We start from the raw sequence: 72,089 nt of genomic DNA, 5'->3' as shown, positions 1-72,089 counted from the left end.
TCCAGCATTCTGTGAGTTTAGTCTGGGTCTGTCTGTAGTCTAGTCCTCTGGATTAGAATCACAGAATCGATCACAGAATCACAGAACCAGAGAATAAGCTGAGTTAGAAGAGACCCATCAGGGTAATTGAGTCCAACTCTCAGCCCTGCACAGGACACTCCCCAAGTCACACCACAAGCCCAAGAGCATTGTCCAAATGCTTCTTTAACTCAGCCAGCCTTGCTGCTGGGACCACTTCCTTGGGGAGCCTGTCCCAGTGCCCAACCACCCACTAGGTGAAGAAGCTTTTTCTGATATCCAGCCTAAACTTCCCTGACACAACTTCAGGTCATTCCCTCAGGTCCTGTCCCTCATCACCAGAAAGGAGAGATCAGTGCCTGCCCCTCTTCTGCCCCTTACGAGGAAGTTGCAGTCTAGGATGAGATCTCCCCTCAGACTCAGGAAGGCTGAACTGACCAAGTGACCTCAGCCACTCCTCATGCAGCTTCCTCTCAAAGCCCTTCAACATCTTCCTTGCCCTCTCTTGGACAAACTCTAATAGTTTAATATCTTCTTATATTGTGGTGCCCAAAACACAATATTCAACGTGAGGCCACAGCAGTTCAGAGCAGAGTAGGAGAGGGTGAATTCATGGAGATTATCTTCAGATTTGCTTTAAGAACCTGCTAAAAACTCCAGCAAACATGAGCCCTGCAAATTACCTGTTCCTGTTACAGGCAGCACACTGCTGAGGGACACAGCTTGAATTTGCACCATGATGACCCTAGCTTTCCTAAGCAACCATACTTGCCTGTGGGTAATCCATGGGCAGTCAGGCTCTGTCTCTCAAGCTGTACTTTAATCACTCTACCACTTTCCTCAAAGGACATGGATATCATAAGCAATTCCTTTTTTTTTTCATAGCAACTCTCCACCAAGATGAGTGATAGTATCTTCCACAAAGCACAGCTATTATGTCTTACATTTACATCGTTATATGTTCTGAATTATCCCATCACATGCCACTGAGGGTCTGATTTCTAATCCATATTTGTTATGATCTAGTTATTAAAATATTTAGAGAGATGCCTCTGCCCGAATTAAGGTACCAAAAAGACCATATGCTGAATATACATAGCAACCTTTTGTGCAATGCAAAGCAACCTCTGCTTCATACCCTACAGCAAATGGATTTGTTTATAGCATAGAGCTCCTTTGGATCAATAGAACTTTGAACAATAATATAACATGTACATAGACAAAAGATAACAGTTAGACAAAAAATAGAGTATTAACAGAAACTAATGGTAATGTTGGATTAACTTTAGAGATTTTACTTATATGAGAATTCTTTAGAAGAGTTCTATTAGCACTAATAGAATCACAATCACCTAGAGAAAATGTTTTCTTTCAAATAATAATAAGAAAAATGCAGTGGAATTGAATTTCATTTATTTAATCTTACTTTATTGAAAAGAGCAAGAAGTCTCACCTTTTAAACTCACAGAACAAAAGTAGATTCACATAATCTCCTTGATAAATGTCATGTAAATTGCAGTATTTTCAACTGGGACATTGTAATTTAATGACCTTTCAGTCATGAATAACCAGAACACTTAGTACCTTACAATAGCTGCAGAGAAATTGGAAACATTCAAACACACACACACACACAAAAAAAGACGTTCAATTGTAGACTCCCAGTAGGGAATTCAGAAGTTCTTGTGGCATCTTATTGGAACTTCTATAGAATGCTCTTATGTTGTACAACAAAAATGAGTGATGCATGCACAGTGGTTTAGTAACATATTTGGGGGTGTGTTTAGACAGCAATAAATAAGAGTTTCTGCTATTTATGTCTTTTGCTATGATATTCTTCCTTGTTCCATTTCTACTGTCTATTTACAGATTATTCATTTATGTAACAATAAGTACATTTTATATTTTCATTAACAACTACATGTATCACCATATATTACTATGTATCATTTCTTTTGATATGAAATACAGAATGCAATGTGATGTAGTACACCACAATAAACATTTAAAAGTTATAAGGAGTGTGATAATATTCTTTGGAATCTTTTGAAAGAAATGCAAACATGAAAGAATGAAGTTATAGCAAATGGGGCCAAGGAAATTACTTTCATATTCAGACATTTTTATTCAAGGCACCCTATATCTTTCTTTTTGGTTTCCATAAGAACTGAGTTACTGAACAATTATTTTCAGGTGCTACTTAAAAGATTTAATTGTATTATTCATTAACCCTGATGACATCAATATATAGGACCAAATGTAAGAGAAAATATTAGGTATTGTTTGAATAAGACAGTGTCTATCTGGTTATTTTCTCCAGAAATATATACTTGAATATGATATTTAAACAACAATCTTAAGCATTCAAACAAGGCATGCAGTGGAATCACATGAAATATTTTCCATGCCCAGCTGCCATTTGGAATAAATAACTATAGATTCTAAAAATCTGAAAAATTCATAAGGCACATAATTTCTACCCTTCAGCATTCTCTCTTTTTGTAACTGTGTCACAAATGAGATTCCCTTTTAAATGAAGTGTAGTTTTTTGTGTAGAGGTGCACAGGTGTAATGATTATTGTGGGTCCCTTACAAATGAATAATTCCAGTCTAGTCTAGTCTAGTCTACTTCTATCCTACTTATAATCTAATGGATAAGTTTTTAGAGTATTGTCAATAAAATGTCTTTCCTAAATAATCATACATATGTTGAGTCAAAGGTAGCAAATTTCATACAGTTAAAACTGACAAATTCTTAAAATACCAAGAACCTACGTTGTTATCATCAGCTGCAAAATTTCCTGCACACTAATAAAAGTGAGCCAATAAAAACCATATGTTTGGGAGGTGAATTTATACAAAATGATTAAACATTGCAATTATTTACAACTTGGTAACCCTGTCTGTGTTATGGTTCTGCCTCCTATTTACAATTTATAAAGTAAAACACATCTTCAATTTCTACAGCTGAATAGTGAAAACTGCTTTCTTGAGAAGTTCAGTGACTCACCTTGTTGCTTTTTCATTTACCTTTTTCATCAGTCTGTGACTGCTTATTTCTGTATCACAAAGGGGAAAACACTTTGACCTCACTAAACAAACGTGGTATCTTTACACACTCAATTCAGCTATACTTCTACTGTCATTATTGGAAGAACAAAGAGACAAAAAAACAAGCCAAACCACAAAGCTGTTTCTTACTTTTTAAAATATTCAGGTAAAGTACCTTAGGCAAAATCAATTCAGATATTAATATATTCATCAGTCTTCAAGAATTTCAACAGGACTCAATTTTTTTTTTCTGGTAAAAGCTGTAAAACAAAAGTTACATTTGGAATGTAAGCATAAAATTCAAGTCTATTCAGTAGTTCCAGCTGTGTCCTAGCTGGATATCAGTGCTTTGGCTGCATGCACACCCAGCAGTCTTCCAATGAATTCCTGAGAGGTGCAAGAGCTTCCCAAATGCTCTCAGCACTGAGGAGACAGCACGTGAGATAAAGTCAATGACTAAGCCTTTAATCAGCTTCACAACAAAAATTCTGTTACAGGAGCACTCCCATTGTGAATTATAGACAGCCCTGGAATTTTCCTAATCAGGCCCTGCTGTGCCTAGGCTCTTTGATAGCCACCATCTGTATGCTTCAATACATATGCTATTCATGCATATTTTATTAATATGCCTTTATTAAAAATGCAGCTACCTTGGATAAAGAATCTGGCAGGCTCATTGACTCCTTCAGGCAGCTCTTGATGCAAAACTGTCCAAAATACACATAGTTCTAAACAGCCAGCAGAAAGGGTTCTTTTGTGCATTTGACAGAAATGATCATATATGACAGTCTTTTATGCATAATTAATTTAGGAGATGTGTGTATCATTTAAAACACTCAATATAAACATATCCATGAGATGCTGGAGTGGTCATGGAGGACTGAAGGCCAACTGTACTATAGGAAACAAGTGAAATAGCATCACAAGTAGTCTTAACCTGATCCAGGTGAAGACACTGATGCAGGGATACTTGCTACGGAGGCTCCTGCAACTAAACAGAAAACAATCATCTCATTCAAGAGACTGGTTTCCTGTGAGAAGTGTATGCTCTGCCAAGGTGCCATTTCTTTTTTTAGATAAAAAAAGTGCCTCTTAAAATTTCTACAAGTTTCCAGTGCTTAAAAGAAGATACCAAAAAAAAAGTGAATATTAACAACAAATACATCATCCTCTTTCAAAAGAAATTGCTAATATGGAATAGTAAATTTCCTTTTCAAAGTGTGAGAGAGCATAGTTCCACTACTGTGCAGAATGATTGGTACTATTTTTGAAACCATGTTGAAACAAAAACTTAATGACAGAAAATTAGGTTAATAAATTTCAAACCTTGTGTATATGTACTAAAAAAAAAAAAAAATCTATATGCCTGGCTTCTCCAGAAATATTAGTCATGTACATGACTAATTTTTGACTAAGTTTCTTTGACAAAATTACAAAAAAAGAAAAGAAAACCCTGCTTGGCAAACACTGATTAGCACAATGCCTTCCACCTCATATGATGAATCAGAAATGCCATATCAAAGGAGGAGAATTGGAATTAGATCTGAGTAGCTGGGCTCTGCCTAAAGGCCAAACATTTCTGTAGAACTTGTTCAATCCTTTTGGTAAGAAGACTGAAAATACACTACAACAGTACAAAAAGACAAGCACCATTAATACACCTAAAACCAAAATCTATAAGGGCACTGATGTTTGAATGAGACAGTGCTACAAGGTGACTAGCTAATTTCCAATAACAAAGTTGAATCATCCTCTGCATTTTTACACAACTAAAAGTCTAAAAGTACTTAATACGTGGCCACATTAGTACTTTACATAACCTTTTTACTCCATAGACTCAAATACTCAAAAAAATCTCCATAATATTAATAACTTTAGCTATATAGAGTCTCATTAAATTCAAAAGGACGAGTCACACAAAATTACAGTGCTATGTATAAAAAAAAATATGTCCATATCTTATGTTTACTTTAAAAGATGTGAAAAACAAATCTGTTTAAAATAACTGGCTATGTTGTGGCTCAAAAATACTAAACAAAAAATGTTCTCAGAAACTGACTTACTGAAATTTCTACCATATTTCAAGTGACCCTGATTTTGCAAAGACTTTTAATTTATTTATCTTAATATGCATGAACAACTCCATCTGAGAAAAGTAGACTCCACAAGACTACTGAGCAAGCACATTGTGCATCATTTGCAGAATTACACTTTAAAGATAATGCATACTGAAAACATACAAAGCAGTTAAAACATTACAATCATTTGGTATTAATTCAGACATAGACACCCACCTGTGCTTTGGTACAAATCAGAAAACTATCCAGACTTCCATTTGACATTCTCCTTCCTTTTCCACTAGACAATTTTGTTGATATAAGAGCTCCTAGTGGAATCTAGGAAATAGTTACTCAGGAACAAGTCCCTGAATATTCACCAATCCAGCATTTGCAGTAACAATATGTTCCTGTGCTGAGGGAAAAATATACAAAATATTCAACTCGCTTTTACACATCTGTGTAAAAAATAACCCCTTTCTAAACTAAGCAATAAAAGGCTAAATAGTTATTGCAAAAACATTTGCATTGTTTTTCTTACTTGAACAGTACCACAGTAATGAGAAAAGACAATAATAATTGACTGTGGATAATACTTCTTGGAAAAAGCTTAACTAAATTGTGAATGGGGTCAATTTAATTGTGGCCTAGGGTAGTGATTGAGAGTACTGCTTTAGGAATGGAAGCTATAGATTATAGAATCATAGAATGGCTTAGGTTGAAAGGATCCTAGTAGGTAAAAGCTTCTAAGATTTGCTGATGTAGAAACTCTAGGGAGACAAATTATAGATTGTATTTTAGGACAGTTTGCTCACAGTGCTATGGAATATCTTTCAGAATGGGATATATGGGATATAATTTCAATGCCAAAGTTCTATTCTTATGTGTATATTAATTGGTATCTCAGGAACTCAAAATCTGGTGAAATGTTTTGGGTAAATACTGCACTAAGTTTAAGTTCTTCCAAGTGGGCAATATTCTCCTTCGGTAGTTATCAGCTAGATTGAAAATCAGCTCTTACATGAACAAAACTATTGCAACCCACCCCAAAAATAGATCTACCTCATTTTACCACAAGGATCAAAAATTTGTGTAAGTGAATTCAAGTAGAAAATTCTGAAGCTGCTAGATATTTTCCAATTTATTTAGCTGTTGTTCTGAGGTTGATGTTCTGATTCTGTTTTTCATATTATATCAAAAAGAATAAAATGTTAGTGTCTACCTGGATAAGAAGCAGAAGCATTAAGTAGGCTGAAAAAAACAAAGCCTTGAAACACTTAAACACTTTTTCTTGTAATATAAAAAGGATACACATATATGCATATTATTAATCTTGCTTTTCAGTAATACAGGGAGGAAAACAGCACTATGTGTTAAGATTAAGGCCTGTATTACTTATTTTGAAATGACTGACAGAAGTTTCCTGTTTCTTTTTAGCCTGATCTATTCTGTGCATTCTTGCAGAATACTTTTTCTCCTAAATGATTTATCCTAGCCATGTTTCACTACACCGACCCTGGTTGTCTTTTGGTATTTGTTTATGCCTTCCAGTTGACTAGTGTAAATAGCAGAAAGAGCTATAGCACTTACAGCTCCTTGTTCAGTTTTGCAGGTTCACAGAGGTTCCAGTATTTAAAATAACATTTGTTTAAGTTCTTATCCGTGCTCACATTTTTGTGCAGAAATAAACTGACAGAAATCAAAATAAAATCCTAAGAAAGCATCTATGATGGGATTGCCTATATCAGAGAAGACTTAATGTTCTCAAGTCTTCTGTTTACCATAAAGTGTTTTTTTTTCTTATTAGAAGATATTATTCATAGGCTGGATGAGTTCAGACAATTATCACTGCTTTAGATTATATACTTGATCAACTGTTAGAAATACAGCACTTTATTCATCAGGTAACATAGCAAAAAAATTTTTTTATATGGTCAAGCTAAACTAAATTGTGCAATCAAATCAAGTTATTCAAAATTCAGTTTCTGGAATTATTGAAAAAGTTTAGAGATAATAAGCTCTTAAAAATTCTGAACTCATTTAAACATCCTACCTGCAGTATATTATCTCTGAATTGTAACATACCTCTAGGAAAACACCCGATGGCATTGTTTCTTTAAGAGCCATTGTCATTAAAACCTTTCTGAGTTATTCTTGGCTATTCTTTATTGCTTTATTGAAACCAATAAATAATTTTTCCTCTTATATGTTACAACCAATGTTGTTGCTTTATTTCATTTAGTTCTGTAGATAAAAGAAATAACCAGTGCCAGGTCTGTCAAATAATGCAAGACTCGCTGTCTATATGTGTGTTTAAGAGAGAGGGACAAAGGGCAAGATGGACCAACACAAGTAAGATGATGAAAAAGTATTTCTGCAAACAGACAGCAAGAGAAGTTTGAAAATGTACTTTTTGGACTAGGAAAAGTACATCTTGTGCTGCATTAATTTTCTTATATGTCACTTCTTGGATCCGAATTCAATATAATGAACTCAAAAAATTTGTAAGAAAATATAGTTAAAATAAAAAAGTTGCTTATTGCATCAAATCATAAAATATTAGTTTCCTGGAATCCTATTTTTCTATGTACACAGGCTTACAGTCTGATCTAAAACTTCCATTCACAAAAGCTTGACCTTTAAGGGCATCCTTACTATATTCTTCATCAGTCATTGATTTTATGCCTCAGTCCTTGAAGTCTGCTCCTTTCTCTGTATGGAGGGCCTTATTCACCCAGTTGTCCAGGTGGGACAGTCTGTACCAGACCCCCACTGTAATGTCACCTGTCCCTGCCTTGCCTTTAACCCTGACCCATAAATTCTCAGTTGGCTTCTCACCCATCTCAAAGTGGAGCTGGCCATTGGCACAGAGGGAAACACCTCTCCTCATCTCCCCTGCCTGCCTTTCCTGAAGAGTCTGCATCATTCCATTCCAACACTCCAGTCATAGGAGCCATTTCATTGTCTCTCCCTTATGCCAATAACATTCTAGCCCTGTAGGCATCTGCACACCTCTAACTCGTCTTGTTTATTTCCTCCAGAATAGGTCTTGTCTAGACAAATTTAAGTTGGGTCCCCAGTGAAGTCAGATTACTGTCTGGAGTGGCTGAAATTCCTTTATGCCACACTTCAGGCACTCTCTTGCTGACCTGCAATCCCTCTCCAGGCTCTGGGCATCTATTGCAGGTAGGTTATTTATCATCCCTGGTTTTGCTTCTTCTCTGATGTTACTGGGGTGGAAAACAGAAAATGTAAAAAAAAAAACCCAAACAATCAAGCAATCAAGCAAACAAACAAACAAAAATAAAAATATTATTGCTAATAGATGATTATTTTGGTATTTTATGAAACCAGAATGTTATGTTTTCAGACATCCACAATATGTGTGTTTAAAAAGCTATGTTTTGCAGGTGCTGAGTAAAGTTAATTTAGAATTTGCATACAACATTGTTTTCTTGATTAAGTCTTCCTTTGCTGTGCAAGTTGGGAATATTTTTAATTGAGCTCACCTCTTACTCATTAGAAGCAGGCCATTAGAACCAATATTAAAGGCCAGAAAGAAGTCAAAAAATACTAGTAATAAAGGGAGATGTTTTCTGTGCACAGATAATTGAAAAAATAGTGTGATAGCCTTTGGCAATGAGGCTGGATGTATAACAGAAGGCAGGGGAGCCCTGTGGTTCCCATTTACTTGATATACAAGACAGAACACCAGCTTCTTTTCCTGAAAAATAGCTCTTCAGGGTAAACAGAAATAATCATTTAAAAAAACAGTGGTTGCTTCTTTTTCTGTTGGGGAAGGGAGACACTGGGTTTTGTTTGGGGTTTTTTTATGTGTGTGAGTGTAGAATCAGCACATAACACTTTGAATATCCAAAGGCTTTCATTCTTTTGAATAAGGTGGTAGTTTTAAATATAAGTATTACTCAGAACAGAAGCAAGCACCTTGCCCAAGATCATGCTGGAATGTTAGGACAGAACAGATGATAAATGAGATTTCCCAGTCCCGTGCTTTGATCAAAGACATTCTTTCCTCTCTTCAAATGTATCCCAAAAGTATACCTTGAAAATAGTGTAGGGACCAGTCAAAGAGATTCACAACTGCAGCCTGTGTTTGAAAGAATACCTTAAGGATGTTTGCTCAGCTACAGATTTAGCCTAGAAGCTCTTTTTTTGTCCAAATCAGCACACATACATTTGAAATTTAGTCCATGAAATTGTTGTAAATCACAGAACTGGTGAGTATTCTAGAAATTAATTGGTGAGGGGGAAGTTCAAGCCTTGTGGAAAACCCTGTGAAGCTCCAGGCATCACAAAGGGCAGTGCTTTCAGCTGCAGACCACTGCCTCTCCTGATGTGATTTATCTCACTAACACAGACCTCTAGAAGTCAAACATGCAAACCTGAGCTATGGCTCACAGCATACACAGTTATGGAAGGAAAGTCTATTTAATTTACCTTGTGCAAACCTACTGATGTGGCCAGCAAATAATTTAATATACAAGTAATCTGTACCAGACAGAAAGAGGATGGCTTCTTTTTTTTTTTCCTACACATGGGAGTATACATAAAGCCCAGGTATTAAGCACTTATTTCCTAGAGTCCATGTGCATAAAATAATGTGGCAGCTCCTCTTCATCACTTCCACATTATGTACCTCTAAAAAAACATTTCCTTCTACTCTGGGCACTTCCTGTACAGGCATACAAAGTTCAAGTCCATATAGTAGTTGTTACTCATTTTCAAACTTACTGTCAGTACAGCTAGTTTTACTTTTTAGTTTTTTTCACATGCTGAAGATCTTTCTACCTAGGGAGGAGGAGAAATGGTAGCTGTGTGGGTAGTTACCATTTATTTTATCTTGGTTTCCTTATCTCATGGGTTCGCAAAGCATTTACAAGCAGCAGGAACAATTATTCTGGTGGAAGGCAGGTGGATAGCACATCATTACAGTATTTCCCAAGTTCCATTAAACAAGCACAGACCAAACTGACTCTAGAAATGCTTGTAAGCAAAAGCAAGTAATACCCTGCAAGTAAGAGCAGGAAGGAAAGCTAGTATTTTAGACACTATTGTGATTTCATGCTTGTCTGCATTTAGTCAGGTAGAAGAAGATCCTTTAGCACAATAAATTCCTTCTTGTGTGCTGAAGCAAATATTAAAATGTGTTCAGAAGTCACAATGTATTGGGTACTGCTTAGGTTAATTTTTACTGAATAGAAATTAATAACATTGCTATTATATTAGGCTCTATTTTGTTTCGAGGCAAATTATATATCTACGACTATTTTAAGGAACAATGCTTCAAGAAGCCTGCCAACCCGCTATGGCTGTGCTGACATGGATTTCTAGCCTTTGTTCCCTCTTCTTTGGAAAAGTAAAAAGCATCTCCAGTGTTGGTTTTTCATTGATCAATCTCCTTTTGCTGTTCTTTAGATTCTCCATTCTGTACTCAAATCCAGCTGAAAATGTCTCTTTTCTGTGCCGTATTAAGCTTAAATATTTTAGATTTCAAAAAGCATGTTTTTTCATGTAATATTTTTTAAAAGCTATCCATTTATTAGGTTTGCTTCTGTGAACTTACAAGAGAATAGTAAAAAAATATAGACTGTTGAGCAAACCAAAATTGTTATTACACACTAAATAAAAGGAAAATTCAGTATCTAAAACTATCCCTTGAAGACTGCCCTATGCACCCAAGAATCAATCATCAAAGTTTGAATTACTCACCCCAGTCTTTTACATAATTTTCATGTTTTCAGTAATAATTTTCTCTTTTTTTCGTATAGACTCTTGACTAAGGATAAACCTGTCTTAAATGATTCATGTACTTACTAATCTCTATTGACTATGAGGAATACCTTGGACAGCTAGAGCAGTCTTACAGGTGTCACAGTTAGACCTCTGGCAGTGCAGTTCAAAATGTGGGAAGCTGCTTCAATAAAATTATAGATAACTCTGGAGAGAGGTGCAGAGCCTCTGGGCAGCTACAGAAGGTTCTCTGCACTCCAGTTACACATGAAAGTCTGGAGCTTCACATGGCCTCAGCAGCTTGGTTCCACCAACCCTGACGTGCCTATACTTGCAGTCTGTACCCATTCCCCATGCCCCCCTGAGTTCACTCTGAGTTCTCTTTCTACCAATGCCTTCTAGTTACAAAGAAAAGGCAAGTATTGGCTTCCCAAAGAAGTTTTATGAAATGATTGTTGCACTGGAAAAAAAAGCAGGACAAACCCATGTCAATTGGTGTACCTGCCAAGCTGTCAGTGGTATGGATAAAAACTTTATTACAGGCAGAAGGAATGCAAGAAGCTTATCAAGATACACAACTGTACATCCCACAGCAGCCTGATCGTCCATTCTACAGAGGTAGAACAAGCACTTACACTGTATTTTAGAAATAGACAACATTACAAAATCACATTCTTACTCATTACTTTTTTATGTGCAAATGATCACGTCTTCTGAGAAGAATGCTTGGGTAACCAGTAATTTTGCTCTTAATAAGGACAAGAAGTGAATTAGAAAACTTGAGGATTTAAATAATCAGATTTCAATACAGATTAATTTTCTGCATAAATTTTATTTTGCCTCAAAAACACAGCTTGTCCCTAGAGGAAAAAGAGCTACAGATAAATTGCTTTCAGCATGAGAAATTAAGCAGAATGATCAACTTGCAGTGGCTAAAGAAAGCTTGCAAACAGGCTGATAAAACATTCAGGGTTGAGAAGTTTATTGGCATAACTAACTTTGCATTCCTTATCATCCTTCATTAGCAAGATAGTAAAATCAATGGCAATTTAAATCAAGGATATACTTTACACAAAGTCTCCTTTTAGGATGAGTAGAAATAGAACAATGTGTAGGTAAAAATTCAGTGATCAGCTTTTTCCATATCTAAATCAAAATCCAGTGCATCTCATTCAAGGCTCTAATAGTTCATTCAAAGCTTAAAGGAAAAATGTTCTTGTCACAACTCACTCATTGTTAGTGGAGATGTCTAGAAGACTTCTGTTATAACAGGACTGAACATTATTTTCAGTCCCATTAGTTTTTTCATAAAAGTAAATATAAGAATACTTCCCTAGGAGTCACTCTGAAATGGTCCAAGTCCTAAGTGAAGTTAAATCCCAGCTCCAGGCATAATCAAGTAGGAAAATTGATATCCAGATCAGTGGAGGGTGGAGAGCTCATGGGAATGAGACTTTTCCTCAGCTGCAGCAGCAGATCAACAAGATCAGTCTGCTATTACACTGATGAGAGCAATCCTCCCGACTACACTATGAAAACGCCTGAATTCCACATTTATCTGCTGTGTGCTAGAGCACATTCCAGCACACCACAACTAATGGAGATGTCTCTTCCCAAAGCTGTCACCTCATAGATTTAAACAGTACTTAAATATACCCCAGTATTCATATTATACGCGTCTCCAGCAATTTTTCTTGAAGGTTTCTAAGCCAGTTTGGGAAGTTGAACATCGATTAATAATTCCAGGTGCACTAGCTGCAATTCTGGAGCACATCTGACAACCACCTGAAAATAAATCTAATTTGTGTGCTCTGAGACTGCCCAAGTCTCATGTAAAAGGTAAAATGGAAAAAAGTAAAAATGATTAAAAGATCCCTTGCATCTGTGCACACTTTGTCTCAGCTAATACTCTGATGTAGGGGCACCATAAGAAGTCACTCAAGCATAATTCTGAAGATAAAGTTCATTACTATATGCTAAAAAAATTAATTTATTATATTTGAAGGCATATAGAAACAATATTTTTTAATACCTGGTACGTTTTTCTTAGCTAAAGAATATTCTTTCTAATTCATTCAGCTGGCAGAGAAATAGAACCAAGGTAATTTTGTAGCCCTTTCAATCAGGGATTCTCTTCTCAAATTTCTGAAAGCCTGGAACATGTCGGGAATTGATTTCCTCTACATGTTCACATGGGAACTCTACCAAACACAAATTCTGCTTTGGCTACCTCTCTTCAGCAGTACTGACTTGTAGCTTTCTTGGTAATGAGAGGCTGTTTGCTGCAGCAATAATCCACCCTGGATAGGTGTATGTGCCCTTGAAATATGAAAATGTCTGACTGAGCAGACATAGACAAGACTAGTACTTTGTTACTCAATGAACACCCTCATTTATACAAGGTAATGGTGGCTCCTCATACCAAACTGGCAGTTCATACCTTGATACTGAGAGAGGTGGATGGATGGATAGATAGATAGATAGATAGATAGATAAAAAAAATTTTGAAAAACAAACATCAACATGCATTAGGCTGCAGACTAAATCCAGTTAATTTAAGGATGAGTTTTAGAGGACATCCATCACAAGAATAAATGACAGTAATAACAGAAAGCCTCTGGAGACACTATTTTAGCAGTCGCTTCAGATAACCTTACTGTCCTTACAACTCTCTGATCCTCTACAACACATTTTATCCTCAATCTCCATTCTTGATGCTCTCTCTGGTTTGTAGCTACCCTATTTCCAATACTTTTTCTTGTCAAATGCCAGTTAAGTCCTCTGACATTGAAGAGAAGCAAGATTATCAAGGCAACCAAAAGAAAGAGCCTAAATAGAAGGCTACCTAAAAGGCTACATTTACTACGCTTCTAATCAATGGGTTTAATTTAATCTCTCCTCTGTGTTCAGTTTATCAACAGAAAAGTAATTAAAAGGCCAACTCCTTTTTATAAGTAGTGAGAACACTATTCTGTAATTATTTGTCAATAGTTACTGTGGCCAACACAAAATTAAAAGGGAGGAAAATATCCTTTGTTTCAATGAGATACAAAACTGCATTTTGGTTTGGTTTTATTCCAGTGAAAATCGTTTTTTCCAAGCATAGGACATTTTGAATAGTCCTGTAATCCCCAATAAGCAAAGAGGTTTGATACACATATTTTTAGAAAACCACTCTTTAGACACTTTAAAAAACCTGTTCTATAGACAAAATATACAAATACCAATTACTTTCCACCTATTAATATTACATGTGGTCCTCAGAAACTGGTATATCCAGCCGGGTAAACTTTTAAACTATTTTTTAAAAGTTACTTAAAGATATGCAAACACATGACTGTTGCTTGCTTGAAAGTAAATAAGACAAAATCATTATATGAACATAGAAGTTACATCTATGTACTTTCTCTCTATAGAAATAGTTTTTCAACCACATAACACAATACACATGAAAACTGAGTTAATTGTCTTTCTATAGAAATTGACTCTGGCTCTACCACAAATCATGGGAATTTTGGACTTTCTTTTCATACCAAGAGACATTACTTTCAGAAATTGACAACACATATAACACACAGTATTTAATCTGAAAAAAAAATCCCTCAAAAGTGTAATCTCACGTTTCTTGTAAAGTAAAACTAAACACAGAAAAACAATTGAAAAACTTTTCAGATCTGCAAACAAGCTTCTTTTTCCCACCTCTCTTTTTTCTTTTTTTTTTAAATCTTTTAAGTCTTTTTTTTCCTTCTTCTTTTTGTGGCCCCATCAAGCAGTTCTTCAGCATTCAGTAATATTGTCACCTTCACCCACCTTTTCCACCCTTCCCCTAGCTCACATCTATAAGACTTCCAGCTGGGCCACTGTCACAGACATATAGGTCCAAGAATATACTTTTTAATTTCCTACCTCTTTTCCCATGACATATACATTGAAATAATTTATGGGGAACACTTAAGCTGTAAGATTATATCTTTACTATAGACCATGAAACCTAATACTTCAGTGTTTGATGACAAAAACATAATCAAAAAGTTTCTGTTGATGGTCCTGCAATTATACTTTTTCTTACTTTCATATTTCACTGTTTCTCTTTCACGTGTTACTCTCTTATAGCCCTTCTGCTTTTTTATACATTTTTATTCTTGCTGCATTCCATTGTATTTTTCATATGGTACCACTGTTTAGGCAGATTGCAGCCCAGGGAAACATAAGATCTGAAACTAGTTTTTCACTTCACGATTTACACGCCACACAAAATCCATCAGGTTCTCAAGCTTTATTTTACCTCAGTATTTCTCTACAGAATGATACCAGTGTTACTCATATACCACTGGAAAATGCTGAGAGAATCACTTATTTGACATTTCCATAGCCCACTTATTTTATATCCCTTCTGCTCCCTTAGTTTAATTGTTTTCCTATCTAATTTCTCTCCTTGGTTTTCATTTTCTCTTAATCCTTCCTATTTTTCCTTATCTCAAAGAGATCACCCATTCATGTTTTCATGCATTTTCCCTCAGGTATAATAAGATATAAAACATTTATTTTGTAATTTTCAATTTCTGTTCAGATTCCATAGTTGAAGGTCCATTCCAATTTACAAATAATAACTTAACCAAAATTCTGTATTATTTTTTTAATACTTTCTCCTAGGTGTCTAGTTCTTAGCTTACATACAATTTGACTAAAAGAAGCTCTTAATTCCTTCCCTCTGACCCCAATCCAGCCCTCATATTTATCAATGGAACAGATCCTATTAACTGTTATAGATCCTATTAACTGTTATATTGCCTGTCAGGCATGTAATTCCAGGCATCTTTTGTTGATCCTTATAAATCCTCAGCTGTAGGATATGACTAAAGCTTGCTGGGGTCTTTTTTGCATAAGACTATTAAGTACAATATTGTCTGTATTCCTATTCAGCCAGAACAGGTGCCTAAAGCTTAATTGCATATTATTCTTTTTCTTGAATCATCACTTCCTTTCAGCAGATAATCACGTCCCACCATAGATTGTTTAAATTCTTCTAAGGACTAACTTCTTCTTCATGTGTTGACTATGTTGCCCTAATCACATTTAAAGGTAGCTCACAATGTAGGAGTTCCATAGTGCTCAATGTCACTTTTACCTCTAATATTTGCTATCAAATTTTAATCCTTTGCTTCCAATAATTCCCGTGTGTTGAAATTCCTTGTTCACTTGTCAGATTACCCAATAAGTGTCTTTATTCTTACTACCTGGTTTCTCTTCAATTTACATGCATTCATGCAAACATGCATGTGTGTGCAGAAATATGTGTATGTAGATATGCAGGTAGGTATGCAAATACATGCATGAATACATAAATATGCATTTGGGCACATGCGTGCAAAATCCTACATACATGTGTAAACATAAATACGTGCAGGGGCTGTGTGTGGGTAAATACATGTAGTTTATTCCTTAGTGGTGGATTTTCCAGCTTTCATTGACTCATCTGTGCACATTTCCAAAAGCAATACTTCAGGCTTCACTTTAATAACTACAACTGTCTAAGCGTGGCTGCAAATGGCAGGCAAGTAAGTTCACTTGGAGTCAATACAGACACCCTTCACAGGCTACAAAAAATGGAAAATAAAACTCAGCATAAAATGTTGGATGACTTTTTTAGATGATCAACTTAAAGTCTGAAAAGAATTATTTCTTTTTATTATTTAAGACTGAATGACTTCCAGAATTCCATTTTGAACAATACACTAAATCCATAAAGTTGAATGGAGCTTTCCGAGTTACTGTACTGGATAATGCAGTTACTGAATTGTGTCCTGAATTTGAAAATGACTTATTAGACTTTATAGGGAAATAATACAGAAAAAAAATTTACTTTTCCAGGCATTTATAGTCTTTCTTACACCAAGATACCTAAGTTTTAACGTTTCATTCCACCTTCCAGAATTAACAAATGCCTGTTCCAAATCATAAACTGCTGTTCACAGGAAAATTGCAGTCCTCTGTTGTTTCTTTTCTTCCTCTGCATCATACTGGAAAATAGATTTGATTTGAACACTTTTTCAAAATTAAAGTATTGGGTTTTTTAAAGACAATACCAAATTTCTTTTTAAAATGGGCATCACTTTAAAAGGGCAAGACAATAAAAGCAGCTAGAAATAGGCAATCCCAAACCCAAAATTCTTTAAAGAGTTTTCATGTGTGAAACAGAACTTTTGTAGTTTGTAATATTTCTCCATTATCAGCAGGAATAGGTTTGAATATACTGACAGACAACTTCTGAAAACACTCCATGTATTCTTTTTCTTTTACAGAAACAAGCAGAGCAAATATGTTGTTTACAAGTGCTATATATTATTTGCGTATGTGAGAACAACAAAAAAGTTAAAATCACAAAGAGAAGTCCAAGTTAGTAGGTTTTGGGGTTCGTCATGTCAAATCAGTCTTCCTCCTGGAAAGACATTTGCAACTGAATTCATCAGTGTCTCTGTTAGGCTCCCAGAAATGCTTCCCAGCTCTCACTCACAGCACACAGGTTCTCAAATCAAATTCTTTCTTAAGGCTTATCCCAAGTTTCAGAGTTTGGATTTACGTCACCTGTGCACAAAGAGATAATTTTCCAGACTATTGAGACTTCACATAATGGTTTATAAGAAAATGCTACAGATTTCCAAAATTTTTTAATTCTATACCCAGAGTGTTTTTTCTCACTTGAACTCCCTAAACTTTTTATATCACAAGGCTAAAATCCTAAGTACAGACTTTCATAAAATTTGCAACATTTTCTGACTCAAAGTATCAAGAGGAGATATTTTTGTATGAGTTTTGCAACACTTCTTCAATGTTTTAAGATTTTACTTTTAATTTGAGAAGACTCACTACACTACTAAATTGTATCCACAGTATGCAAGGGTGTGATTCTTACCAGACACTTAAATAACCATTTTTAGTCATTACCCTTTTAAACAACCACATATATAAAGTGGAGAAATTAGCTCAATTTTACTTATTTTGCATTCTATTATATGGAATACTTAGTACAGATATTCAAATATAATTCATGCCACCTCACTAAATAGAAAACTGTAGTGCCTACTAGTAACTAGCAATAAATTCACAATAATTTTTTGTCCACCTTTCAAGAATCTTTGCAAATCTCTCAATTTTTAAGCAGAACAATATCTGCAGTCTAGTTTAAAACATTGTCAGAGCAGAAATTGGTAAAGAAATACATATATATGTTAGGATCACAGTCTCTGGCGATTTTTTCTCTACCTAAAGGGCACTTTGTTGTAATATATATTTCAGCGCAAGGCATACTTCAAAATTGCCCTTTCTTCTACATGAAAAACACCAGCACTGAGGAAAGGCATAGACTATCCAAGAGAGAGAAACAAGCCCTGGAGATTCAGCAAAAATTATGTCTTCAGAAGCGCTATTTTATCTTTTACTGTTTCTGCAGTCTTCAAAAAGTATAAAGACTTCATAAATGTCGGATTTGTGCCTTAAACCATTCTACAGGCTGTGAAGTTGAAGCTAAACAGCAATAGACCTTATTCTTGGCTCTGGGGCTTAAACTCATAGTAGTGAGAAGGCAGTTTTATCTGTACAGATCTACTTTTCATCAGCTTGGACAAAGTCCAGCACTATTTCCAAAGCCAGCTGGAGAGCAGCAAGAGGGCAGACACCTTAGAACAACACTTTAATCTCACACAGTCATGGTGGTCAATCAGATCAGTACATTTATGAAAAATGAGGGAGGTGAAGACTGGTTTGTGGTTTGGAGACAGCTTCTCCTGAAGATGGTGTATGTAACAAGAGCCACACTTTTGTCTCAGCTCTTAGACAGTAATTATATTAAATATAAAAATGATTCTGCCCATATGGTTCGAAATACCTTTTTTGCTTCAAGCTCTAAAATCAGCACCCTGCAGTTCCAATAAATGGAAGAAGGTAAAGTACAATGTCATCTTTATTGTGTGCATTTCATAGTGCTGTGCTAGTCTACTAATCATGGTGGAGGCACCTTCACAAATAAAAAAAGAGGCATTAAGTTTATAGCACTGGAATTGCTATAGAAATAAAGTAGTGTGCTTTTGATAAAAGCTTGAGAATTCCTAGACTATTTTGAAACTCAACAAGCCTGGCATATATCCAAAAGCTGTAGAAGATTCAATCTCAGTCTTAGTGTTTATGCAGTTACCAGCAGTGTTTCTCACCAACATGTCACCTAGGTACATGTTATGCATCATACCAGCTTTAATTAAATAACATTTAAATAAAACAGTTTTCTGCAAAATAACTTATTAAAAAAAAATAAAAGACACAATGCTATTATAATCACAAAATAAATTCACACACCTCAGCTATTAAGAAAGACTAATGAGAAATCAGTGAGGCAAACAGCAAGTTAAAAGTGTATCATATATTTACATCACAGCATTTACAAGAACTATTCATAGATCTTGTCATCAAAGAGCTGTTTCAAGCAGCTGTCTCCATCCAATGCTTTCTCTATGAAGAGCCATGTGCTATAGCATGTGGGATTCATCAGAAACACTTATACCTTCACATTGTATAAGACAAGACAATTGCACTCATAAGGAATTTTATGGCTTCCTGCATGGAGAAGGGATAAACACTTAGGGAAATTGTGGTCCTTTGTGAGTTGACAAGTACACTGACATTGTAGCAAAAGGTCAGGATTTACACAGAGAAGAGCATTAGCTTAGCTTAGCTGAATCCCCTGTCTGTAACTGAAGGCCAAAATCTTTCAGGTTGTCTTGTAAGAAACTTCTCCCTTGTGCTGTTACTCCCCTTCTAAAAGTGATAAATTTGCCTCAGGTCTACATTAGAAAATCTGAATAAATTGTGATTATGTTTATGTACACACTTACCTGTTTACCTTCTAGCCTGCAAAAAAGGAGTTATGCATATTATATTTAAACCAGGGATCACTACATTATTTGTAGTGAATCAAAAATTATTATCATACATACCTTCTAGTTTTAGGAAAAATGTGTTTAAGATGCTGAACCCCCCTCCGTTTTACTGTTCAAGTATAGAGAAAATGGTTGAGATCCTGGAATTTCATAAACCAGTTAAATGACTTTTGCCAATATTAAGACTGACAAAGACAATTTTTTAATGTTTAAATGCAAAATGTAGTTCATCCTTTATAAGGTTTATGTGAAACGGTTTGCACTGTTTGGAGGAACACATATTGGTTTTTTAGAAGGTAGTACATTTAAAACACTAAAGGAACTTGATGAAAATGGAAGGGTATAAGTGGATTAAAAGAAAATATAGGCCTAGGAAGAATTCACATCTGGATAAATTAATCTTGGATAGAGAAGGGAGAAGAGAAGAGAAGAGAAGAGAAGAGAAGAGAAGAGAAGAGAAGAGAAGAGAAGAGAAGAGAAGAGAAGAGAAGAGAAGAGAAGAGAAGAGAAGAGAAGAGAAGAGAAGAGAAGAGAAGAGAAGAGAAGCTACTACTTTTGGCCACCTCCAGTTAAGAACCTATCACCATCACTGAGAGGAAAAGCTGGTAAGTCAGGTATGACAGGCAGTGGCTTCTCTCTTGCTCGCTTGGAAAGAATTTATCAGAAGTACTTTCTGTTTGCAAATAAGAAGATTTCTGGCCTATTCAACCTGAATTTGTTATCAAGGTCTAATTAGCTCTGTACTTCTTATTAAGCCAAAGAAAAAAACCACAGATTTTTAGTAGAAGTCTTATTCAGATGACAGCTTAGCTGTTTCTAAAGTAGAAAAGGAAAGAGGAACAATAGAAGTAGAAGGTAATTAAAAATCCATTTTACAATGTACATCAATAAAAAGCAGCAAAATGGATTTCTTTGTAAAGTTGAATAAATTCAACTTCTCAGTACAGTCAACAGTAATGGGCAAAGAAATTATTTATAAAATATTTTGGCAATTGGACAAGACAAACACATACTTTCTAAATTATTAAAGACTTATTCATGTGTTCTTTGCCAAAGTTCCAGTTGTCCCCACAATAGCAGTCCAATGCAGGAGCACAATTAAGGTGAATACACCCACATGTTAATAAATTACACCTCTGGATTCTGAAGAGTCACTTTGAAGTATGACTCAAAGGAGGGCTTTAGTTTCACTTGATAAAACTATAATTATTGTAAATGGCTTCAAACTAAAAAAGGGTAGATTTATATTGGATATAATGGATACATTATTTACTGTGAGACCTTGTAACAGGTTGCCCAGAGGAGCTGTGAATGCCCTGTCCCTGGGAGTGTTCAAGGCCAGGTTGGATGGAGTTTAAGAAGCCTGGTCTAGTGGAAAGTGTCCTTGCCCATGGCAGGAAGTTGGAAGCTGATGATCTTTAAGGTCTGTCCCAACCCAAACCATTCTATTAGGCTATGATTTCTTCCTGAGAACAACCTGAATCAATCAATTCATAGAAATATCTCAAACAGTCTGCTTTTCTGATTCCCCTCACTGCTAGAAAGAATGTAAATTTTCAGGATTAACAACAGAGATTATTATATGTTTCCTATAATAGTAACAATAAAGCAAAACAGGATGTTTCAGCTGAGAAGAGACAGCAGTGGGGGAAATATTACAGAGTAACTTTCTGTAATATAGAGAAATTCAGTGATGAATAGTTGTTTTCCATCTTTCATAACACATACATTAAAAACAACAAAAAATAGTATTAACACAGTTTAATTTGAAACAAAGGAAGGACTTTTCCTTACTATACGCAGTTAATCTGCAGAGAGACTTTAATTTCATTAGCACTTGTCTGCAATACAATTGAGATAATCAAATTTATTCCCTATCAGATCTCAGACAATGCATGTGGTCACGTATGTTGTTAATGAAGAGCAGAATTTATCACCTTAACTGTGAAGTATTAAACTTCTGTGTCTACCAGAACAGTTGAAATGTTACAGAAATTAAGAAATATTTTAATTTGAGGAAATAAGTCTGACAATAAAAATTACTTTCTTGAAGTGCATATTTAGATAATCTTTTTCATTGCCAAATCACTTATTTGCTTTGTCAAGCTATTAACTCAAAACAAATTTAGGATTAATTTTTCCACTACTTTGTTATGCTTGAGAAATATAATTTGCCGAACTATAGTCATGCGTTTTGTTACATGAGCTTTCATTTGAAATATATTTTAAAAGATTAATTGCTTGCTATTTTGAGAAACAAAACCAAAGAAAATATTGAAAAACGTCACTGGATTTTTTTGCTGTTTTTTTCTTTCTTTGTTCAGAAGAAAACAACATGTCTTGATAAGCAAGAAACTCCCGAGTATTTTGTCCTTCTACCCAGGCAGTGGAAGATTTTTTTACCTGGTTTGAACTCAAACCTACATCCAAGGAAATGTACAATTCGTTCACAGACAAGCTTCAGCCTGAGTGTACAACTGAGGAGGACACAGGTGTTGGCATCGTTACCCACCATAGCTAGCATAAAGCTTGTCAGGAATGGCAGGCATGTGAAGCATCAGTTTCAGAATTATTAATAACTGTCTGGTGCAGACAGAAGCTGGTTTCATGATCTTTGCTGCTCTATGAGAGGAACAAAGAATAAGTAAACATTGAAAGTCATAAAAACTGTCTTTATCTTGTGAAGGGGTGTGTGGGCTGCAGCCTGCAGGCAGGGTTCAGCATCCTCCTAGACACCTCTAAGGGTCTGAGCTCCAGATGCTTTTGCTCAGACTTTAAAAGCAGCTTTTCCAGGAAGACCTGCCTTCTTTAATCAAAATTAGCATTTTTAACCACAACCTTCTGTTTTTCCCATGACTAACAGGCATAAATGCAACATATTTCTCCTGCAAAGTTATAAAGATTTGCTTATGCAAAGAAATTACATACATATGCCTCTTTCCAGAACACTGTCTCCTAATATAACATATCCATGAATGTTTCCCAAATCCAATTCCCAACATTCACTTGGAAAACAAGTAAGAAAAGCTAAGCTATGCCTCAGTTCTTTGAACATATCCTTTTGATCTGATAGAATTTATTCTGTCATATAAAAATGGTTCCTAGCTCCAGTACCTTCCCTGAACATCTCCCACAGGGATGCTGCAAGGATTGGTTTAGAAGAAACCATCACATTTCCACAGAGACACTGAAAATTGTGAGTCAGTGTCTACAGAACTAGCCCTAGTACTAATTAAAAAAAAAAAAAAAAAAAAATAAGCAAACCAGAAAATAAAATCAAGACAATCACAAAAAGGATTTCAGAGACCAGGCACAGGTATCATCAGTGAATACAGAAATATGTGAACTACTATTGCCATGTAAATATCTGCATTGCTATGACACTTGCATTAAGCTACTAATTTTAAAATAAAAATTAAATGTCAGTAAGATTAAACATATTGTGTAAGAATATTCTTGTAAGAATAAAATAGCAGAAATATGCTACAGTTATGCTACATTATTAGAGAAATATGTTCAGTAATGGTAGAAAGAGACAGCTCTTTAGTCTTTGGATCCCAGATTTATAATGTATAAATAAAGAAATTTAAAATATTGGAAATACTTTCTCATGAGGTAAAAAATATTCTCTCAAAATCTCATAATGGATCTATGAATAGGGCTGAGAAAGTTACATAAGTATTTAATAAAAGCCTAGCAATCAGCAAATATTTCTAGGCTGAGAATTAGCAACTTGCTAGATGAGGGAGTTTCATGTTCACATTAAGTTTGTTTTCTATTTGCAAAAAAAAATTTATGTTATACAACTGCAGCAAGAAAACTTTTTACATTCCAAGTATTTCCTTTCCTTTACTTTTTGTTATGACTAAGCAATCTGAAGCTTTCAAAAAAGAATAGCAGTCCTTTAAGCACACTCACCACTTATTGTGAGAAAATGCAAATAGTGACACCAGAGGAGGTTTTATGTTGAAATGATTGTCCATATTTTCTGTCTGCAGGTTTGCAGGGGCAGGGAGAGGAAGAAGAAATAGACTACCAAGTATGGCAGGTTCTGTTTTCTCCTTTATATATAATTGTGCTTTGCCATTTTACAGAGGATAAAAATCCTTCTGTTAGTGTAGAAACATTAACTGTATAACACTCTTGTGGATTATTTTATCAGCAGAGCTAAGAAACCTAGAAAGGTGACACAAAGTATTCTTTACCAACAAAACAGACAGGGATGCAATAAGTGCTTGAAGACAAAACTTGTTTATTTTGGGCTAACAAAATGATAACACTGGCTACATCTTCACCCATAGATCCTCACACAGTTGAGGAGTGACATGGTACAAGAAAAATCTGTGTCCATACGTTACACTGTATTTTGTCCCTGCCCAGACATCTCATGGTATTTCTGTGTTAACCCATTTGCCACCTCTCTTTTATCTCAGTATAAACTGCTGGTAAATCTAAGTAGATGTTTTTTGCAAGATGAGGTTGAACCCACTAAAATATTTAATATAATAAATAGAAAAACATTGAGTGTAAGAAATATCTACAAGGACTTTCACAGACTGTGACTTAACTCAGAACTCAGAAGATATGCAGCAGGGGAATTCTGCTATTTTGGAGTACATGAATAGACTAAGCTGCCTGTATAGAAGTGCTGGGAGTGAACTTTTCAGTGGCATTGGTGAATGGCAGCAGAAACACTGCCCCTATTTTATATTGTTTGACTCATTATAGGTAATTTTCAAAAATAACTTCCTTGTTTTCATTCAAGAAAAAAGGAAATGTGGTTGTTCAGCAACGTTTATTTCCATCCAAATCATACTCTGTGCTTCTTGGAGACTTTTGCCTCTGTTTTTTATTTCATGAAGAGGAGTTTGTCCGCACGCATATTCATAAAAAGAAAGTTTCCACTGCTCATAAAAAAGAAAACCCTAAACCCATCACAGGCAACATAGGACGCACAGAAAATAGAAGTTTAGCTTTTTGGGGGAAAAAAAATAAACTACAATTTAGGGTTTTTCTGGGGTTTTTAAACCAAATATTTTATTTATCTATTAATGCAGAAATCACTAGAATAGTAAGTAAAGCTATATAGCTCAGCTCAATAAAAAAATTACACAGATCCAAGTAGATAAAAATTACAGGGAAACTGTCAGAAGCATAAAGAAGCCTGGGTTTCCCTGAGAAATTGCAGAAGCTTTCCACAGGAAGTTCTAGCAAGCCACGAGATGGGAAGAAGGAAAAGAAGTAGTGCTAGTAAAGTTATTTCTGGCTGCTTCAGGTGTCCTTCAGTGCTTACAGCAAGTTTAGAAGAGCAAATTTTATCAAGAACAACTTGTAGTGATCTCTACATCACAGAAAAGATCCTTTTAAAAATTTTTTTAAATTAAATTTAAATTTAAATTTAATTTTAATTAGTTTGGAATTCACTAACAGCTCTTGTGATTAAAATTTTCTAAAAAGGGTTATTTTATTTTGTAACATGAAAGAACATAATTTTGAGTCCAGGATGCAAGTGTTATGAAAAAAAATTTCTCAAAGTTCCTATGACTATAATTACTACACTTTAAGAACTACATCATAAAAATCTAGGACAAAATGACAGTATCAGTATCCCATCAGTATCCTATTGCAGAAATGGTATGAAATTATTTGAATCTGCATGGGATAAGATTAAAAATCTTAAGGTAGCAAGCTTAAGAAATTGTTTAAGCATAAAAAATATCAGTCTTGAAATTAAATTTGATACTGAAATATTATAAGAATGTCTTAAAACAGAGATTTCAGTTTTCCTTGGCATATCCTGCCTGATAACAGAGGCCCAGAGAGCAAAAGAATTCTGCTGGAAAAGGAATGTTCTTACTTGCTATGTCACTACTATCCCTATTCGTGTGAACACAAAAGTATGATGAGAGAAAGCTTTAAATTGCCTACTGCAAGGATTTAATTTTGTTCTTCAAAACTGTAGTGATATTAGAGTTGAATGATATCTGTACAGCCTATGAAATTTGGAATGCCAAACAACTTAGAAAACCACAGCTATCGGCTCTTGCCTTACAAATTACACTTTCTGTAGGATGGGAAAAATCAACAAGTTCCTACTGTCTCTTTCACTGAAGGCATAAGCAGTTTTGCACAAGATTCATTTTGCTGAGGTCCAGAGTTATAACCTGCTTTCAAACTACAGAGCTCTTTCTCTCACTGGACACCTGAGTTTCTGGAGCAGGACCCTGAAAACCCTGCAGTTTTGGAGTGGCAGTAGCTAGAATTATATCTCTCTGTGATGTCTCCAAAAAGGTTCTTAAACAGTAAATTAAAAAAAGAAAAAAAAAAAAAAAGGAAAACCTAATAGTGTTGAACAAACAAAAAAGCCTGGAAATTCTTAAAGAAAACTGACTCAGAAAAGAAAAAAACACACGTAAGACTTGTACACAGCTGTTCTCCTTGCTGTGTATTCAAAGGTGAGTTGCTGCTTCCAGGCATCTCGGCAATTTTTTGAGTCACAGTGAACTGCAGCATCCTCTGGCCCCTGGGAAGATGTGAGTTGCTGCTGAAAGCTGTCTCTCTGCTCCTGACTGCACTATTTGTTTAAGCATGAGCTGCAGACTCCCTGATCAGTACAGTGATTCTTGCCTCTCTTACCTTTTCGTCTCAGCCATCTTTTCCTCACAGGTCTTGATGCCTAAAAAAATGACAGAACACAAATTTAGAAAAGCAAGCAAAAGAGATGCAAATTCTATCACAAATCCTTAGAAAAACATCCAGTAAGGTCTTCTATGTATACAGGTGTCAAGAGCAATATTGAGCTGCAAATGCAAACTCCTGTTCAGAAGAAAGACAGGTCTCTTCTTGCAAAACCAAGATCTTGCCCAAATGCCTTCCTAGAGCCCTTCTCTCAGGTCATGTTCAGACCTGTAAACTGTTCCAAAGTGTCCAGCAGAAGGAAACAAGGCAGCCTCAGGGGATGCCAAACTCCATTGACCACAACTCACTGAAAGGACTGGCAATGTCTCAGATTTCTGGTAAGCAGTTGGACTGAAATAATAGGAGCAGATTTCTAGCTGCAGGCCACTTAGAAAAGCTACAGGAAAAGAAAAAGTGAAATTTTTAGAAAGCGATTTGTAGACCAGCTGTTCACTGCTGTTCTCTGCCTGGATGGAAAATCTTTTTTTGGAGTAGTTTAGGAATAAAGTTCAGTACAAGTGTAAAACTTCATGTCAGATTTATTGTAGCAAATTATAACCTCCCCATTTCTTTCTTCACTTTTCATTTGAGGTTTTATTGATTTTTTTGTTCTGTTTCTGTTGTTTCAAAACATTTGGCAACTACTGGTATCTCCTTAGCCAGCCTTCAGTCTCAAAGTACCTGAGTTATTTTTTGAGATACTTAACTCTTTTTCAAATATGACATAGTTTTCTCGGGCCTAAATTCATAACCTGAGGAACTTTAATAAAGTTAGGGGAATAATTCGAATATAGTCTTGTCATATGCATTTTTCTTCTATTTCCATTTAAAGGGAAGTACAGTATTCATCTGTTAGTGCCATCTGTCCTTGGGACTCAATGAATCAAATTTTTCTAATGTCATACTCTGTGGTGCAACTATTTAATGTATATGACGGTTCCTTGATCATCTTGATTTCAGCATTTTCTGTTCTACAATCTGTTCCATACAAATCGAAATGTCTAATTTGCCAAATAAGCTATTTGTCCAACACTCTTTGTTCATCTCTGCCCTCTAGTCTTCATTTTTCTCCTTTGTTGTCTTCATTCTCATTTCTTCTCTCAAAAGGAGGCAACCAAAAATAAACTTAACTATGTATCTTTTTTTATTTGACAACAAAAAAACACTTATAGTTAAGAGACAGTCAGTTACTATTGTCTTTTAATTTGCATTAAATTTATTAATGGAGGCTTTGTGTCTATCAACCTACTCCATAATTACTATACTTAAAATATCTGTGAATTCACTCTTTATAAAACAAAGAATTCATATTGGAGCATCAGACTACAATGTCACTACAAAGGCAGAGGGTGATTTATGACAAGTTTTTAAGAAAAACTACCCTAAAAGACAAAGGAGAGGTAATTCTTCAGGCGTTAGGGAATAATTTTAACAAGACGTACTTACATAAACAAGAGGCAGGGAAAAGTCTCTAGATAATGATCAGCGATTATAACTTTACATTTGCTTTATTGTTTATTTTTAACCTGATCCTTCCTGAAAAGACAATGTTCTTCTAGAAGTGCTAGATTTGGACAAGAGGGAATGGTTTTAAATGGAAAAAGCATGGATTAAGATTAGATATTAGGAAAAGATTCTTTATTGACAGAATGGTGAGGCACTGGAATAGGTTGCTCTGAGGAGTTATGGATGCCATGTACCTGGAAGTGTTCAAGGCCAGGTTGGATGGGCCTTTGGCAACCTGGTCTAGTGGAAGGTGTCCCTGCCCATGCCAGAAATCTGGAACTAGATGATCTTTAAGGTCCCTCCCAATCCAAACCATTCTATGATTCTATAATACACTTCACTTTTTTCTTTCCTTATAGTATCAACCATTAGAACATAACTGCAAAACCCAAGCAAATATCCATTAAAAAGCTGTAGTAACCTTGCTCAAGAATGTTGTACTGCTGTGCACTAAGGAGCCACAATGTCCAAGTCTGCCTTTTGTTTGACACATAGCCAGTTTTATGATCTAAATCTACAAATGGTTTTCAGTACAAGTATATGAAGATATGTACAGGTATATAATGAATGATTTCTATGTACTGTGCACCATCTGAGACAGGCTATCCTCAATAAAAAACTCTATTTGTAGCAAGGACTGATCTAATGACATTTAAATCTTTTCAGTATTTTGACAAAGAAGTGAATGTTTCTTTTGTGGCTGCTGTTGTGAAAGAACACAAAGGAAGCCTGTAGGAAACTGAGCTTGAGCAGTCTTTAGCCACAAGTCAGGAGGAAGCTGACCTATAAAACTATTTAGTCTTTCTTGGCACCCTACACATTGGGTTGTTCGAATCATAATATCTATTTGGTGTTTAAAACTGCTTGTCAGGAAGAAATTAGTCTTCTCAGATGACAGTTTTTTATGATTTAAGCTAAATACTTCCACAGAAGAATCAACGAGGATAAAGACAAAAAAAGGAATGGTGCAAATAACACTTTACTGAAAAGTTGGTAATTTATCCACTGATTAGTAATCCTCCATTGAAACTCTGAGACCTTAAGAAAGCGACAGACTTGTTTGGAAAGATTTTTCCAGTTTTTTCTTTCCTACGGTAGCTTCTGGCAGATTTTTGCTACTGCCTTTGTAACTTCCCTGGATATGCTGTTTGAAAAATAGGAAGCTAAAGATGCTGCACTGGGGAAATTAAAAATGAATGAGTCTTTATGCTTCCCAAACCACCAGAATTTTGAACATCTACTACTTAAATAGTAAAATGACTCAAAAGTTTACACTGGTATTTTGCATCAAGGGAGCATCATGAGGTATAAAATCATAACAACCTGCAAAGGAAAATGCAACAATTATATCTCTCAATTTTTTTCCAAGTTCTTTGTATTTTATCGCAGCTAGTGATGTTTATGTTGATGGATATATCAAACTCATCACAATCAGAAAGAGAAATATGAACATATATGCCCCTTGTGTAGCTTGATGTCATTATTACCATTCCTCAGTATTTTCATGGAACTCTGTACTGCTAAATTTGCATTAATGGTATTATTTACATACAGAATATTTCACTAAGCAAATGACCTTGTAAAAGCAAGGTAATCCCCTACAACACACAGAATTGCTATTTTCAGTTGTGATGCCTTTCTTTTAAATTTAGATGTTTAAATTCAAAGAAATTTATCAGAATAATCATCAATGTCATACTGAATTATTCCTTCTTGACATCTAAAGTTTAATACCAAATCCAATTATTACAAACATCATGTTTCCCTTTATATGCAAGGCATTTGGAATTTAGATGGCCGTTTACGACTGTTCCTTTTTCTTTGCCATCCATGCAGCCTCCATTTTTATTGACATAGAGGGAAATTGTGTAAAGAAATACCCTCTACTTTCATTTCCTGCAGAAATTTTAGTGTGTTTATTTGGCTAACACTAATAAGACTGCTAAACTTATGAGAACGTCCTTCTGTGCATTCGTTTGGAACATTTCATTGCAGAAATAGTGTAAAATATGTAAGTACTTTGCTGAAACATGGAACTAATTTCTTCTGGTCTATGGAACTGGATTTACTTCATCTTTTTAGTAGACTGATTATATACAGTAATTAATCACTAAAGGTAAATCTATTTCTGAACAGCTCTTGAAATTCTGGAATCTCATTGACACAGAAAGGAGTATTCAGAGTTCAAAACAGAAGAAAGACTAGAATGAAAGTCTCACTGCTGAGGAATTTTTGCTTCTTGAGTATTTGGTAAAAAGTCCCTGTGGAGATGAGACCGCTTAGAATATCAATTGCCTTTGATATTTTCCTTCGATTTTTGAACTGTTTCTGCTCTGGAAAATCAAGGACAGATGCTGGTGCTGGGTACCTCCATTGTATCTCAGGCACACATTTTTATAGTAGTGCCTTTGTAAAGAGAAGAAATTATCTGGCAGCTTAGAAAGGACAGAGAGAATTTTGATGCAATAGGTAACCATTTAACTTGAAAATAAACCCCAGCCTCTAGTCTTGGAAATAAGCACCAGACGAATCCTGATGAAATTTCGGGATGAAACCCAGGAGGGTATTATCCCTTCCCTGAGGTCCTGCTTTTTTCTGTTTCCCTGCTTTCTTTTGGTTGAAAACACAAGCATCCACCAGCAAGTGTCCTCTGAGAGTTCTCCTTTACTGAACAAGGGCATGAAACAGAAGTCCAGAGAGCAACCCAAAACTATCCTCTCCATTTCGATGCAGCACTTCTGTCAGCTATCAGTTTAGGAGCCAGCACCGATCCTATGAAGTTTATCCAGAGCCCTTCTGCAACACAGATATAGTTCTGAAATTTTACAAGTGGTGATTAATAGAAGGGTATTGAATACCTCTGGTTCAAATCAGGAAAAACCATTATATGAGTACTTTCAGACATCTGCTTATCACCTGTATAATCACTGATCAATTTCTTGATTGTGGCTAAAGGTTTGACTAATGTTTTTGTAAATGTCAGAAAATTGATGAGAGCAGAAAGAGTTCATTTGAGGAGGTTTGGGGTGATTATTACACACCCATGCAATGCTGATTCTTTCTGCACTATCAAACTTACATAGGAATGATATGATTTTTTTTGTTGTTGCCTCCTTGCAGCTTCTGTTTGTTTCTGAAAATACCTCTTCCTACAAACAGTTGTCTTTTAGCAAGGACTTTCTAATAAGTGAAGCCAATGTTCAGAGCAACTGCAGAAGTTTCCTCAAAAAAAACTGAAAAACATCTCTAGAAAACATGCAGCACAACATTAGAGATACTCAGGCAGAATTACAACGATGGAAATGAAATGTTTTTTGGTTTCAAACATAGTCATGTAGCTTTTCTCCAGTTCCGAAACCAATCCAATGTGTCCCCTTAGAGTGCAGTGGAGTCATCTGGGAATTACTCAGACAGTGAAGCAGAGAGTATTGAGGAACAAAGCGTTCCTGTGTTTGTTTTGCACTTCAAAAGTGCCTATCACTGACAACAGCAGTATCCAGGGAGTAGGAAAGATAGTGAAATACAGCTCTCTGTAGGCATTAGGAAAGTATAGTATAATTTTTCTTATGCTGACAAGTTATAAGTTTTATGCCATTTCAATTAATAATATGGAATAATGTGTCCTTAATGGTTCATAGCAAGACTGTAATTCCATCAAAGTCCGATGTATAAACTGAAATATTTAAGTTAAACTTGTTTAATATTATTCTGATTTCAAAAGTAACAACTCCAACACACATTTTCATTACACACCAGTTTTTTTTTGGTCAGATGGATCCAGCAAATGCAGAAATGTTAAACACCCTCCTGAAATTAATATGATCCTATGTAAATGCTTCCTTATTGAAGCTCATTCAGCAAATAAATACTTTTCTGCCAAAAACATTACTCATCTCATAGGAGGTATTTTCCTCCTGTCATGAACACTTGATATTCTGCTGCTGCTTCTCATTGAGGCTTCATAAATGGGATTTATTTCTATTATGTCCTTGGGAAAACTTACTGAAAGAAAGCCAGACTTCTTATTTGACCTTGCTAGGCTTTCTTTTTCATTATTTATGATGAATTTATTTACAGCCATTGACTAAGAGTAGCATTTTGGAGCCTGGACAATCTAATAGGTTTTTGCAAATAGGAATGTCCACCTTCATTTCCTCTTGCACAAACAAAGGTGAGCCATTGGTGAGTTTGACACATCACTCACTTAAAAAGAAATTACAGCTATTCACACTAGTTAGGTCAGACTGTCTAAAAAGACCTCTCCCCTGATTATAACACTTATAAAACATGCAAGAGGTTCAACAAGTATTTAAACTAATATAATTTCAGTAGAATATTCAGTTTTATCTTGGAATCATGTAAATTTTGAAATAAGAATTTTATTTGTTTTCAGATTTAACTGGTATTCCTATGCCTAATGTCCAGATAACAGCAGAACAGGTTTAACCTGAAATGATAATCGATCCAGAGGGACCTTTCTGTAGTGACCATTTTCAGAAATGTCTGAAAATGGCTACAGTTCTGCCACAGTTACAAAAAACAGTGTTATTTTTTCTTTTCATAGGGAACGATGGGTTACAGCTACTGAGCATAGTCTTGTGCAGTTTTCAATGTATTAACTTTCTGTAGTACTTTCTGCAAAGCCATCCTGATTTTTTGCAGTGTGTCTTAGTCCAGCTGTTGTAGATTATCCCTGGCTGAACACTAGGTGCCCAACAAAGCTGCTCTATCACCCCTGTTTTTCAGCTGGACACAGAAAGTAAAATAGAATTAAAGGCTCATGGGTCAAGATAAGGGCAAGGATAGATCATTCACCAATTCCCATCATGGATAAAGCAGACAGGACTCATAGAAATTTGTTTAATTTATTGCCAATCAAATTAGAGTAGGGTAATGAGAAATAAAACCAAACCTTAAAACACATTCTCTCACCCCTACCTTCTTCCCAGGCTTAACTTCACAACTGATCTTCTCTACCTCCTCTCTTCTGGGGGTGCGATGGGAAATGGAGGCTGAGGTCTATTACTCACACGATTAATTTAATTTCTGCTGCTTCTTCTTTCCTTGGAGGAGGATTGGTCACACTTTTCCCTTGCTCCAGCATGGGATCCCTCCCACAGAAGACAATTCTCCATGAACTTCTCTAATGTGAGTCCTTCCCATGAGCTGCAGTTCCTTACTAACTAGTCCAAAGTGGATCTTTTTCCATGAGGTGGAGTCCTTCAGGAATAAACTGCTCCAGTGTGGGCCCCTGTGGGGTCACAAGTCCTGCCATCAAACCTACTCCAGCATGGGATCTGTCCATGGGTCCACAGGTACTTCCAGAACTGTGTTCTAGCCTAGGCTTCTCATGGAGTCACATCAGGCATTCCCCTGCTCCAGCGTGGGATCCTCCATGGGCTGCCAGTGGATCTCTGCTACCCCATGGACTTTCCTGAGCTTCTAGGGGACAGCTGCCCTCATAGTGTTCTTCACCATGGGCTGCAGGGGAAGCTCAATTCCTGGGTCTGCAGGACCTCTTCCCACTTCTCCTTGGTGTCTGTAGGGCTGTTTCTCTCATGTTCTCACTCATCTCCTGCTGTGGGTTCGGAGGCTTTTTCCCCCGCTTAAATCTGCTATCCCAGAGATACTACAACTGTTGCTGCTGGGTTTGTCCTTGGCCAGTGGCTAGTCTGTCTTGAAGCCAGCTGGCATTGGCTCTGTCAGACATGGGGGAAGATTCCGGCATCCCCCCACTACCAAAACCTTCCCAGGGAAACCCAACACACAGTGCAATGTTGTAGTCAACTCTGAATCCTGTAAAATCATCTCAATCCCATCAGAACAAAACCAGGCTACTGACTTCATTGCCACTAGTCTTATCCAACAACAAAATGTGACTCTAAATCTTCACCATTAATGTCCCCTCTCCAGATATTTCCTGTCTACACTAATACAAAATATAATTAGCTTCATTGCTTTCTTTTCTCATGTATTCCCCCTTCTCTATTAGAACCTCAGGCTGATATACTAGGCTAATCAACTTACTTGTAATTGTTTTCCTAGCCTGGAATCACCAAAGAGCACAACATGAAGGGAATACTAAGATAATTCTCGGTAGATAGAATTACACCCTGGCTTATGCATGAATAAAATTCTAAGTATCTGCTGAGCATCCAGGACAATCACTGAACTGAGGCATATCTCAAAGAGGCAGGTTTCTTACTTGCATATTTTTTACCTTTTGTGTTATAGTGCCTTTTATTTCTCTAATACAAGTTTTTGCTCATTTTGGTACTTAATGTTTTTTTGCAAATTCATGAGCAAGCTTATATTTTGCTGTTAGAGTATTCTGCTTCTCTAGTTAATTTTCCTTTGTCAGATGACATTGTTACACACATACTTTGACTTTTAATTTTTTTCATTATAAACATAAAGCCTCCAATGCCAGCTCCTTTTCCAATTTCTGTTTTATACCACTAGTGCCTGAATAAACTACTCTCATATTGAAATATTATTCTCATGGTTCATCCTCAGTACTTCTGAGAAATATGACAAATTCTGTACATCTGAAAATTCAATTTGTTTTTGTTTTCCTTTCTTTCAGCCTGTTCTAGTGCCAACTCATACTGTAAATTCTCACGAGGCGTTTCATTTTCTGTGACTTAGAATTTCCTTGCCAGATTGTAATGAGGCACCATTTAACAAGTTTTTCAGTATCATCTTAATATGTCATCTACACAGAGTAGTTGCCTAAAAGAAATCAAAATCTTTTTTTCTCACATGCGAATTTGCTATTACCCTCTATGTAAACTATGAAAATTGTGGTAACCACGAAATCATGTAGAACTCCATCATAACCTGTTTTGCATTTAGTCCAACAGGAATTTGCCTTTTCTGACTTTAGTTATCTGCAGTGTAGCCATCCTTCATCTGAGCTAGTCACCTGAACGACTACAGTTCATTGGGAAAATTGCCAAACCAAAGTTCATCTCCACACGTCATCTGCAATAGTATGACATGAACTTCAGTTTGAGGTATGGTTGTTGTGACGGTACAGGGGATCCCCTAGTTTGCATTGTGGATGCCTACATTATTATGTCTACAGAATTTCTTCTTCTTTTTCACCTCTGAGATATTCCACTGCTGTTCTTTTCACCTAGTTGAGCCACGTGGCAGAAACTCACTGTTTTGTTTCCTCTCACAGCGTTGAAATTATTGTTTGTGACACCTGGCACCATTTCAGTGGCATCTGCCCCTCTGAAAGTGAGATAGTTCTAGTTTTCTCCAAACTGCTCCCTCCTGCAGAGACCACACTGACCCTCAGTTGCTCTCAGGGAAGAATGCATGCAAGCAACACAGATAAGGTTTTTTACAACCCCACTCTATTCTGTCCTCTCACTGCCTCTTCCCATTCTGGGAAGTAATCAAGTCCACAATAACAGTGGTAGCCTACTGAGGGATATGTAAAACAAGCCATTATACTTTTCTCATTTAAAATTAAGTGGACTTGCTAAACTAATTTCCATCTTGACTTCATTTCAGACAGAAAAGCAAGGATGAGCGAAATGTTTTAATTCTCAGTCCCACTATGGATGCTGCAGTACCAGGTAACAGATGTACCTTCAGCTGATCAATATGCTACTCTGTAGTTTTCTTTACATGAGCATCCGAGCCTCCAGCTCCAATATACACTGTCATCTTGAGAGAACAGTTCAAATGATTCTCCAGGGACTCTTTTCAGAGGCACAATGGAATAGACAACAGCACAAAACACTGGTCTTTTCAGACATTATACTCTCTCTTTACATAATCCATTCTATGAGGTCAAATAATTATCTGCCAGGACCTTCTATGTAGGAATATATTCCATAGCATTGATCTTTGGAGGATATATAGCTAGTGGGTTAATTACACAGTTAGGTCATGTACTAATTAAAGTAACTCTGAAGCATTGACCTACTACTGGAAAACAAACAACAACAAAAAAATAGAAGGCAGAGATTTAATACCAGACCTGCTGGAAGCTTCAGACATAATGAAGATCATAAAGAATGACTTCATTTGATATCTTATGATATACTAAGGTGGGAAAAGTAGTCAAATGGTCTAAGAAGCCTCTCAGGCTGCAATAAAGGGAAAACTTATTAACATTTTTATACTTAAGTAGAGAGGAAAGCTGAAATCAATTGATAGATGTTTGAGCTTTGAAAGCTAAGCCTAATGAAACACATTTTGAAGAGGAACTGGTACACACAAGTATAGAAGTAAGACACAGAAAAATGCCTACCGTGTGCAGGAGATTGAGAATTCTTTGAAGCTTATAATGGATCTTTTATGAAGGACAAATAAAGCTAACAACAGATTTCTATTTTATAAAATTAGCCCAAATATAATAGAGGTCCAAAATGGAAAGGAATATTCAGATTCTTCTCCTACAGCCTTTACATTTTCAGTAGATCATTCTAGAGGATCACACTCATCTGTAAGGATGGATGGCTGCGCTTGCATTTCTTTTTTTGGATGCAGAAGTTGTGGGTAGTATTTATAGTAAAACACCATTTTGTTGGTATTTGAACCAGTCATAGATGTCTACAGCTTGTGTTGACAGTTATTGTCATGTACAAGTACACATGAAATAATCTCTAATTAGTAATTAACCTTTTCTTTCAAATTATAGTACTACTCTGAAAAATCATATCTAGAAGGTACAAATAACATTTCAGCCATCAACTCTATGTACCACATGCTGGACAACATTCTACAGCAACATTGACTTCCAGATGCAAAACAAAAACACTGGGTGGAGAAGAATCATGAACATGAGCAGTGTGGTGCCTTCTGAAAAAGCGGCAGCAGGGAATACAGCTTGACAGGACACATTTAAGAACCAGTTTAATAGCCAGGAACCAGAAGATTTTTAATGTTATCTAAAGCAGGCAAAACTGCTTCTAGCATAATCCTGGAATAAACATGAGCTTAATTTTTGATATGTTGCGATCCTTTTCTTCCCTCCAGACATTCCTGTTGCAAGCTGGTAAACCTGACCTGCAAAGAAACAGCATTTCTGATCCTGAAGGTGTGCATAGTGCATGCAGAATTTTTTCCATAGTACTCACAAAAGCAACGATTCTTTTCAAGTTAAGTATGAGATGTCCCATTTTGTGTGGGCTGCTTTGCAATTCATGGTATATTAGGTTTTGTGAAATCATTAAGGCTTTCATTAGTTAGAAGATGGTTAATAGAAGGCAGTAATGATATTAATGGTAAATAAGAAGAAAAATCTTTTATCAAAACAGCAATTGTAATCTCCAGCATGTTTCAGCTCTTGGTGAGAGCATGCTTTAAACCACCATGTCACAGATGAGGATTTTAAAGAACTACCATCTTATATATTTCCTTTAAGTAATTAGCTGCTCAAAGCAAAACAACATTTTTAATTCCTTCAAGTTTTAGAGTGCCTATTTTCTCATGCAGAAATATAGGACTAATATAAGGACTAATTTGAGACCCAGTGCTTTATAAAATAAATTTTGAGTAAGGGTAGAAGAAAAAGGCAGAATATTTTTAGAAGTGCATAGGAACAGGACGATTGACACAAGTTAGAGTATGGGAAATTCTAATCAAATATTAGGAGGTTTGCTTGCTTTTGTACTGTAAGTGTGGGATGGCCTTGATTTAATGAGACCTGTTTTGGGCAGGGAATTCAACTGGATGAACACTGAAGTACTAACCTAAATTATGTTTCTGTAGTTCTAGGTCTGATTCAGAAAAAAATTAACCCTATATTTCCATCACTCTCATAAGATAAAGACCTTTATCTTGAGATAAATATTAGCTGTTAGTCAGGGTGGACTGAAATCAGTGGGAGGATGGACATATATTTAAGTAGTATTCTGAATAGGGATATCTTCCTCCATCAAGGCTCAGATACACAGGAAATTAAACTACATTGTGATAAATTTTGTTTAGAAAGAACGAGGAGTCAGCACAAGTTCTGCGTCTCTTGGTCTCTTTTTTCACACTTGTACAAAAAAAAAGCACAAATAAAATTTCTTCATATGGATCCTCATCAAGTCTTGCAGTTGGAACAGTCCTACAGAAAGACACTTAAGTATATTCCCATATGGCTGCATTTCTTTCTTTCTTTCACTTATTTTTACTCTTAACTTGTTGCTATGATTCAGATGTAACACCAAAATGTCTAATTAACCTTTTGAATAATTGATAATTTTCAATTATGTGACAACATCCTTGATGCCTTTCAGGCTTGCTTTTATTTTTTCCCTTTAAATTACTAAAACTGTTGTTCAGTTACCTTACTCCTCTGCATTCCATCTCTTTTCTGATGGAGCCAACAAAACAGAAAAATATTTAATTGCATAAATATGAAAATTTCTAGCATTCTAACAGAATTTTAGGAAAAAAAGCACACAAACATATTAGCTTCATTGATATATTGAGACTATTTATAGTTTTCCAGTATCTCTGTGTGTGTGTGTAGAGTGAAATAAGCATTTGTGGAGAGAAAGGTATAGGTGAAGAATCTGGCATAGGATACAGAAAATTTATATTTTTATATCTTTTTTTTTTTTTTTAACTATTATGTTTCCTCTATAATATTTCTGTTACAGATGGCAAATGAACCCAAATATGGAACTGTAATTTATGATAGTAAATATCTGCTTGTGGACCTATTCTGATTTCCATGTGTTCAAATTATTTCAAAATTACTAAGGAAAAAACGAGCACAAGCTTATACTCATAGAGAATCAGTCCTAATCTTTCTATTTACTGTTGCCCTGAGATGGGGAGTGTGAGATGGGGACCAGAGAGGGGATGGAAACATATCCCAGGAGGGGAGGGTCTTCACCCCCTAGAACCAGAAACCCTGAGGCAGAACCAGATATGAAAGAATCTAACATAATCCAGGAGAAAGCAGGATTGCAAAGAAACTATGAAACCACATCATCTGCTTCCTAGATCTGGCCAGACTCAGCATCAAAGTCACAGCAGCACCAAGGCAAAGGGGTCATGCACAGATTCCTCTGATTTCCCTGATAAAGCGAGTAGTTAAAGCAGCCGTGCAGGTGGGCTAGTGGGGGAGGCAGGGAGGGCAGTGGGGGGGACTCCACCCAGCTAATATTAGTGTTAAAAAACGCTGAGGAGAGCACTGTAGAATTGTATACTTCTATTTGAAAGGAATTTGCTCCTGCACTGATTTCCTGTATGTTTGCTACTGAGTCATTTTTAAATGTGAAAATTACTCAGCAAGTTTGCTAATGACTCCAAACTGAGGCATGCAGCTGACACAACAGAAGAAAGGGATGCCATCTAGGCATTTTCTGGGAAAATTATAAGTGGAATTTACAACTGTTTAATGTTTCACACAATTTCATGTGTTTGCAGTTATTCATCAGAACAGACTAATAGAAAATTATATTTCTTAATGGCATGATGGAAAGAGTCAAATAGTGCTATGTTGTGCCAAAACAGTGTTATCTTTTAGTACATCTTTACCTCTGCAGAAATACTACCAACTCTTGCTCCTATTATTAAAAACACTGATTATTAAAAGCAATGGCTGGTATTTTTGTGTATTTTCTATACCTTTGCACACAGGATTAAATTTTAAACTGTTAATCCAAAACACATAGAGACCACCTATTTTTTACCTGTAATTATATGCATGAATGTTTAGACTGCAATGTCTGCCTACTTAGATACCAGAGATTAGATACTGGCCTGGAGATTCCAGAATTCATGGAGACACCAATAAAAACTTTCTGGAGCAAAGAAGCAGAGTACTAAATGATTAAATGGAAATTAGTCTGATTAGTACCAAAGATGGTAGGAAAGGATCATGGAACAAGCTGACAGCACAAAGCTCAACTTTTAAACCAGTCCAAGTAAGGGATTGGCTATGTCAGGAAATCTCACACGTGTGCACACACTCATGCATTATCAGCCAAGGACTTCCACATCCAGCTGCCAGTTCCAGACACCAGTGAGAGCAGCCCCTAGAGACATGAGGTGTCTCTTTCCAGCAGTTTCTGTTATCACTCTCCTGCCCACAGCCAGTCAATGTCCTGGCTCACCAGTACCAGTGTTTTTTCTCTAACCCAGCCACACAAATTTTCCAAGATTTATTAGATATAAGGCTAAGACTGCTCTCTCGATCCATTGTTTTTCCAGTCCTCTGCAGGTACCAAAGCCCCACAACATTGTGTTGAATAAAGGCCTAATTTCCAGTCCATTTTAGAATTTATCAATGTTATTTTCGGTGTTTCTTCTTCCCTGAAAATACAACATACTCGGGTTTATCTGTTTTTAGTTTGTCTTCAATCTATGTTGTATTATTTCCACCTTTTAAAATATTTTTATTGTCTTTTTTCAAACACAAGCACTCTATTCACAAAAAATAATTTAAAAACCTGTAGCTGCCTGTAGCTTTTCTCCCTGTAGCTTTTCTACTTTCATCCACAGAAACTGGTTATTGTGATTGTCTGAGCTCTGAGGAGCACGCAGTACCATTAAAATCATTCTACAAGTAATCTGTAGGGGATTTTTGTAAGATCAATAAATAATTTCTAGAGATAAGTTAAATAAATTGTACTTGCCTAGCAAGATAAAAAATCAGTGTATGTGAGTAGGTGTTTTTATGTTTTATTTAAAGCAGTATGTATCTGTTCCTAAATTTCAGCTTTAATATTCCATTTGAGGATGTAGAACTCTTAACTAGTGTATTTATGTATTTTAAGCCTGTGTTACAATCCAAATTCATCAAAATGTCAATCATCTGTTGTAACAGTCTGCTCGTTTTTCTTTTCAGTTTTCTGTATTATTAGGTTGTAGATGCAATCACACTTAGTGCTGCTGGAGGTGTGTATGTGATCTGCCTTCCTCCCCCACACATCTGACAGTTTCAGGGGCACTGATAAAAAGCAGATGTAAAATTTGACTCTGATCTGTTCGCAGATCTGCACTGGCAAGCACTGACAGTCCAGACAGTGTCTGACATTCTTGTGCAGGATAAAATAACAGCTGCTTATCAATGATGTATTAGAGATGGGCACAAACCAACTGGTGTGCACATTCACATGAGAAAGGAGAAAACATTTATTGGCAAAGGGATCTCTTGCCTCCTACCACGTATCTGGCCCACACCTCTACCTTCTGTGATAACTGCTTCTTTTCAGACTCAAAGTCATAGAGGTGCGTGCCCAGAGTCAGTCAGCTACAATCATATTGTCAGTAGGGATTTGAATATGAGCTGTCCTGGTTTTCCTAACCTGGAGAGTCAGCTGCCTCCCTCAAAGCTGGAACTGAGCTGCCAGCCAGCAGGTTGGTGGTGTGAGGGCTGGGCTGGGCTCAGATAAAGTGGCAGTATCATATGAGTGCTTTTGTTATCTCTGTCCTCTTTGGTTTATATCTGTCTCACTGATTTCTAGCTTCTGTGAACATAACAGCTGGATTTCATACCAGATGTTATTCCTATTTATGCCATGGCAACTTGGAAGATGAGAAATAAAATACTGCTAAACACTGACAAAAATTCTGTCATAGCAAAGGGGGGTCGAAATTCAAGACTATCTGCTAAGTGCTTGCTAATTCAATAGTGGGTTAAAAACCTCTTGAAAATTAAAACTCTGGCCAGATGCATGAAAGTAATACATTTCTTAATTCCCACTTGTCAGATTTGAATAAATGTTAATTTATTTGGGGTAAATATAGTCGGAGTAGCTCCACTTCTCTTAAAAAATAGGGGACAAGCTAACCTTTGTCTCATCCTTCCCTTATCAACACCAAGATGTGGAAAACCAGAGTATTGGTTACTGTGGTTAGGATAATGTACACAAACAGATGTCAGGAAAATAAAAGGAAGAGGTACCATGTTTTGAAGGGATGTCTGCAATAGAGGGGCATCAGACAACCTGGCAGGGATGAGGCTATGGGGGAATGAACATTGCACAGGACACTGCAGGGTGTACATAGGTACAGGCCAGATATCCTCAGGCAGGGTGCCCCAGCCTGCCTCCAGTGATGCAGGGAGGGTGAGGTCAAGGATCAGGTCTTCCCTTGGTTTTCCATCTAGATCACAGAGATGCATCTGAACATCAGTCTTATCTTAAAAGACCTGAAATATTTTGCTACTCTTGTTCTAAACTGAATATTTAGTGTTATTTTCCATGTATAAAGTATAAGAAGAGTGAAGAGACTCCATATAATAAGTAATGGAATACTTCAAGTAAAATGGAACATAAGTTATGTCTTATCTGATATTTATCAGTGTTACACACATCAGTTTCATTGGCCCTTGATCTTACCCTGCAAACTTGAAGGGTTAATAAAAAAATATTTTAGAAATGTAGATCACAATGTAGCACAAATAATTATTTCTCTGACCATCTTCATCAGATGAAACCAAAGAAGCTTCTGGTTGTAAGATTTTGAGATTCATCTCAGCATTTCTGTGGTGTCTTGTTTAGACTGTAACAGTAATCCAGTAGCACATTAGACATTTTTCCAAGCAGAAGTTAATATTCCAGGGAAATTTTAGGCATAATATATTGTTTTAAAATCTTTCTTTTACAAACAAATTTGCAATTACCCAGAGTATTAGGTTCTGTTTGTTTCTTGAGTGTTCATATTTGCTCAATATTTGAGGCACTGCCATGGAGCACAAATGAAATGTTCAGTGCCACTGTCACTGTAGAGGTGTGCATCTCTTCAAAACAGGAAAATCAGAGGACATCATCTTGAAGAACTCTCCTGAAAGAGCCCTAATGTAGCAGAGACACAGAGGTGGCAAAAGTGTTGAGAGCTCTCTAAGGGATAAAGATTTCCAGTATTTACCTGTGAGTTCCAAGTTAGAAAATAGCTTTCAAGTTTGTAGAAGCTTGTTTATATTTGTTAATGACTTTGTTCATTTGTTTGTGTGTGGGGGTGTGTGTGAGAGAGAGTTTGAGAATGTGTGTGAGAAAGCCCACAAGCATTAAAGCAGTGAAAGGAACCATTTGTGATTAGAAAAAAAGATTACTGGTGAGAAACGTTATGCTCTGCTGCACATTTCAGATATGTCAGACACAAAAAGGTCATTGCCAAGAATGGTTTCCTCTGTTGCAGATACACAGTAAATGTGTGAAGTGGCCCTGAGGGCAAGGCTGATAAAACTTAGTACAAACATGTTTGATCTGCAGAGTTTTCCTTCTTTTTTTTTCCTTTTTTGTTTAGTCAGGTAATAAAGCTGTTAGTCACAGCCATTTGCAGGCAAAACTGTTTTTAAGCAGAAGATATGAGATCTTAAAAACAGGGATAAGACCAATGGGGGAAAGTTGCTTAAGGATATGGATCTTTCAGCTGACACAGGGAGAAGTCATGCAATAAGAGTTGAAGCTGAGCATTTCTGCTTTCTCAGGGAAGGGCAAGGGCCAAGTTTTGAACATATGCAGGCAAAGCTTTATCCTTAATCTTTCTGTTAGGTGTTAGCAGGATCACAGAAAACATTAGCAGCATTAATAAACAGGACATACAACGCAAAAGTGCTACAGTTTGATCACGATTTCAAACTTCCTTTAACACCTGGTTCACAGCACATTCCTTAGGTTTTTTTTTGCTAGTTCACACAGAGGGTCAGACAATGTTTCCGTGGTTCTGAGAACCAAATCCATATTTCAAACATGAAAAGCTGCACTTGTAAGGAAAAACACAGCAAGACTTTCTAGCTGAATGAGATATAGATGTTGTGACATGCTATGTCATATCCCTGTACCATCCAAAAGATTGATCCTCATTACAGTTTCACTCTCATTATGCAAATTTAAATTTATTTCTTTAATTTTTCTGAATTTTGCTTTGTTTTGTTTTCTAATCAATAATACTTCTGCAATGTCCTGAGATTGCCAGGTGGTCCTTTCATCTTTTCCCAGGGATTTTTTGATACTCTTTTCCAGGTAATCCAGTTACATCTATCTAAGTGAAAAAATTGACCTCACTAAAAGTCACAATGATTCAGTTGCTCCCCTTCCAACAATATTTTCAGCAAACAAAGTATGGGTTTTTCCTGGTTTGACTTCTGGGTTATTCCCATTCAAGAAACTTAATGCATCATACAATCTATTACTCAAAGTCTTTAGAGAAGGTCAAATGATCTGGTAGGCATGAAAGTGATACTGGCTCATTAAATGCCATTTTTCTATTACCGGGTTAATTTCTCTTGACCAGCTGTCTGAGTGATTCTATCTAGTTTCTGACTAGCTCTTCTGTGTCTCCCAAAGCTTACTCCAGAAGCTGTCCAAGTAGTGGGTCACTACATAGTTTCTTTTTTCCCGGGCTGTGCAGTTAATGTAACATTATTCTGGTTGATAACAGCTCCATTACCTTAGTAGAATTGGCTGAAATTATGCAGATGCTGAGTTACACAGCAGACCTTCTTGGTTATCACCTTTTCAAGCATCAGCAGTTTCACTTTATTACAGAAGCATCACTTTTTCTGGGATAAACATGCTTGCACAGCTACTCTGACCAGTAAATGCTGAGGATATGGCTAAAGCTCCTGAGAGTCACATAACTAAACCCAAATTTTAGTAAAACACCTCACAGGCATGAAGGCAACTTTCATTTCTTATCTGATTAACCTTCTAGCCCTCATGTTCTGAAACTTCCAGCTTCTTAAACTGTGTTCTGCATGTTAGTCTGTATGTCAGTTTTCAGAGAGTAAGCTATTGTGATTATCCAAATCAGAACTAGGTTATGACCCCAAAGGAAAATTGCATGTAGGAGTGCAGTTCTTGTCAATGGAATTGTTGTGTACATATCTCTGCATGCAACACTTAGCAACTTAGACAAGTGTTTTAACAAACAATTCTCACACATTACATTATAGTCATTCATGTATTCAAAGGCAAGCATAATTCTGCCGTGATGATTTTGAACAATGAATGCTTTTAAGCACTCAGACATGTTAATAGCATTTTGCTTTTATTCATTTTACATCTACTTATGGGATATATGCTATCATACTTCACAGAAGCTGTTATATTAATGAACATTTAATGAATGTTTACTGCAGCACATAGGAGCTTTGAATTTTAGTTCCCATTATTTCTGGTAAATCTTTGAAATAATTTTATACTATTGGGGAAGTCCTCAATCTGCAGGAATCTGCCCTTGAGAGGAAGCACGGAGAAACCTCAGGTAATGATATAAACCTACTCGGGTGAATCAAATCTTAGATTATTTTTTTCTAGAGGACTTTTAAAAGTAGTTTACAACAAAGCATTTCAGGCAGTGTCTAGTTTTAAAAAGGTCTAGGAAATGGTCTTGCATATTCTTCTGGGAAGGGGTAGTCTACAGATGAGATATAGAACTGTCTTTTAGACACAGCACTAGAAATTTAAGTTTCTTTCAATCTGAAATATATTCCACCCAGAGCAGAGCTTTGCTTTCTTATACTTTTGCATCTGAAAGGTAAGACTTTGACTAGAGGTATTAAACAAAAATATCCAACTTTCACTAAAAACTGAATTACGAGTTGTAATAGAGAAGGCACATGTGAATGGACAGGTGTTGAAAGATAAATAGCAAAATATCTTCCTATGAACTTCTACTCACCTACACTTGACAAAAATCAGACAATACAGGGGGGAATAGAGAAAGACTGATGTGCACTTATAAAAGACTGACTTTTCCATATCCAAATACCATGTGGAGCCAGGAGTTATGAATTATGAGGTATATGCTCAAGCCTGCTCTCAGCAAAATAAAACAAAATGGGAGAGGATGCGAGTTGGAGGGAAGAAGAGAAAGGAACAATAAGTCTGCATTGATGGCACCAGGTAGAGGTAAAGTTAATATCAGCAATTTCTCAACATGGAGTTCTTTGTGTAAAGGAAGTCACAGTACTAACAAAGGTGGTGCCTACAGAGCAAATAGTAATACAGAGATAGGGGAGTAGACGTGTGCATATTTATTGATGATCTGCATTAGTAGCCAATGGTCTCCCCCCTTGATTTTCAGTGTAGATGAGTTTTATTATTCTGAGGAAAGTTTAGGAATAAGAAATGGTTTATGAGATTTGTTTTAACACATTTTGTTACTCTAATGTGGTTTGACATTCATTGCTACTAGAAAGCACCACCCTTAGCCAACTGGTTTATGATCTCAGTATTTTGAAAGAGTTATTAAGCTCACATAATTATCTTTTTCAAGTAAGCTAAGGTAAAAAAGTAAGTCTCTGCAGCTGAAAGCAGTCACTTTTTATTTCAATCAAACTTTTTACTGTGTGCTTAGTTAACTTAAGCATTTGCAATCCTTTCACAGTCCTCTGAGAGCCTGATTGATTGTGACGTGGCTCCTGGATCAATACCTCTGTGGCATACCAAAGAGTTGCCAGAGCGAGCTGTGCAACTGCTTTATGGAAAGCAATCTGTCACTTCTGTCTGTCATGCAGATATGCTAATTCAGCTGTTTATCTGGATGCAAAGCATTTTCTCTAAGAGTGCTATCTGTGTGTATGCAAAGTGCTTTCACTGACATATTTTTTCTGAATATCTGAGTACTTACTGGAAGAAGTGCATTCAACACCAAAATGGGAACCACAGGTTTTAATATAATCTCTAGCTGAGATAAAAAACTCAGATTCAGAATATCTATTTCAGCTGCTGCTAGTCAAGTTATTAACCATTGCTTGAAGAAGCAGCCTTGTGGAACCACTCTTTGTGGTTTCTTGTTCAGTGTAAGAGAGGGTTTTGTCTTCTTATCTCATGATAAAACGTGTTTTTAAAAGTTTCAGTAAATAAAATTTTGTTTTCGAAAAAGGAAAGAGAGAGCTGAAGTTTTCCTTTCCTGGATACCTGTGGGAATCCATTAGTCCTCAGAAGCTTTACAAGACATTGTAAGAAGAGCTAGTGAGCAGAGAAAAAGTCTGAAGTTGTCTTAGACTTCACAGTCTAACTTACACAGAGTAACTTGCACATCATGTTCTATTTCTCTTAAGGCTTGATCTTTCATATCCACCTGAACTGTCTCATAATCAAACCCAAGAAGGATCAAATGCATGCAAATATTAGAGATTTGATCTGTATTGTGCGGGGTGGAATGTACCTCCTGCTAATACTAAAGAAAACAGAATGATTTATTAAAGGTCAACACCACATGCAAGTTTAAAAAATGTTTACTGTGGACTGGCTTAGCAATGGGACTTCACAACAGAAGGTGAAGCTGAACAGGGCAGATGTTTTGCAACAGCAGTCATGCCTATCAATTTTGTCTCAATGCAATGCTAGGTTGTTATGTTACTGGCATTTTTAAAGCATTTCTCTTTTGGGCCACTGTGTATGCTGAAATGGAAATCTGAAACACATTTTTAAATAAAAAGATATATGGCTATGGCAATTTTTTTTGTACCCATATTTTTGCTGTGGTAAAGCAAAAAATTAAAATTACTAGTTTCAAATTCTGATGGACTAAAAGGTCTCTTTTGTAATGATGCCTACATATTATAATTATGTGTATTCAAGACAAAAATCTTTATTTGGCTCATCAGAATTATTAAGGAATGAAGTTATCTTTTTTTTCTTCCAGGCCACAGTTGCAGGGTTAACTTCTAGCTGTCTAATGGCTAACAAGCGTTTAAATTAGATATTAAAACTTCCTACTTAAAACTGGAACATAAAATTTCTTTATGAAAGTAATACTGTTAGCATAAATCAAATTTAAGTTTAGATACACAGGAATAAAGACATTTTTAGAGCACCCACATACAATATTTAGGTTAACATATTAAAATGTGTTTGGTTAGAGCAACAGTAAATTTAAATCATTCCTGTAGCAACATCAGCAACAGCAGCAGCAGATGCTTTCAACCAGAGGAGAAGCAAATGCTCTCCACTAATACTCAAATAGTGAATACAAGATCAAGGCAATTCTCAGGAATATACAAACCTGTTTGAGCACCTGCATAAATTTGTGTAAGGTTCAATTCAATTATAGCTTATTTTAGAATTGGGGGCAAGGTTTTGTGCTTTTATTGCTAACTGCGCTTAATAATAATGCAAAATAACTTGAAAATTAGATTACTTAGAAAAACTGCATTCCACTAAAAATTTTTTAAAAGTGTCATATAAAATGAACACATGCAAAAATAGCAATTCATAGGGTTTTAATTTAATGAGACTTATAAGAGCATTTGAATCTTATTGTATCTATATCATTAGTTCATCTGTTCAAACAGAAGGCAAAGGTAGAGCTTAAAATTAGAATGTAAAGCTTGGTAATAAACAAACAGTATGTTTATTTCTTTAAACACTGACCCCTCAAAGAGTTGCAGTTGTATTTCACCAGTCCAGATCAACATTGGCAAAGCTAAATTTAGGCCCTTGGAGTTGATCATGAAATGATTATTTAGAACTACCTTGTTACTAAATCCTTCCGTTTTTTTCCTTAGTAAATCTTTCATTCTGTGAACACTTTGTTTTTTGACAGTATTTATTTTCTGGCTCTCATAAGGGGAAAAAATGAAGTATCTTTCCTGGTTTGGGTGATGATAGATTGGAGAAAATTGCTGCTGCCAAGGATAGTTCTGGAATAAAAAGCAAATAAACTAAATAATTAAGATTGGGTTATTTGTAAACAACCACTACAAGGGAACATGAGCATGTGAAAATATGTATAAAGCAGAAACCACTTTAACTAACTGTGTCCTACATCCCATCAACCCAACTGAAAATGTGTCAGGTGCCTATGTCTATGCCTACTCTTAAATATTTAGTTTTGAAGCACTCAGGATTTACTAGTAGCACAAAAAAAATGTGACTCAGCTTAATTTCCTTGACATTACACAGCCTGAGCACACTTTTGCCAGTGGGGTGTGCGGCTCCTAATGAGGCCAGCCAAAAATCTGTATTCTCGCTACAGATCAAGACTGAATGTTAAAGTGTCTAGTGGTAAATGGTGTCTTTTTCTGCATTGGTAAAAAAAGCAGAAAAGCACAGGAGCTCTTCCTAGGTAACACCTATCCAGAACAGCTGAGTGCAGTCTGTAAAATAAAAACCAAAGGATTTCAAATTGTGACCATTTGAAAACATACTGCTCTGAAGGGTAGGGAGTAACCACAGACCCTTCTGATAGTCCAGCTTTAAAATCTTAGTTTCCTTTAGCTCTGGCAATTGCTGAGAGGGGGTATAGCAGTCATCACCCTGAGTTGGACAGCAGTGCCTGCCATCTCACAGCTTAATGAAAGATGAGGGGTTTGAACCCTTCCTGCTCTATGCCCTGGCTCTCATGAGTCTCACAACAGTCCTGTCTGTGAAAAGAGAGACTTAGGCAGCTAATGAGAACGATAAGTGTCCATTTTCCACCTTAAATAGTATTAGCTTTCATGATACAAGACTACATGGATGGGTTAAGATAAACTTAAGGTAAATTCAGTTGCTAATAGCTGATACTCCAGTGCTCCCAAAGCTCATTTAAAGAGCTAAGCATTTCTTCCCTACAGTTTGTTACAATTCCTGAGCACTCAGCAGAAACAATTTCACATTCATTTATAGAATGAGATGTTATTAGCACTACTTTTATTTAATCTTCAATAGAATTTTAATTGTGCTTTTCAATTTCAAAGGTAGACTGCAAGAGAGAAGGAACAGAACACTAGAAAATCTTCAGTACACCTCCAATTTGTCAATTCAATGACCAGCATGTATTTTTAGATGTGTAGTTTTAAGTATTCAGGACTGAAAATGTGGACCTATGATTTATAGCTCTCTCAGAAGAGGTATATCTGAAATTAGGGTAAATAATGTCCTGGAAAAAACGTGAAATACTTTGTGACAGGACCTAAATTCAGCCAAAGCCTTGAGATGAACATGTCTGCTATTTTTCTTAAGGAGAATATGTCAAGAGGAACACAAGATAAGAAAAGCTTTCTGAGCACAGCAAGTTTCTGATCAATTGGCAGATCAGAATAAAATGCTTTGGGAACAAATACATCCTTCACAGCCAGTATGACCTTGCAGGTAGCTCCAAACCTAATCTCTGTCCAGCAAATTCCAGTGGCAAACAGTGTTGCAGGAATCATCTGTCTTTTCTATGCCTTGGAATCGTGACTCTTTGTTCTCCACTCCCATGGACAGTTTCCTTTCCATGTCCTCTCTTGCTTCTTCCTCCTCAGCAACCTAGATGTTCACACATGCACAGTCTGGCATGCACTTTGCCATGGTTAATTCATTCACCTGTGGAGGAATTATGCTGTATACAAACGAAATAATAGCGATTGCTTCTTCTGGAGAGAAGATTCCTAATAATAGCTCCTGATCATTACACATATGATTGGCTAGATGAATAAAGACATGCATAGGCATCACGGTATACTTAAATTTCCTTTAATTCAGTAATTTCACAGCTCAGTAATGATGCCACTGAGTTAAAATAAGCCAACAGGTCTGTTTTATTTAATCGTCCAAAGCTTTTACTTGCATGTCACAGAGAGATGTTTCTTTTCAGAAAGCCTAAAGAATACTGCACAGTGATTGTGTACATACAAGGTCTGAGAGAACAAAAATTCTATCTTAATTAATTGATGATTATTGTCTCAGAAGTTTCTGAAGGCAAAAAATAGTGACAAGCATGCACAGCTAACAACAAATAGTTTACATACTTACTTGTTGCTTTAATTTAGGAGTTCAGTGAGAGGAACAGGGATTTTAAAGCCACTACTATGGAACAGCCCCAAACCCCACTTGGTTTCTTCTTAAACCAGATTTTTGTCTAGGTAGTAAAAAGAAGAGGCACTTTTGAAAGGCATCTGCTTCTCTTTAGGAACAGCACAAAACTTTTGGAAGTTTCCAAAAACAGAAAATGAATGAAAGAGAAAGAAAGAAGGCTGAAACACAGGTAACTTCTATTATTGAAGTGATTATGTATTTTTAAAACATTTGAGTAGTCAGTTGAAGGGGAAATTGGAGAAAGGATGAAAGAGAAGATATGTTTGTCTAGTCTGAAGTATCATTTTTTGTCAGAACAAGATGAGCTAAGTAATGATAGAAAGTGTTAATATTAGAGCTGAGAATCCTAACCAGTAAAAACTTGAGGAGAGTGAATTTTCACAAAAAGAAAAAGAAAAAAACTTGTTTAATCCAAAATTTTACTAAAATAGACATTTTATCATCTTTTGAGCATATAGGGATAGCATGAATTCCATGTTACTTTATATAGTTATTTACGTGAGAGCCCTGATACAATTTTCAAGGAGTCCTGAAAAAAATCTAGCTTAAAAAAAGATCTCTACTATCACTTATAGAAAAGATCAGTTTTGTCATAACCTGGGCTTAACCAGGTTATGATAATTATTCTTAGCATCTGTAGACAGTTTAAAAATACACTGATCCCAAGTATTTGGCATCAGGTCCAAAGCACGTTTAATCCTCTTTAGTCTCTTTGCAGATGAGAGCAAAGGCTGAGAATGTTACTTTCCATAGACACAGCACAGGTCTACACATCTTCAGAAGTTTTGGGGTACAGCTTCACTCTCTTTTTCAAAGGCAAAAGTAGCTTCACATCTAAAACAAGTTGCCATGGACTAGGATCAGTCAAATTCACAATCACTGGAAGTTTAGTCAAGTCAAAACAGAATTTTTAAGGTAAAATATAATTTTGAGATTGTCGAGAATTTAATCTGAGGATGTATGATAAAACGACACATTCTGAAAATTACAGTATTCTAATAAAACACTACAATATTTAAAAAACTATAAATATTTCAAATATAACAATACAACTTTTTACTGCATAAAGAAATGGAACCAGGAGGCAGTAGTCTAGCCTACATAAACAAGTTAATGTGATTTGTACATTGGATCTGGTACAGACATGGTCCATGCTTATACTAACATCAAGCTACATCGTGGAAGCAAGCTATTCTACTTCTGCCACTTTTGTAACTCTTTAATTCTTGAGTAAATGATGATGTAGCCCTGAGGAGCTGCTTCACAGCTTAAGAACAGTTGATATGCTTTCATATTCACTGAGTTTAAACAATTTTTGTTTTCTCGTCTTAAAATGAAAACTATGCAAATAGCAATCATTGTCACTGTCCACAGTTAATTCCTTTTTCCTGGAGGCAGCTGGTTTGCATAAACCAGAAATGTGGAATTTGGTTGTGTCCTTGGTTTCCTCCCCGTCAGGGCTGTTTCCCTCAGTTTATTCCCAATGCCGCCTCTAATTATTTTATAGGCAAGCAAGCCATTAATTTCCAGAAGCAATCTGTGAATTAGTAAAAAGCTTTGTATTTCTTTTGTCTCATTAAATAAATTATTTTCTTTTGTTGCACATTTTAATTGAACTAAGTTCTCTTCCTAGTCCTGAAATCTTCCAAATTGCTTTTTTTTTATTAATTTACCATTTATTGAAATAGGCACTATTATCCCATATTTCTTTTTCTTTTTTAATTAACAGCCTTTCTACCTATCAAGTCTTTCAAGAAAATATGTCCTTTTAACTCTCTTTTCCTAGTCAAACTTGTAAAAACATGTTTAAAAATATCAAAGAAAAATTTTACTGCAAGTGTATGCAGAATATTTATCATTCATTTTGAAAATATGATCTCTCTGAATACTCAAACTATGCCCATGGGATTTTAGTTGAAAATGAGTTCAAAGCATAAAAATAAAGTTTCCTCTTATTTTATAATTTTGGTGTTGTTGGGTTCTGGTGGTGTGCCCATATGAATGCCCAATGCACACTTAATTCCTTGGGGGGTTCAGGATTTCCCTATACATGCATAAATGAGATAATAAATCAGGCAATGGACCAACCTGAAAACTGACTGACCCAACATAATTAAATATTTGATTGATGTTTACAGCAGCCCTATAGCTGGTAGTTCTGAATGGTTGCATCTTTTGTCCCACAGCTCCTTCCCCTGTGTCTGGTCCAATTTGTTCTCCTAGATGTGTTGATTAACATCCATGGTGGAGTGTCCCAAAGTGTCACTACTGCAGAAGTGTTGGACTGTGCACAGAGAAGACATTTGCAAGAGTGAACAGAAACCACTCCAGCAGAAATAGTCACAGTCCTCAAGAGGTGCTTTGTATGGAGTCAGGATGTGTCCATGAGTTGTACATGCACTGGGATGGTCACAGAGCATCGTGGTCGGCTGACTTGTAAGAAGAGAACAAAATGTTAATCTGGGGAGTCTCTAAAGATTCAGCTGAATGCTGCACTGTGAGGATCCCCTTGACTGAACTGCCTGTCACCACTGGACAGCCATCAGTCATTCTGATTTCGAGGTCTGGTTCTCCCTGCAAGTGTTACCCTATTCCAAAATTCCAATAATCTATACTTTGTCCAAATTTCTGTGCAACAAGGCCAGATTTGGATGACAATATAGTATAGAAATAAATAAAATTCCATTTCCTACTTTTGCCAGGTGTTTTTTGAGTTCTAATGCTTCCTAACGGCAGATTTCTCTGCCAGGAGGCATGTTTCTTCCCTTTTTCCAGTGAATCTTTTTAATTCCTCTTGTAGGTGAGGTTTCATGGACGATAATATTTTCAGGCAGCAGCAGAACATGCATGGGGTATGGAAATAGTTATGCAGCAATTACAGTTAACTGCAGTTAATTCTTAACTGTTTTTTGATGGATTTTCCCCTCAAGTTTTATCATTGGACTCCTAAGACTGGAGACAATTTTCGTGAAACAGCTTGAGCTGATCCTCATGAGCAGTAACAACATGGAGCAAATTCATGTTTTCAGTGTGTTGAGACAGTTCAGAATTGCTTCAAATGCAGTTGCTCCACACATCTGCCTTGTAGAAGAGCAAGATCTTCCCTCATAAATGTAGCTAAGAGATGAACCTCATAAACAGGCATGGATTTGTGACAACGATTAGCTTTCCCCCTTGGACAGGTGAAATGTTTGCTCTCATGTCATGTCTTTGTGTCCCCACTGCACAATTCCCCTTTCTCTCCTGATGCCAGGCTGGACCATCACCTCTTTAGCAAGTTAATATATGAACACTGCTCCTTACTATCTGTTTTCAGTCCTTCTCTGAGGCTTCCAAGATACTCTGTGGCTCTTGTTTCCCAAGTCTCAGCATCAGCAGCACTGAGCTCTTACTTCTTAAATTTAAGTTCTGGAGCATGTAGTGACCTGCCTGTTTCAGGCCTCCTTAGGTAAGCTGCTTCATCAGTTTTCTTTGTTTGGTGACTAGCAAGACTAATAATATTTTTCTCTAGGAAAAAAATGGTACATGGCAAGAAATTTACTTACTCATCTTTCAGATGTTAATTAGAAAGGGGGAAATGCTTCCAGGGAAAATGAATGCTTAGTATTCATGGCTTCCTCATCCTTGGGAAAATCTCAAATGATTTCTCAGAGGATTTGGTTCAATGTTGCTCCAAGTTCTCTTGATTATATGTTCCATTTTTAACCAAAAGATGGCCATTTTCTCTCCAAACATCTTCTCTTTTATATTTCTTATTTAATGAGGGGTCACAGGTAGGCAATACATTTTCAAGATTACTCTTCTCCTTTTTGAATAGCTGTGAAGTCCATATCTACTTCAAAGAGTTTTCTGAAAAAGCTGCCTATGATTTTCTAATTTTTTATAACAACTGTTTCTTGCAAATATCAAATGAATAGAGACTGCTTGATCCTTCTCCATTTGTTTTGTTACACAGCCATGGCATTCTAGTTTACTTGAAGCTGTTCTGCTTTCTTCTGAGTTTCTTGTGCTGTCATCTGGTATCCACTCGCAACCACTGAGGTCCAGAGAAGTCTGTTGCAAGTCTTAAAACAAGTCTTCTTTGTTTTAACATGAATCTATGGCCAGACACACCACCACTGATGCAAGTCTGATAAAATGCATTTCCCTAAAAATGCTTTATCTTGAAAAAGATTTATTTCCTAATTTTTCTTGCTTTATCTCCACCATCAGTTTCAATTCTGTCCACTAAACCTTGCAGGAGAGACCTGTGTCTCACTCAGAAAAATTTTGGGCAAAACATAGTGGAACCAGCAGTAAGTGTATCACATTCCCTCTGCTTATGTACAAATACAATGGAAGTAAACCCCAAGGCACCACTCCTAGAGAGTTCTACAATGCTGTTGTGATATCAGGTGTGTAAGGTAACTGCTTAGAAGCAGCTGAAGCTGGAAGTTGGATATAAACTGAATATAAAATGGGTATTTTATCTCGTTTTTGAGAATCCTTCTGACTGCTTTGTTGCTGTTGTGCACAGGTTCACAGTTCCTATTCAGACCTTGGACACCCAGCTCACTGTTTTCAACTGTAAAACTGATCTCCCTAGGTTCCCTATACAATCAGCTGTGCATCTATACAATCACCAGGGCATCTAAACCTATTCAAGTCAATGTTTGCCAAAAGATAATTCTTTGTTCAAAGTTCTTTAGCCTGTTTTAAAATACCTTTTCCTATGTGGATTACTATTTAATGAAGTGATGAAGAAATTATGATACAAACAAAACATCCCTCTGTGTTGAAAGAGGTTTCTGTTCTGTTGCAACTGATTCAGAATTGTGAAAAATGAAGAAATATAGGAGTCATTTTGTGATCATGTGTGAGCTGAACAGACTTTTAAGAAAAGGGAGAAGATTTTGCTTTTCTTGTGCTAATAATTCAAGACTACAGCTTTCTCCTTCAGATGTGCCTTGACTAATCTTATGTTTTAATCTTCACATTTTTCAGAAATGTGATTTTTAAAAATTTTTGTTTGGCTTTCATTTTATACCTTAAAAAGTGACTTTCACAAAATTGAATATTGAGTTCCTAAAGACAACCCAGATATTGCATGTTAATTTCATGGAACTATGTTAGTAGTATGCTGAAAAAAGTCTGAGGTAAAATTATCTCCCATCAAATGCAGAGGACATTCCTGTCTCAAAAGTAATTTGATTTGCATAAAGAGTTCTCACCTAAATTCTGAGGAAAACTCAGAATTAGTTCTCACTTAAACTCTGTTTATGGGCTCTTGGTTGAGATTTCAGTAAGAGCAGATTTCACTCCCATGTCTTCACATTGCTCAAGAAACTGGTAGATGCAAAAATTAACTGCCTGATATAAAGTTGGCATAAAGATCCCAGGGGAAAAAAAAAAAAGGGAAGTTCTAGAAAAATGGCGAAATAATGCCTCAAACCAGAACCATGGGCATCAGGTACATTGCTTATTTAGCCATGATTCCTATGCCATGGACCACGGTTGGGTTCAATGTTCCTGAGGCTGGAATGCAGAAGTTTGACATGCAAATCACACTCATTTAAAAGAATGAGTCCATAAATAATTAAGAAATATGGACTAAGTTAGACATTTGTGTGTATATTTTCATCTGTTAAAGGATAATTAGAAATATATTGGATTTATATTATCACTGATTAATGACTTGTAAATCATATACTGAGTGGAAACTTGACTAAATTGGACAGCTATCATCTCATCTGGGAAAATTTAGATGGCTGTCTGGAAACCACATTTTTTAGCTCATCAAGACAAATGAGGCCATGATATCACTAGAAGTGACATCTCCTACAAAGGTTATAAAACATTTTTTGTCTTGAAAAAGCTGTGTGGCATTTTCCACTGAAACAATACAGAAATTAGCAATTATAACAAAATCAGTCCAGTTTTTCTTTTCTCTAGACATTTCACAAACATACTTCCTTCTTACTGTCTATGCTTTCTGACTCCTAGCCTTAAGGAGTAGGCAAAAACTGCATTTTCCATAACTCTAAGCATTACTGGTACCTAGTGTATAGTAGAAAATGTTAATGAGTGACCATAATCAGCTGTTGACAGAACAGTTTTTGTCTGTCTATTTACTAAAATCATGTCTGGGTACCAATAACCCACATATCTACTTTTCTCCACTCTGGTCTATGCTGAAGAAGTAATTTGTAATTCAACTACGTAGAAAAATAGCAAACATCCTCTTTTTTAGGGCAAAATGTGCTTTAGAATTCTCTTAGGGTGGGAGATGGCTTGGCAATGGGAAGTTATTTAAATTAGTTGCTGTTCTCACTTCCATTTATAACACCTGCAGTATTTGAATTTGGCATGTTGGCTCCTCAGTGATGTATTTTCATAAAAACTGGTCATCCCTGCAGCTTTTGTTAGCACACACACTCAGAAATCCCTGTATGAAATTACAAGGACTCAATAAACAAAATGCCCACTTCCACACTGCATTAATTCTAAAAGGAAAAGGAGAGGGTGTATATATGAAAAGATAAGAGTAATGATATATTATGCCACCAAAAATAAATACACGAGTACACTATTCGAATAGTGAATCCCAGGGACTGTGATTACTGTGATTCTTTTCCCAGTATGGAACACCATTTAAATCTAGCAGAAGAAACTCTTGGGTCCTAGACCCACCAATAAAAGCAATTTATAACAGACTTACAGCAAAATTCACCACCTTTGGAACTTGATAGATTTTTATTTTTTGCTGAATTGTCCTAAATATGAATACTGTGCAAGAAGGAAGGGCATACCTGTCCCTGGTAAATGTAAGGGCAAATTATATGCTCAATAATTAACATATCTTTAAGAAAAAAAAAAAAAGTAAAGCTCAAAACCTGCTTTAAATGTATAATTGCACCAGGATGATTTGTCTTTCCAGAAAAATGTTTTGTTACTGGGAACAGCCTCTTCAAGTGGCCTAGAAGTGAGGTCTCTATTATGGATATTGTTGTGATCATAATCACTATTTTAGTGGAAATAGGATTAAATCTTGAGGGAAGCAGAGAGGCTTTAGACACAGGCTATTACCATCAAGTAAGAAAACTGGAAAATATCTTAGGCCAACAGAGCTGATGTTAATTACTGTGACACAGATAGCAGCTTTCCAAATTATGATCTTATGACTTAAAATCATTGCTACTTCTGGAGATAGCAGTGCAGACTTTACTACAATGTTTGATGCACGTCTTAGCAATCATGCATAACACTGGGAACATCTCTGGACTCGCTGATTAATTTGATTTACTGAGGGATCATTTAATATGTTGATGGATCCCTCAGCCACAAGGGATTAGATAGATATGAGAGGAGGATGACATATGCATAGGCCTGCTTAATCAATCATTAAAACCTAAAGCAACATGCCTCTGGTAGAAGAGCAGCCTAAACTGAGCTTAGATTCATGATTCTGAATCCAATGGGTATGTGAGGGCCATAATGCAGGCTAGGAAATTTCACCCACACAGTAATTTTGTTATAGCACCTTACCAGTAAAAAAGAAGATAAATTTTGTATATTTTCAGATGACTTAGTAGAAATTGTTGTGAAAGTTGTCATTAACTATGGTGTCTAAAAGATAAACCACATGGGAAATAGTACCATGTAAAATTTTCTTTCAGTCTGAAGCTCAGCTCCAATTAAATAATATTTTAATGCTTGCATAAGCATTATGATGAATATAAAATTACTGAGTTTAATGTTACTGTTATGCTTCAAAAAATAAAAATAAGTTTAAAATATACATTATATGGCAATTTCTAAATGTAAGCTTATGTGTACACACAAAAATGTGCATGAAAGTGCTTTTTTTGCAAAAATGTAGTAATCTGCTTGGAAAAAGAAGGCTAATGTATAAGAATACAGTATGTTCAGAAACAATTTTACCTGTAGAGATGCAAACACCAATACACAGTGTCCTTGATGATAAACTTCTGTAGTACAGGAGCTGACAAGGCATCATTAATGGTACTTTGGTGGTTTGATATCCAGCAGTAGCCTGGCAAAGTTCAAGAAGCATTTGGACAATACTCTCAGGAACCTGGTGTAACTCTTGGGGATGGTGCTGTGCAGGGCTGGGAGTTGGAGTCAATGATCCTCTGGGTCCCTTCCAATTCAGCTTATTCTGGGATTCCGTGATATGAGACTGAAGATGGGGAATTACAAAATTAAATAGATTGCTCTGTAAATTACCCATTTTACATGAAGCAAAAAATGCTAATGCAGTCTGAAGATTACACAGCCAAAAATTATTATGCTAATAAGAGTTTCTATGGAAATGCTGAACACTATATTGATAATTTCATGGGGAGGGGCTGTAGTTCAAGAAATATAGCCTACACTCTTAAGGAACATTATAGAATATTGTGTTGGTTTTGGCTGAGGTAGAGTTAAATATTCTTCACAGTGGCTGGTGTGGGGCTTTGTTTTGGATTTGTGCTGAACACAGGGTTGATAATACAGAGATGTTTTTGTTATTGCTGAGCAGGACTTACACAGAGCCAAAGCCTTTTCTGCTCTTCGTGCTGCCAGGCTGGTGAGGAAAATGGGTGTGCATGGGAAGGGGAGAGGAGACAGAGAGGACAAGGGACCCAAACCTACCAAAGGGATATTCCAGACCATATGGCACCATGCCAATATACAAAGTGGGGGAAGAATAAGGATGTTTGGAGTGAAAGCTTTTGTCTTCTCATGTCACCATTGCATGAGATGGGGCCCTGCTCTCCTGGAGATGGCTGAACACCTGCCCATGGGAAGCAATGTTAATTCCTTGTATCACTTTGTTTGGGCACAGATTTTGCTTTCCCTGCTTTTTTTCCCTCAATCCATGAGTTTTCTATCTTTTACCCTTCCCATTCTCTCCCCGTCCTGATGGTCGAGGGAGTGAACAAGCAGCTTCATGGGGCCTGGTTGCCAGCTGAGGTTAAACCATGGCAAGTATGTCTGTGAATAAAACTTCTAAATCATTTCCAGAAATACTGGGGTTTACATTTAGTAAGATATAGCGTTGATGCTTTATTTTATATTTATATAGGTTTTTCAACAACATTTTAGCTGATATTGAAAGAAAAAGCTTGTACCTACTAATATTAGGTTTTAAATCCAATTTTTAGACCCCATATGCTAGAAATCACTGATGTTAACTATTCCCATTCCTGCCCAGACAGAGTCTTAACTAGCAAGAGTATAACAGTTATAACGTGGGAAACAATCAATTGATAACAAACAGTCACTTGAGTTTGTCACTTGTTTTTACAGTGAATACTAAAAAGAAGAAACCCGAGGTAGAGTGTTTTTATCTCACCTTCTCTGTTCCTGTTTCTCCCTTCTAAAACATTTCTGACTTACCATATCTTTAAATACTGCCTGTAAGTCTGGCATTCTGTTGATTTTTTTTAATATACAATTTATGAAACAGCTCCTCACTGCCCCACAAATTGAGAACTCTTTGTGTCCTCGTTTCATGTTTTGTAAAAAAGCAGGAATAATTAGACAATAATAAAGGAAATCTTGGCAAGTCTCAAAAGAAAATTCTCAAAAGAGAGATTTTGCTTATGTTTTTACTGCTCAAATTATGTCTACTCTTTGAGATGACCCAAAAACTGTGGTTCAATAAACACTGAAAGTACAAAGAATTCTTTCTCTCCTTCACTCCCATGTGCCTTTACACACATTAATGTGGGAGGCTCATAAAAGTGAAGCAGCAAGAATGAGGGCCTTTAAGTAGCTGAGGCATAATAATTTAATACAAGTGTAATGCACATAATGTGTTGACTTGCAAATGGATTAATCTAGGATCTTCAAATGCACACTTTCGATAAAACAGTAATTTAAGAACACTTTTTAAAACTAATGCATTCAGACATTGTATGCCTTCTCTATTATCTATTCATGAAGTTGCTTCTCCCTCATACACTTGAAATAAATGTTGAATTGACTTTCTAACTAATTATAGAACAGTGTTAAGCAAGTCACAGCACAGTGACTTCAGCTGTAGTGTCCTGGGTGATTTATGTAAGACTAGAGGCACTTGGATTTCTTGGAAATAAGGATCTATGCAAGACAAACTCTTTGTCCTTTATTTGTAGTACACTTTCAGCAGACAAACATAAGCAGTGCTCTTTCTAGGTCACTCCCCCACATCAGGGAAATGGGAGTGAGGTTTATTAAATGAAATTTACCTTCAGCTGTACAGTCTTTTCAATCCTGAAAAGACACCATAAAATTGTCCTTTATCTCTTCACACTGAAAGTGCATCCCTCTCATCAACTAAAAGGATACCAAAATAGCTGAAACCCTACTAAAAATATGTCCTTATCTATATCCTTCTATACACTGCATAGTCATTCTTCAGATTGTAAATTATATAAATAAAAATTAACTTCAGTTAATAAATTTGATTATTACTAACTAAAGCATATCAAAATAATAATATTATATATAGCTGTGTTTCAGATATAAATTCTCAGGAGCTAAAAGCTAACAACATCAATCTCTCAGCATCCATTGCCTAAGAATTTTCAGCTCATTAGAGGTTCCAGTCCCTACAGCTAAAATGTTCATCAGACTTAATAAATAAATACATACATACATACATACATACTCTGCACTGTTTTATTGCAAAATAATGAACAACCTCCACTGGTCCAGTGCCAAGACATTTCTCATGCTCCTTCAGGATCCCAGATAAATCTGCAGATTTTTTTCTGATAATCTGCTGCAGCCAGTCAGGGTTTGGTTTATTCATCCACCTCTCCTACTTTCAGTCCGCTTATTTGATGGCTCTGGTCTAATTAGAGACATGACTGTTAGTGCTCTTTGGTGGAAGGAAGAGAGAATTTAGCCCCCATATACAATTTACTGCAGCATTTAATGTTCCTTTCTCAGAGATTAGTAAAATTCTTGCTCTCTCTGATGTTGCAGATCAATGTTAAATTCCGGTTATTCCTCACACTACATCTTGTAGAAGTCATTGTTATGAGCAGTCAAAATGTTCTGATATATATTTTCTGTTCTTTTACTGAAATACTGCATATTTTTTAAAAATTCTTTTTTCCTTGAAATTCGCAGTATTTTGAATTAAATGCACACATGGGGTATTTCTCAAGGAGCTTTTGCTTGGCCCATCACCATGTCCCCATAAAGACTTCATCCACTTCTATGTAACATGTGCATAAAACTGGGGGGCAAGAGTGAGGGAGGGACAGGACAACACTGCAACAAGGGAAGCAATTTCTGAGAAGATTAGCCCATAAAAGAGGTCTTGAACAAAACTCCCGCTAGCCACTGCAGGAACATATCCTGTCAACACATTTCAGTGATGCTATTTTTCAGCCTAAAAGTCAAGGTTTTATTGAGGTAAAAGATTGTGCTGCAGTCCTGCCCCCCGTTTTACAGCCACATAGTGGTTTCTTTCAATCCATTTTCCTTCTTTAGCGTTGGCTCAGTATAAATGATATGAGGGCCTGCTCTTTCTGAGCTTTTATTAGATTATTTCTTGGCCACAGCAAAATACTTTTGCGTTGCAAGGGGCGGGGGAATGGGGGGCAGACAGGGGGATGTTGGCTTTTTTTTTTTTTTCCCTTTAACCAGAGACAGAAAGATGTATGTCCTAAAGACAGGCTGATTCATTCTGGCCTTAGAAGGGCTGCTGACTGCCCTGGCTCTCCTTTCTCTCTCATTTTCCTATTTCTGTGTAGGTGCTAAAATTATGTTTGTTATTGTATTGTTTTTTATTTTTTTAATTAGTGCAGAGAAAGACAGGAAGAGAGAAGAATAAATGAGCATTGATAACAACTTCCACTCTGAGTCTTCGAATCTTAACGATCCTTGCATATAATTAGGATTTTAGGTAGGTGTGAACGACTATTATAAACATCCACCTTATGTTCCTTTTTATTGTTTTGGTCTTTTTTTTACTTCAAATCCATCATCAATGAGTTTACATTTATTTATTACAAAAAGCACTTTTGCTTTCTGTGTATTTTCTAATACCGCAGATGTTTTAATGTCCAAAAAGAAGTGAAAGGACATTCATTTTCAGAATTAGTCATAAAGGCCTTATATAATTTTATAATGCCAAGCAGTTGATGTCTTTCAAGATTAATATCCAATGCTGTGTTGTAAAAATGCAGAATAAAAGTCAATCCTTACATGAGAGAGTTACAGCCTAAGCAAATTTATCTCAGAAGGTCTGAGCTGACTGGCTTAGTTACTGGAGCTCTATTTTAGTGGTAAGCGTTTAAAAAGTGTTTCCATTATAAAGGTGCCTCCTCCAGATTAAAAAAAAAATAAATTCACAGTACAGTGACAGACACACAGAGAAACAACTTTCCCACTAAACACATTAAACAGTAATGGCAAAAAATTAATGCAGGACAATAATTGTAACAACAAGTAAAACTAGAAGTGTAACAATTTATTTGCAAGATGCATTTCTTTTTCTCAGTCTTTTGCAACCACATTAGAAAGGAACACAAAGGAAGTAATATTTCATCAAGAAAAATATGTCTCTGGAAAGCACAAAATGTGAAGAAGGAGGAATTTTTTGTTGCAGTGTTTTGTTTTGGGGTTTTTTTACAAATTCATTTTGTATTTTGCAGGCAGGCATTTTATTGTAACAGAATGTGAAGGTACTACTACATACAACATACAGCTACCTTGCCTTTTACATTCAATACTCCACTCAATCTTTTACTGCCATGGAAAAATTGTGTAGTCACTAACACATCCTGTCAGTGTGATGCTATGGTGGTTGCAGATTTCATTTGAACTTAAGTATATGGTAAGTCAGAGCAGGAGTCTTGACAGTATTAAATTAACCTGCTTAAAATATGTTGGGAAAATACCTATTTTAAAAGAAAAAATATTTCATTGTGTATTTTACCCCTAGTATTATCTTTTCACTGCTGGACTATTAATGAAACTGTGAAACATGACTTTTATGGATTCTTAGAAAGATATATGATATCCAAACTAGTTGTATTGTAAGAACCTTTCACAGGTTCCAGAATTTCATTCAAAATGTAAAGTGGCTTTTCTCCAAGACAAAAGAGCTACTCTCTATATAATGTTATAATTTGTAATAATGGAATTAAAACAAAAAAAAATATACTAAGCATTTTATCAGAGAGAGGATTGAAAGTTATTTTAAAATTAAATTTCAAAAATGTGAGTTATTTCATTTTTAATTAACAAATTTGTGTTATTTCATACAAGTATTTAGTTGTGATAAGTAGAACTCCTTAAATATTTTAATTTTTGAGATAATAAGTAATTTAGCCATTAAATTTCATTTAAAAGTGAATTGAGTGCCAGTTCAGGTTCCAAGATTTCAAACTGGTAGATATTTTGACTCCATGTCAATACTGCACCGTCACCTTTTTTCCTTCTCATTTGGTTCACTTAGCAATAGTCTGTAAACTAGAGTCCAAAACATACTCTGGGAGCCTGGCTTTTAGCTTTGACTCACAGAAGCAAAAAGCACATCTCCAGCTGCTTCCACCTATTGATCCACTTCTACAGTGCTGAAATACTTCTTGAAGTCAGTGTAGCTGGATATTAAACAAAATGATGCAACCTCTTCAGACAGATCCTTGAAGAGAAAGTGGAATCAGCACTTTAAAACTTTACTTGTTATTTAGGTTGTGCATTTCTTACTAGAATGTGATCTGCTGCTCACAGAGAAATTCAAGTTGGTACCAGTGAGAAAGATCTTTAAAGATGAAGGTGATCAACCACAAAAAATTTTATTTTACTTTACCTTTAGGCTGTTTTACAGATTCTCCATCCCTGACTGCTTCAAAGTCAGGATGAAGTGATTTCTCTTTTGGTTTGCTCTTTTTGAAAAAAGAGTAACAGAAAACAAAACAACACAAAAGGAAAGGGAAACAAAGCTTGAATACCTTTCTGAAAAGCTACCTCCAGTATTTCTGGATTTCTCCTGGACATGCAGGCTTCAGTCTGTCCTGGAGATGATCCCCAATGGGTGTCTGACATTAAGCTGTACCTTGGTTGTCCTCTACAAACTGACAAAACAGCTTTATCTTGCACCCAGTGTTGTTACCTCAACAAAACAAGTAAAGTGAGATTATATCTTCTGTACTACAGGTATAAATGAAAATTAATTTTGTTGATGCCACAAATAGTTGAGTTTGAAGGAGACACAGTGGTTGACATAACTAAGAAAAGCAACTTTTTGAGTGTACCGGCCCTTTTTATTCCTTTTATGAGCTGCTCTAACATTATATCTCTGTCGAGATCGCATTCTGTCATTTTGACTACAAGCACTTTTATAATTTTATTTTTGAGAAAAAGTCAATAGAGTGTCTCTGAACATACCATCAAGTAGTGTAAGTGGGAGCTGAATCTTCTCTTTTGTCATAGGGCTGGAAAACAGCAATTTCTTTCTCCACAGTTTCTGAGAGGGATAGAAGTGGGTAAAAAAAATTTTAAAATGTGATTTTCTATAACTTCTCTCCAAAACACTGATCATATTTTCTTCCTTAGTAGTGATAGCTTATTTCTATTACAAAACTCTATCTTCCAGTTATTTTAAAAAGTATATTTCACATCTGCTACTGCCAGAACAGCTTAAAATGGCATATGACAGAGTGCATGACAAAAGAAATCTGACAGAATCCCTCTATCAATGAAGAGTCAGCCAGGGCAATAAACATGGTCATGGTCAAAATTTTCAGTCACCAGCTGTATGTGCAATAACCCAAGAAATGTTTTGCAAACAATATTAATCCTGGTAGAAATGTCTGAGTAAACCCTGCTTGGGTTTTCCTTCATAGAAGATTTGAGAAGTGACAATAACTGAGAGTCTGCTTCCAAGAAGAAATAATGAACTATTATTTAAGATTATGAAAAAAGTGAAGAGGATTTGCAATTATTTTCAAGTATTAGAGTGCTGTAGTACCACAAAGAGAAATAACCCTGACAAAAAAATTACAAGGATACTACTTACTCCTAAGAATTCGAAATTAGTTTGATTCACTGTTAGATTTGCTCTTCATTCTTATATTGAAAACCTGTTGTATTTACCTCGGTCCATTTATCATTCTTGCTTCTGCTGAAAAACTCAAGTTTACCAAAAAAAATACAACAAACCCATTTCACTGCAATAGCTACGGTCTTTAGAGTTAATCCTCACTATTGTCCATCCACAATATGAAGTATTGCTTACGTCACATATGGACAAGAAAAGTTTAGGAAAGAAATGTAAATTTACAATACGTTTTCCAAATAACAACACCTGAGGAAAAAAAAATCATTATTACGAATTTCTCTCTCTACACATACAGAAAAGCAGATTTCATCCTTCTTGAACCAAAACAAATGGTACAAGAATTTCCTTCTATTTTGACTTTTAGATAGGATACTACTAGGACCAGGACACTATGACTTAAATATCCTTTTAGGAAAGAAATGGAAGTCTGTTATTAAGTATCATTGCTATATATGTGCTTGAGGTAAAGAAAAAAAGTCTTTCTCAAGGCCAGCTCTCCATTCCTAGTTTGATTATGATAATTGGAACTAACTTAGTATTTTACATGCTGGCACAATTCTTGTGTCTAATACTTTTTTCCAGATGGATAACAATATACAGATTAACTTAAAATAGATCTCTAATTATAGACCTTATAACAGCAAAAAGCAAAAAAAAAGTGTTTATTTTCTATTACAGTTAATAATTGATCAAACATTTGTACCTGTCTTGCCCAGACTGGCATATGATATCATACTATTTTCCTGTTTTCCTTATTCTAAGTGGCATTTAAACTACAACAATATAGCTTCCCCTTCCTCTTTATCTCAGCTTCTCTTTAAATCAATTAAATTTTGGCTTTCCTCTCCTCTCAAAGGTGCATTGAATTGGCATTTAAATCAAGAAAACTAACATTTCCCTATTACTGAGATGTAAAAAACTGCAGCCCTTTGTTTCCAAGCACTTTAATGTCCCATTTACCCATATCCTCTCAGGAGTCTGTTATAGCAACATTAGATATTAATTAATGGAGCTGGTTCATTGCTTACTTTGAAGAACTGGCACAAATAACTATGATTTGGCAGGGGTTCTGCTCAAATGCTGAGCTGATCACAGTAAAAGAAGATGTAAATGGCACAAGGGCACCACTCTAGAGCAGAGATTTCTATCACATTGATGCCATTACAAAAACAAGTTTTTCATAGGGCCTAAGCAGATGAAAGCAAACAACATGCAGCCTTCCTCACCACTCTCTAAAAAATAACTGTTTGGGTTTGGAGGGGGGTTTTGGGTTTAAATAGCTAACCAGCTCTTTAAGCCTGTTCTGCAACCCAATTTTTGGCTCCATAAGGACAGAAGCAGCTTAAGCTGAATGAATAATTATGGAAGCTTGTCACTTCTTTTCCACAGTGTTTCTTGAATCTGGTATTTCACATGTATAGCAATAATAAGGCTACAACATCTCTTTCTTCTGTGATTTCAAGCATCTTCAAAGAGAGTCACAGTCACCTTCTTGCAACTATGGTGTTGTCTTTCTCTTTTCCTTTACAACATGATCTTATAGAAAAAGGTGTTAGGGGCTTATTCCTAGCTTGCACTCCTTTTCTAAGTCACATCAGACCTTGAAGTGACTGAAGGAAGAATGTGATGCACATAGAACACAGACTTTTGAGGTTTAAATTTTTCAAATACTTTGTTTTAAAATAGAAAAATAAATAACCATTCAAAAAAGAACACCCAAACCCACATAGAAATTCCACCACAGGCAAAATGGAACACCAGTCTGTTTCTGGAGGCCAAAAATAAGTCAGACAAAATATTGATTAAATCTTTATTAATAAAAAAATCCTAGTATAAAAACGGTCATACTGTACACATAGAGAACAGACAAAGGTGAAACTGTACAATAGCAGTAAAGTAAAACACAAGTCAATTTAAAGACCCTTAAAATCATTTTTTCAGAATTGTGCTCTTTTCTGTTGTCATCTGCCATGCATTTATTGCCTCCACCAAGACTGTAAACTCCCTGAAGCAGCCACTTGATACACCTTGGAGTTATGCATAACCATGACAACCACTAACCTATAATAAAAAGAAGTGGGCTTCATTAATGTTTGCTACTGTTAGTTCATCCAGTGATGGGCAAATATCCAGCAGGTTTAATGACTACATCAAAAAGTTACATAGATACCTTCACAAACGTTATCATCCAGCCAAATATTTGTTATTTTCCATAACCCTTTATGCATTTCAGTCATGCCCAGTAGAATAAACAATCGTTAGACTAATTAGCTTCATTTAGTCTTCAGCATTGCAATGTTATAGTAGCTTTCAAGAGCATGACAAAGGTACACCTGGATAACAACAATAATGTGATTACTTTGAGTGGAATCCTTTGCCAGATCTAGGCCTCATAACTAATCCAACAGACAGCAAAATATTGATAGAATTAGTCACTTAGGAACAAGTAGATCTTTAAGCCACAACGAAGTAAAGCAAGCAGAAGAAATCTAAAACAAACTAGAAGTATCAACTCTGATTAAGGTTGCTCTTCTCCTTGGAAAGGACAGTTTCCATTAGGATTACTGGTTTCTTGTGCATCTCCTCTATTCTGTCCTCAAATACCAGCATACATAGGAGTGAAAGTGGTACCTGGGTATTTGAAATTGGGATCTATGCACTCTGCTTGATCAAAGACACCAAACTGATTTTTGCTTGTTCATATAATTGCGCTTTCTAAAAGCAAAGCTATTGACAAGCATTCTTGTAAACTCACACCCTGTAACTGTTACACAAATACTGGATAAAAGACATGTGCTACACAGCAGTCCTACTCTGGATTATAGATATGAATCTTGTTTACATCAGTGTGACTGCCTAGAGAGCTGGTATCTTAATGGCAACTTAACTGAATCAGCTATTGCAAAGTCATTCAATACACATCTTCCTCCTAAACCTATGATGTCTTATTTTTACTGTCACTTTTCTCTAATTACTCAAGTAAGTCATCAGGATGTTTACTCCTGGAAACTTTCATTAGAGAGACATCACAAATTATGGCAAATCTGGAAAGAACACTGTAGGCCATGGATATGTTCATTAAGCAATATCATTTTAGCTACTGAGAAATATTTTGAAAATACACTTTTCCACTCTCCTAAAGGTTTTGTTTTCTTCTTGCAGCTGAACCCAGACATTAGGAAGACCCCAAGCCTCTTGGAAAAACAAGTCTGTACGTAGCATCTCAGTCAGAAAAGCCATCACACAGTCCTTTTCAACTGTTGGTACTGCAGAAATATATAAAAAAAAGATTATAAATAGAATTTTCATTGTATTCACCGCAAAGATATTTATTTATCTGCCTAAGTATTTTTGAATGCATTCATATCAGCTTTTTATCATAAAGTAAAATGTCCAAACTGCCATGGTTTTGCACAAACAAATGGTTGTTCAAATTCTATAGGTAGATGATTAAATAAATATCACCATAAGTGTAAAACAGTAATAGGCACTACCACCTTCATAATATGAAGTATCATATGAGTTCATTTGTTAAAATGAAAGCATAGAAAGGTATTATAGCCTTAGACTTGATATATATTTTACTTAAATCATCAAAACAGCATTGTACCCCACCAGATGGTTTTCGGTGATTATGACTTTTTACTAACATTTTTACCAAAAGGAAAGCAGAGCAAGTAAGTTATCCTCACCGTTTTAAAAACAGGACTCACCTGCTTGCTGAGAGTGTTTTTCTGCCAACAGTTGGTGGAGAGGGTTCACTATGGAAGAAGCTTTTTATCCACCAATATTTATCAATTAACTCTGGTAACCCTGCCGAAGGAGAAAAGCCCACAGCATTAGACACTGGATGAATAACAGGAAAAACTGAAAAGTGTTTCAAAGAAGGAAACAATACCATGAGATGCTTTGTCCTGGTCTGTGATGTTCACAGCATCCAAACAGCTGGAGGAGCTGGAAGAAACACTGGATTCTGAGTTCAGTCTTGCTGTTCGTGGAAAACAGAGACACACGTAATGAACAAAAGATGCTTTGAGAGAGTGCACTATTTATAGGTCAGGAGTTTTTCTGACATGCTGCTGCCTCAGAGGAAACTATTTCACTGAGCTACAGAGTGTAACATCTATATTATATACGCTGTTCTACTACAGTCGTTTTCATAAGAACTTTTATATCAGTTTCTCTCTCACTCTACTTACACTTCCCTTAAAAGCATACTGAGATCTGTCTGCATAACTTTCACTGCAACCACTGACAAAACTTAAGACCATGGCCACATTGCTGTATATCCTTGAGCATTCAAGTCCACAACAACCCAATTGCTATATTTTCCCTTGTGATACAACTAAATTCTACATTCACATTAGTAGTTCACATCCTGGACCTAGGAATCTTAATACACCACATGTACTCTCAAGCAGTGATTGTTTCACATTATTTAGAAACAAAAATGTGAATTGATTTTGTATTGTGTCTAAATTTGCAAAGTAAATAGGAAGTAAATAGGACGTACAGGTAGGAACCATGACTTGCTAGGCTAGCACTTTTTCTAGGTAATGTTTTACAGTTAAATACATACATATTTATGTATGTATACGATAACCCTAATAAATAATTCTATTTAAAAAAGAATACAAGGTAGATTAATAGCCAGAAGCAGATGGTCATTTAAACTTAAATTCTGTGATATGAAAAACTCTCCAAGAAACTAAAAACTGTTAGGCAAAGACAACTGCCTCCAGCTCATCCAGACAGCACCTGAAACACTTTCTGACACCTTTCCTGAGTGCCAACAACCCGGCCACTTTCTCGGGAGAGGCTTGGGGGGCTCAACCTCCCTCCTCCAGAGGCGCTCCCAAAGCCGAGAGAAAGGAAAGGGGGAGAGAAGGGCGTGGGGTGTGTTTGGGGACAACACGCAGCTCCCGGCCCCGCCGAGCACTCACTCCTGTAGTACTGGTTCTTGGCCAGGAGGCAGCCGGCGGAGGGGACGGAGGCCATGGCAGCGACTCGACGGGGAATCCGGCTTTCTCCGGGAGGAGCCTGCGGGGGGAAAGGATGCATTGTACCGGGGCAAGGGATGCGCTGTGCCGGGGCAAAGGATCCGCTGTGCCGGGGCAGAGGATGTTCCCGGCTCAGGGAGCGGTGCCACTGCCCCGTCCCGCGGCTCACCTGCGTGTCCCAGGGAGAGCGCCCGTCCAGAGGCAGGAATGGGACCCCGCTCCGCAGCGAGCACCGCCGGGGCCCCGGCCGCCCTTTATGGGGCGCGGCAGGCGGCTCTCCCCGCCCGGGGGCGGTGGCACAGGCGGGACGGGAGCGGAATGAGGTGACGGGAGGGGAAGGAGCCCCGGGTCGGCCCGGGACAGAGCGCGGCGATTCGCGCGTCCCCGCAGCGCCCCTCGGCCCCTGCTGCTGCGGGTCATGGCAGCGCATCGCTGCAGAGCCCAGGCGGGACTAGGGCTGCTGCGTTAATTATTCTCTTTCCCACGGGGAATGGGAAGAGCGGGGTGAAGCAGACCCCATATACCTGTCTGGGTAAAGATTTTTGTTCAGAAACGCGAACGTGGCTATGCGTATACACTAATTTCTTAACTGAAGCCATAGGAATGGTCTCTACTCTCATGGCAATGAGCAAAACCTGTGATCATGTAAAATTAGAACGAAGTCCAAGATAGATCACAAAACTACTTTTAACTTCTCAAAATAAATGCACAGGCCCTTTTCATAGTTGTAATCATATTGCATGGCAAAACTAGTCCAACAGTGTGTGTCCTCCCCCTTCAGAATTGTCAACAGAAAAAGTGACAAACAGCTTTGACTATTTGGTCTGCTCCTGCTTTACAATAGGTTTTTGGTCCTTTTTTTTGTCCTTTTAAATTTTTTTTTTCCTAACAGGAGCTATGGGTAAGAACACAAAGGTGTAGTGTGTGTGATATCATGTTACTGTCACATCTGCTTGAATAGTGCATTCTATCTCAAATGATATAGACATAGCCCATAATAGCTCCTAGCATATTTATAGGGGTGTAAACCACAATGCAGGGAAACCATCTCTAAAACAATACCCACACAGCATTTGTAACAGGTAGGCCTGTTTTCATAGGCCTTCTTACTGATGTGCTGTCAGTCTTAACAATGTGGTGGTCTCTCTTGAGCAAATATTGAAGGCTCATCACTGAGAAATCTGCAAGATTGACACAGGAGATGCTTTGCAGATGAGTTCATACCAAGCACTAGCACCAGTTACCCTATACATTTATCCTGTTATGTAAAACAGCACTCTAAGAGTAGCAGTACTTGATACTGCAGCTTCTTGTTTATGGATACTTAAATGTACTAGCTTGTTAATACCATT

General features: G+C 36.4%; 1 protein-coding gene and 1 long non-coding RNA gene across 2 annotated transcripts; both read right to left on the bottom strand.

Moving 5' to 3' along the window:
• Window positions 1–17,142: 17,142 nt before the first annotated feature.
• LOC148225434 (uncharacterized) lies at window positions 17,143–26,707 on the bottom strand. Its single transcript, XR_015807305.1, has 2 exons — window positions 26,444–26,707; window positions 17,143–17,462 (listed from the first exon to the last, which is right to left on the bottom strand). It is a non-coding gene; the product is annotated as an uncharacterized LOC148225434 (long non-coding RNA).
• A 40,826-nt stretch (window positions 26,708–67,533) lies between these two features.
• On the bottom strand, window positions 67,534–71,056 carry PPDPFL (pancreatic progenitor cell differentiation and proliferation factor like). The gene is made up of 5 exons (XM_014874353.2): window positions 70,907–71,056; window positions 70,681–70,777; window positions 69,636–69,725; window positions 69,451–69,550; window positions 67,534–69,003 (listed from the first exon to the last, which is right to left on the bottom strand). The coding sequence occupies exons 2-5, from the start codon at window positions 70,733–70,735 to the stop codon at window positions 68,991–68,993; spliced, it is 258 nt and encodes an 85-aa protein (XP_014729839.1). The 5' UTR covers window positions 70,736–70,777; window positions 70,907–71,056; the 3' UTR covers window positions 67,534–68,990.
• Window positions 71,057–72,089: the final 1,033 nt, after the last annotated feature.

This window comes from Sturnus vulgaris, chromosome 1, assembly GCF_052056855.1.
Source record: "Sturnus vulgaris isolate bStuVul1 chromosome 1, bStuVul1.hap1, whole genome shotgun sequence".
Classification (NCBI taxonomy): Eukaryota; Metazoa; Chordata; class Aves; order Passeriformes; family Sturnidae; genus Sturnus; species Sturnus vulgaris.
The sequence above is the reverse complement of the archived record's forward strand: the minus strand, read 5'-3'. Positions and strand labels throughout refer to the sequence as shown.

Coding starts and splice junctions, on each gene's coding strand:
- PPDPFL (XM_014874353.2), bottom strand. CDS start 70,735: ATGGCCTCCGTCCCCTCCGCCGGCTGCCTCCTGGCCAAGAACCAGTAC. Junction 69,726..70,680: donor CAAGAACCAGTACTACAGGA/GTGAGTGCTCGG, acceptor TTCCACGAACAG/CAAGACTGAACTCAGAATCC. Junction 69,551..69,635: donor CCAGGACAAAGCATCTCATG/GTATTGTTTCCT, acceptor CTCCTTCGGCAG/GGTTACCAGAGTTAATTGAT.